General features: G+C 42.2%; 1 protein-coding gene across 3 annotated transcripts; it reads right to left on the bottom strand.

The window, feature by feature from the left end:
• Positions 1–27767: 27767 nt before the first annotated feature.
• LOC139650829 (E3 ubiquitin-protein ligase Midline-1-like) lies at positions 27768–62465 on the bottom strand. 3 transcript variants are annotated; one of them, XM_071527609.1, is made up of 9 exons: positions 61725–62465; positions 48416–48511; positions 41009–41116; positions 38547–38695; positions 37527–37654; positions 35568–35711; positions 31753–31914; positions 31015–31222; positions 27768–30336 (listed from the first exon to the last, which is right to left on the bottom strand). In XM_071527609.1, the coding sequence occupies exons 1-9, from the start codon at positions 62448–62450 to the stop codon at positions 29988–29990; spliced, it is 2070 nt and encodes a 689-aa protein (XP_071383710.1). In that variant the 5' UTR covers positions 62451–62465; the 3' UTR covers positions 27768–29987. The 3 variants fall into 3 exon arrangements, with proteins under 3 accessions (XP_071383710.1, XP_071383709.1, XP_071383707.1); XM_071527608.1 differs by having other exon boundaries at positions 61839–62450; XM_071527606.1 differs by lacking the exon at positions 48416–48511 and having other exon boundaries at positions 61725–62450.
• Between the last annotated feature and the right edge of the window lie 9624 nt (positions 62466–72089).

Here is a 72089-nt window from a genome sequence, read left to right as displayed (position 1 = left end):
TTATCTTCTCCTCTATCTTTTTTCTGATTGTGCATTATTTTCTTCCCCCCCCCCCCCCCCCCAAAAAAAAAAGAAAAAAGAAAATTCACGCTGGTAAATGAAATTGATTCCTCTGTCGTTTACACATTGCGCCTCGTGATGCCAAATTCTCTTCTCTCTTTTTTTTTTTTTCCTTCTTTTCTTCTTCACCCGGCATCGATAACACTGTGTGGGTGTTAGTCAAATGCGCTTTGTGTCTACGCTTCCCAGTGGCTGTACAATGGCTGACATTTTGGGCAGTGTTGTAAGGCAAAAATGACTCAGCGAGGTGTCTGAACTGTCATTCTTTGCTTACGTGGCATTCTACTGTACATCAGCTCCTATTGGCATCCAAAGCATTACCTCACAGTCTTAACAGTCATTTAGAATCACTGCCATTTAGAATTAAAGGATGTTTATGGGAGATTAGCCTGTTGGTCAGCTTGATGTTAAGTAATGAGAATACAGAAGCCACAATCATCCATGTGTCCCTGGTAGATTGTTTGATCCAGTGCTCCATGCTAACACTTTAGCATTCACTATGCTGAGTGATAGTAGGCGACTAGCATTATCTCAAAAGTGAGAAAATGCTAATGCTAAAAGGTAAGTAATCTTAAAAGATGTACGGGTAAGTCAGTGCATAGTGAAAAAACTTTACCCAAAATATTTTATAAAAATAGCATTAACGACCAGGGACTACTTTCCCTGTTTACATAGTAAGTGAAAGTGTTGGGTGATGGAAGACTTTGTACAGCTACAAATCACTCCACAGCGGATGAATATGTGGTTGCTCACCGGAAATAGTTCCAAAAACAAACGGCACATCAGCTATATTAAGTTCATGATATTACATTTTTAAGATTCACTACAAGGTGAGTCTTCTTACTTTGGATATTGCTAGTCACTCAACTTTATTCCATTAACAGGCAACCTCTACCTTGAATTCTGACATTTGACTTCTCTCATTTTGGCTAATTTGATAAAGGGAATACAGTAAGATGACACAGTTGATTTGCTCCGAAACAGGACATTTATTTAAATTATTTTAAAATTGTTTCCAAAGGCCTACAGTGTATCCCTCCACATTACTAATTAGTGGCAATTTTTTCCTACTCTGGGGACAGTCGTGGGTTTTAGGTTTAACATTAAGAAAATCTACCTTAATATTCAAAAAAAGTAAAGAGAGTGAGTCCTCAATACAGGCACTGAACCCTTGAATAATTAAAAAGCCTTTGTATTTTCTCAGATAATTAATTGCTTTACAGTTTAAAAAATGCACCAATGCGTTACAGCACACTGGCCTCCCTGAGGGTTCACTCTTTTATATATCTAAATATATCGTAGTTGCATATAACACTGCTGCTCTTTAGGCATATCAGTTACTTATATGTGCTACCTGTTTCAGACTAGTATAAAGGTAACCTGTATAGAATTTTCAGTTACTATTCTTTACTAGCATTGAAATGTGTCATTGCAGCTGTATTCCTATGCTACACAGAAATAAATTAATGACAGAATCCTACAAGTGGCATCGTAAAAAAAAAAGAAAATCAAGGGGAAGAAAAAAAAACGTGACATAAAGTCTTAAGCAGCAGCAAAGCGGGAGCCTTTGACAGCTAGATGAGATCGCCCTCTATTCATTCACCTCTGCCATTCATTCTCCTTATTGGGCTTTTCTTTCTGATCCGACTCTTTTTGCTGTTTCTTTTCTTCTTCCCCAGCAGAAATGACCTAGAGGGTTGGCAGGCTCTGAGCAGAAGCTAGTCAATCAAGATTTGAGAAGAGAGAAGATCCAAGACATCATGCTGGAACTCAGACTGCATGGGGCGACTGTGTGTGTGTGTGTGTGTGTGTGCGCACGCTTTTATAAATGTGTGTGGTTTGACTGTGTAGGCATGTATGTGTGTGTGTGTGTGAGTGTGTATGTGTGCGTGCACACTCCAGTAGGGGGTTGTCAGCACAGGTTGGCCTGACACAGGAGTCGGTTTCAGAGGTTGCCTAGGAAATGAGGCGGAAACGATTCCGCTAACTCCGTTGTTAAGACAGACAGGGAAAGTGACTTTGGGGAGTTAACAACCACTCTCACAAAGGACAGGGCTGAGATGAAGTTAAAAAAGGCTGTTTTTTTTCCACAAGAGTTTAGAGATTCAAAATGACCTAGACGTAGATAGAGAATTTGTAATTACCTCCAGAGCGTGACGTTTATCTCGTTTCGACACCTTGGCTGCATTATATATACCGGAGACAAAAGCAAATTAAAAATGCAAGGAGGTTTGGCACCTTTCTAGAGTTTAGGGCTGTATGTTGTTATGACATAAAGCAGATGGTTGGCAGCAGCTAGCAGAGGGGGTCTACTTTTGAGTGGGGAGCTTTTCAGCCTGATGAGTCGATTTCTCACCTGATGAATCGAGTTCACAGCCTGGTCTGTCAGAGTTTTTCAGCTCCACAGAACCTGAAATCTAAAACTTATTCAAATGAGCGATCTAAATGAAAGAGCGGGCGAGATTTACCCGAGGTCCTACAAATGTTATTGGGATGACGGAGCATTCATCTTTGAGTTAAGAAACCCAGGGAGAAACAAATGCCCAGGTTTATTTCAAAGAAGTGGAAGTGGCTGAATCAAAATATGATTAAAAGCTAATTAAACACACCATTAAATCAGCAATGGATGTGGTCGCCTGTAGTGTAGAATGAGGTTCATATTTCATGTCCAGCTGTCCAGCGCAGTGCAGACTGTTTCATTTGTCACCACTGTGTGCCCTCAGTATAATGTCAGCATTCATAAATATAGCATTTATTTATAGTTTGAGGGCAGGACTGTTGATCTGCATATGCACACATATAAAACTCCGGTATTTGGCATTTGGCTGCATCACAAAAAACCCAACATGAACCTAGAATCCAGTGTAATCAATTCTGTAACGTCCCTTTCTGTGCTGTAATGTATTCAGCTGTGCTACGGGTTTTATTTCATGAAGGATTTCCTTTGACCAACCCATCATTTAAAAGTATAACTCGATCCCTATCTGAAACTTGTGATACAAACAGACCTTTATCAGTTATCAGGTTACATGAACTGATATGACCCGATATAAGATCAGTGCTCCTGCTACACCGCTCGGCAAATTAATGCAGAAAGGCATTAATCTTCCCTACAAAAATACATATCTAAACATCTTTTCTTATGCTAAATTCACACTGCAAGATGTTTTGAGCTATTCAAATACAAAGTGGCTGTTTCAGAATAATCCGCTAGTGACTAGAAAGTGGAATTTGCACCATGATATCCAGCATACAGGACGGAACTACAGGGGCTATTTAATAAATAGCCTTTTAATGTATCTCACACAGCACACTGTTCTTCTAATAATTAATAAGATACATTGCAAACCATCGTAGGAATCTTCCATCATGCTTGTAACCTGCATCTATCATGCATTAGGCCCACAATGGCTGCGATAGAATTCTTTCTTGGATGATGTAACAAAATTGGTAAAGTTGTATCTCTCTAATGACTGGTTGCCAGACATATGTCTGTGCCTTGTTATGACCAAAAAGAGAGCAATAATATAAAATTTTCGGTTACGGGTGTTTTTTGGCAGCCAACTTGAAACTGGCATAACGTTATTCTGGAATAAAGTGACTAAATGCTGCGTTTGGGGGTGCAAACAGAGGTTATCGGGGGGAAACTGATTGGGATTCTTTCGGTTTCCATCAGGAAAGTTGGAGCAGGCAAAAAAAAACAAAGAGAGGACTGGGTGAAAAGATTAAAGTGAGAACAGAACCTGCAACAATAAAGTGCTGCTGTCGGCCTGCTAAGTTTGCTGAACAGGCTGATTCACGTGGAATTGGGAAACACTGGCAGCTATCAAATAACTTTGTTTGTGGAAGACACTTTGTCACAAGTAAGTAGATCATTTACTTATTTTTATCACACATTGAAGAGGAACTAGCCACATTAGCATCAACATGTCTGCTTTAGTCATTCTAATGGTGTTAACATGAACTTTTTTGTGTTAGTTAAGTTAGCTAATGTTAGCTATGACTCATGTTAGCTGCCATGTTAACTAAATACCACCTAAACTAATTTATACAGCTGACTTAACTTATCAATATTTAACCATTCATCTCAGGTTAAATTCTAGCTTTAACTTCGCTAAGTGACTGATAGAATGGCTAAAGCAGAAATACTAATGTAACAGAGTTAGTGATTCCACTTGCCATTACTAGCTGTCTTGCTATTATTGAATGTGCACTGAATTTAATTTATTATTGGTCACCTGCCTGTTTTAATATTATGTTATTTACTGTTTTATTTTGTTACTCTTATTATAATTTGTAAGTTACCACAGAGACTTATTTTCTTGTCTGTACTTGAACGCCCCTCTAACGGCCCCCTGCAGACTTGACGGGTGCGCCCCGTGTTCAGTCTGCTGTGTCCGGTCTCTGTGGTAGGTTGATTTGTCTTAAGCTCCGTTAATATATTTTATAACTTTGTTTTTATGGGTAAAAGTGTGTTTTATTTGCCTTATATGTTGAGATAAGCTCCCGATAACCACAACAAATGTTTTGTGATGATGTTGGGTGGTTGCAATGTGCGTGGAGCTAATCCTCGTGGTGCTGGCTAACCGGCAGCGAGTTTAATTAATTCTGTTTTGTTTCAGTGCATATTTTCTACAACAGTTGCTGTGAGGGCTGGCTGTGGAGAGTTAACACCACTGTATTTGTTACCAGAATAAATGTGGATTGGAGCCGAAAAGTGACAGTGTGCGTGTCATCCTTAACGCAACGCAAGAGAGAGTACACCGCCGCTACACTAACATAGCTAAGTTCCTCTTAGGTACAGTCTGTGAGTATCATGTATTGACTCTCCTGAACCATTCCTTTTAGAAGTGGTGCAACAGTGCAGAAGTAATACAGCAAGAACGCAGTGACAAGGCCAGGTTTTTAAAATGGGTCCAGCTGTAGAACTGATGTAGCCTACTCATGAAGCTTTTAGGACAGGACCTAGGATCAGTGGTCACTGTGACTGTTAACTTCACTTTGACTTAAGAGTCCATCTAAACCTCAGAGCAGCACTCTTATTCTAAATGGCATAGCACTTCATGCGTGAGAGCTCAGAAACTGAGACATTTCTTTTTTTAGGTTTTTCATGCTGATATCATACATTGTCTTCCAAATCACTTAAGAAAAGAGACTGATCACAAGTATCAGTTGCACTGGAGAGGAGAGAGACGCTCAAAAATTGTCTTTTGTCCCCAATCCAAAGACGGCGATAGGTCCGCCGTCTTAAGTGGAAACCTTCTCATCTTTTATTTGTTCTTTCCATCAATATCTTTTCTCTTGGAGCGCCTACACATTTTCTGTGGGCGGAATGCACTGTACTTTCATAATTACGGAGAGACAAAGCAGGGGAGAAAAAAAAAAAAGTTCACTAATGAGTTGTCGCTCAAACCTGTGTGGGTGGTCAATTACGGCGGGTCCTGCTGACCATCTTCAGATCTTTGCGAAACATCGCCATCTACCTCATCTCCATCTATATAAAGACAGAGCTAAAACCCATCTGTCAGCAGTACAATGCTCAAACCGTTCAAAGGCGGTTGCCTCTCATGTTGCTATAGGCTTTAATGAATGAAAGTGAAGCAGATAAACAGGCAGCATAAGGTAGAGAGAGAGAGGAATTCGGGAGTCTTGCTGGCTTGCCTCTTTCATTTTGTTTTTATCTGTCTCTTTGTCTCAGTCTCTCTTTGTGCTCCCTCGCCCTTGTTTGTTGAAGCAACCGATTTAATAAAGACTCCAAAGTCTGTATATAATGTATTTAGATAGATGCACGCCGTATATTAACCAGATGCAATTAGAAAAATCTTTTAAAGTCGTGCACTTGATCTATGGACTCATTTCTTTGTGTTAGAGGGTTACAATGAATCCTCAACTCATTACTGTGCCAGAAAATCCTTTGGAATACATGATGTGCTCGGTCCACATATTGTGCCCTACCATTTTGATAGTCCCTCTGGGAAAAATATAGTTCACACATATCATCATTTCAAAAGAAGAGAGTTCATACACACACACATATGCAAAATTACCCCATTGTTTGGCATTTGGATGTACATTTTGAAACACCATCTATTCTTTTGTTCTGTTGGAAAAGATACATAATGTATAAGGCCAACTAAAGCTAATTAACTTTTATGATGGCCTTTTACAGAATGTATGAATAAAATCAATAATAATGCTAAATCTTTACTTACACATTCTATTCATAAGCAATATGAATATTATTAGCTGGTATTTTGTGTATGGCTCGGAGGGATGGAAAGACTTTTTTTTTTCCACTCAGCACACCGTTGAATAACAAGTACACCAGCTCTCCCTGACTGTATTGTAAGCACTTTCCTTTCGAGTTTTACCTTAAAAGATTTTGAAAGGAGATGGAGGAGGAGGAGGAGGCGGAGGAAGGAAGGAAGGAAATATTGCTACACTATAGAGTGCTATTTAGCTCCTCAAACAAATAACGTCGGTGTCAGCGCGATGCCAGGAACGCTTCCTAAAACCATCCCAAAAGATAATGACCTGGACACACCCCACTGTCAGGCGAAATAAAAGCACTGCTTCATCAGCCTGTTCTTTTTATTATCTGTTTTTGGCATCAAGGCGTGTTTACAAGACAGCTCCTTATTGTATTTCCTGATCTTATCCTTTGCCCCCTTTCATTTCCGCCTGGCGCCTTTCATTTAGACGCCGCGACGCAGCACCTCTCCCTGCCAAGCCTCGTCAAAGCCCCGCGCTAAATATCCAGTGGCCTCAAAGGTGCTCTCTTCTCCCTCTCCTTCTCTCATCTCTGCATCTCTACCTCTCCCTCTCCCTCTTTCTCTCTCTCTCTCCCCTCATCTTTCCCTTTTTCCCACCGCCTTTTCACTCAAAAGCTCGAGAGCAACCGGTGCTCTCGGAGGAAATACGGGCCGCTGCCAAAAGAATTCATTGAATTTGTTGTACAATTGATCCCTCGGAGGCAAGCCGGGGTTGAGAGAGGGATGGAGGAGGGATAGAGGGCTGGAGGTACGGAGGGGTCGGGAGAACGGGGAGGGAGGGTTAATGTGAAGGGCCGGCACTGCATCAGGGGAGCCTGATTGAAAATAACACTGCAAAGTCTCAATTGGAACGGATCCTGTTCAACTTTACCCCCCCCCCCCCCCCCCCGTATTTCTTAATCCTGTGAATGGGGTAAAATAGAGGGGCGTCACAATAAAGAGACAGTTCAGGGTTTGTTTGGGGGGTTTTTTCCCCATTACAATCCAAGAAATTATTTTTTTTTGATTGAAGACACACTTGGAAGGTGTGGCTATGTGAAAAGAAAGAAACATGGGAAAATACTAAATATTTGAATTTGTTCTTTGGTATGGTCAAAATGTTTGGAAACATGCAGAAGGGCATTATGATGAAGTGGCTTCTATTTAGAATGCCTTATTTCTTATGCAAATAACAACAATACCTGCATAAACCTGCTAAATGTGGTCTCCTGCTGGCCAGGAAGGAGCCACAACTCGGTGGTGCTGCAGAGCAGCAGTGCAGTCGTGTGTCTTGACCAGGCGGCCACCGGAGATGCATCGCTGACCTTTTCCATTGACTGAATGGAAGTTAAATTAACCAGGGCCTCATGGCTAGCTAGTTTGTTTCCAGGTGATGAGGTCATGCCCTGACCACATGGCTGATGACACCTCTGACCAACCCTCAGCTCTCTCTGAAGCAATCATATAATTATTGCTCAGTGTGCTGAAAGGCTGTTGGATATGCCTGGACTCTGCAGGTGGGAAGCTCATGTACACACTTGACAAGGTCATGGAAATAAAAACTGAAGGCCTAGACCTGAAAGCAGTAGCCTAAGATTGCATGTCCTCCAAGTCTTGTTTTGTGAAATCTGTGATATGTGACCATTTCCATCCACAGGTGTGTAGGATATCTATTGCCTGCAGTGTCACCCTGTAAGGTGGTACCTCTGCCACCTCAACTGGATATGTTCCACAAATTCAAATTTCTATTTTTGGCTTTTACAGCTCAATTAATATCTTTTAATGACTGAGAAACATCAACATCAGCAACACAGCCTAAGGTCTGTGCTTACCATCTGATGGAGATTCTGCTTGAATTAAAGCAGTCTCAACTCTTCTGGTGACTAGATGCCTGACAGAGTCATATGCTTTTTATATTATTATTATTATATTATTATCTTTTTCATCCAAGTGTCTCGGATGTCACAGAGTTGATCGCCTCAGTAATTTGTTTTTTTCTTGATGGCTGACACTTCTATTCTAGGGTTTTCTGCTTCTCTTCGCCATGGTTTCTCCACGTTTCCATCAGTGCTTTCTATTTGCACATGACCCTTGTTAGTACGCATTTTATGAAGTTGCCTGGGCGTCTACCTATGCTAATCAACATTAACAGGCATGTGCATCCAATTTAAGAACAATTGGTATTCATCTTCTTGATACGCCGGAGGGCATGCACAAAAAGGAGGGATGCGCGTGTTTCATGAATCCCACATTGGCTTTTCATTAGCGCTTTTTTTTAATTAGAACAAAAGTAAGAAGGATTTAAGAAAAGCTTTGTGAAGGAGGTTCAGTAACCTTCAATGTAACTACCTGGATGGCCTGGGTGTATCATTACTGAAATCCTTGCACCAAGTTATGCCTGTAAATATGTCAGTTTAACACGATAAGACAGAAGAAGGTGAATTTACCTCTCACACACACACATACACACACATTTGATGTTGCAGTGTTTAACATACAGCATCTAATCACAGTAATTGAAAAAATAACATTCGGGTGCCTCTGTCACAGGATCTTTGATGGAGTTTCAGTCAGGAATAGCGGGTTAATGGCTCCCACATAGATTTGATCATTAGAGAGAAATGAACGCTAGCTTTTGTAGGGCAGTGGTGATTATCCACCTGCTCCATTTTGAACTGAAGAATAATTGGACCTCGGATTTTGGATCAGCCAGGCTTGTATTCATCTTTAGGTCCATGATGACATCAAAGGATGCAGAGTGGTACTTGTACTCTCAGGATAACACACAGGAAAGCCTATTACTCATACTACACAAACCATAATGACAGCAACTGAGGAGCAGTTTATACAAACAGGTTTCTGAATATACTGCCCATCTCAGGCATCAGATAATTGCTGCGTTTGTGTTTTATCTTTTTTTTCCCATTTTGCTTCCACGGTAATAATGAACATTATTAATCTGACATCATGTTTTTGTGAAGTTAAGACAAGAGAAAAGACTGTAAAAATGCATAATAAATCCTTTTCAACCCGAAACTTTTACTATTCTTTACTTCCTCACACCATCCTTATCCCCGCCATATCCCATTGGGAGAAAAGATAATTTTTTCCCTCTTCAACCTTTTTCTAAGTCTTGTTTCAGAAAAAAAAATGGAAAAGTATCAGGGGGGATAGAAGAGAAAGCAGGACGGATGATCTATACCAACCACTCTAACAAGAAGTGGATTCCAAAACTTAAGTTCTAAGGCTTCCAAACTCACAGCAGTCTCTGTTTGGAGAACAACCAAGACCAGCGGCTAGCTGCCTCCCTTCAAACGCATGAATACAGGAGGGGTGGTGCGTAAGCCCCAAGTTAGGCCACGGTTTTGGCATGGAAGCGAGTTTTTTTTTCTAAATTGTCATATTTTCTATTCCTCCCGCTTCCACTGGCAATCTAAAGGTAGCTAACTCTGGCAGCTTTTACAAAGAGCGAGGTGGCCATGAGGGGTTGAAATCCCCTTTTTTCTGGCTCTGTACGGTGGAATATCGCCGGGCTCTTGAGCTGCGCTTTTCCATCCGCTGGGCTGATTGGAGGAGAGGAGCTGATTCCCCTTGTTTCACTCTCTGCCCGACTCGTTCTCACCGCGCTTTGAAGTGCCTCACCCAGACCTCTGGCAATCTGCAGGAGACAGATCTCCAGACATGTTGAAAGAGGAGGAGCGAGAGCGCTGAGACACGCACACGGCACGCGCTCTCACACACACACACACACACACACACACAAACATGCACACATACACGCACGACTGTAAAGATGCGTGCACATATACTGAATTTATATTTGCACATGCATTTACACATGAGCTTATGCACACATGTACACACTTTATCTCTCTCTCACACACACACACACACATATTGTGAAGCAGAGACATAAATAAATAAATAAATAGTAACCTGTTTTTGTCTTTGCCCATCACTGCAGGCAACCACTCCCTGCACCACGGTTGGGCTAAATATGCTCTCACTTCAATTAGAAATGTGGATTGAACCTACAATCCACATAATAATACTAATTATGTGTATTGGAGCATTTTTTTTTCAACTTCTTTATAGATTGCAAACAAGGACCTTTGATGGCAAATGACTCCAATTTTTGGGCTTTTAAAGTAAAGCATCTCCCTGAATTGCCTGAAATGAATGTTAATTGAGTCCAACTTTGTATGACTGCACTTCAAAATCCACACTAATTCTCCAGCTTGAAATTCTCTTCCAGTGGGCCCCACTACAATGTAACCTCGTTCCCCTATAATAATATTACCGTCATTACACAGATGACTATTCCCTGCACTTCTTAGCCTCGAATGCCTCTAAAATGCACACCGAATCTCTACCTTGAAATATATTTCCACGGCGCTGCGAGCCGTACGCCCTGAGCTTCAATCCATTCGGGCAATAATTCCATTACTATACAGAGCATGGCGTATAAGGGCATCACTTCTGCCTCAAAACACATTGACTCTCTGGATTGGAATGTGCCTTCAGTCTGTATTACATTCGCTTTCGCCCCCATGGTAAGATCTCAAGGATGGGCAGACATGCACACCTAGAAGTGACTCACTGCTATCAGATTTTAGCATTTCTTTTTTCTTTTTTTAAGTAAAACTAATGCAAGAATACACAAAGACAACTGCAACTGAAAGATAACAGAAACTACACTGCATTTTAACAAGTCATTTGGTCTGTTATTGAGTCCTAAAATCAAAATGTTCTTAAAATAAGTGAAAGAATCTGTCAATGGCATTGATTTGCATTGGAAATTATCCAATCCAATCCAATTATCCAATTTCACTTGTTTTCAATGCAAATCAAGAATTCTGTAGAATCAAGTGTCGTGATCTGCCTTATTCTGACTTGTTTTGAGACAGTGACAATCATTTCTGGAAAATTCCTGAAACAAGTGAAGCTGCATTGGAAACAAGTGGAGCTACCTCACCTCATTAGCCGAAGTTTTCTCTTGGTTCAAGAAAAACAAGATTTGAAGGCTGAATATGAGACTAAATGACTCGTTAAGAGGGATGTCTTTTGCAGTGTAGCTCAACTGGATAAGAGCAACTGCGATCACAGTCTTGTACTGGGCTTTGTACTGTCTAATTACGGGAGAAAGCAAATGATTGAAAGTCAAGTCAACTGTTTCACTGTCAGCCCAAATTCCCTCCCAGCCCTCTGGACCTAAGCCGGTCTGTAGACTTCTAACCTTGAGTTTACCACTGCCCACCCTGCTTTGAGTTGCAGTTCCTCCCCAAAATTATACTATCACTACACATAACCATCCACTGCGCTCTTTCGCCTCTAAATACACTGTGACTCATTGAATTGAAGCTCCAGCGCACGTTGCCTCCACACCTTTAGCCCTGCATAGCAATATCTCAGAAGTTTATGGATGGTTTGTCTGCAGACACATAAACACACACCCACACATACATACATACATGGACACAAACTGTTAAGAGGAATGCCCTGGGACCATTACTATTCAAGGTGTTGCCAGAGTATTTACGCCCTTCCTCTGGTGTGCAGTTGACCCATAAAATTACTAAGCCAAATGGATGTTTGACTCAAACAACACCCTCAGGATGTTTATGCTGCGCTGCAAAATGCAGTCAGCTTCAAATTGCCCGGGAGTAATTGCGGGTGTTCAGCCCTCCAAAAAATACACGATTCCGCTCTCAAGCTCCGGCGTTAACATGCGTCTGATTACCAGTTAAGATATAAAAGGTACTCTGAATGTGGGATGATTTGCGTAAAGATGGATGGAAATGCATGCGCGCGGTTTCATAAATCCACACCTTGGGCGATGTCTTATGTTGGAGCTGAAAAGGGTGGGTGGAAGCAGCAGAAGCTTTGCAAGCTGTTGCACACAGGGACAGGGAAATGATCCCAGGCATCTTGTTTGCATTGTCTTGCGTGGCCATTGTTTTGTGAATGTCACGCAGCAGCTTCCAGCTCTGGATGTGTTGGAGAGGGTTGAAGCTTAGTACTGTGACACATACACACACGCACGGGCGCGCACATACACTCGCACACACGCAGACACACACGCATGCGGCTCCAGCTCCTCCAAAGTGTTGCAGAGGTTTAGAGAGTGGCTTACAGCTTTTCCCCAAAGCCGCAGTCTGGAGAAGCTTCATTACAGTGTGTGCGCCGCTCTCTGCTGGCCGACTGGATGAACTGCGCCCACACAGCTCCACTGCCTGACCCATATTGTCTTTGTTTTGAAAAATCCTGCCATACCTAATGTTTACCTTTCTCTTCCTGTAACTGACAGTTGACACAATCCCCAACAAGTCTAGTATGTTTTGAAGACTCTGAGACCAAGGGCCACCATCAATAGCCTACCGCTTTGTAAAATGTCAAAGTCAATAGGACAAAATCAAAATATGTTTTTATTTTTGATTTTTCCTGAAAAGTAGATCTGTCGGACATATGAGGATTCTGCAAGATAGAGATGATATGAGGGCAGGAGTGCTGATTGTGGATCAGTTGGTCTTTGCTATTCTGATCTGTTTGGTCCTGTAATCCTGGATCTGCTGTACACTCAGAAGCTTGTAAATCTAAGACAATGGTTCTCAAAGTGGGGTCCAGGGACCCTAAGGGGTCCTTGAGGAGGTTCCAGGGAATCCCTAGTAAAATAAGGAATAGATTAATTTCACTATATTTTAATCAACTAGAAATTATCCCAATGAGACAATGTTTAAGAATGACTGTTGTTATCATAGGTTTCACTGTCACTACTATAGTGATACAATTCAATACTAAATCAACAACAACAAAAATCAAACTCTGAAATGGGCTCCATTTCTAGCATTTTTATTTTATTTTATTTTTTCATTTAAATATAAATTCCAGATCTAAATTTTGGGTTTCTACACATGTGGTCAAGTTTGGCTTACAGCTGGAAAATATGCTTTATGAAACTTTCTTGAAACCAAAGATAACAATTACAGTTATGAATCTGCTGTCAGTCCTTGTATTTACAGCTCAGACAGATGAATTTCAGGCCTCATTCCACTATATCACTATGTAAGCGAGGCCAGTCCTGTGGGCAGGGAGCAGAGCATCAACAGGAGACACCACACTGCGAGTCTATTGGGGAAAATATAAGGGCTGCTGAGTTTTGAGCTTATCCCTGTCATCCCTCCTCTACTCCAGGCCCACCCAGACCATTGTTTGGTACATACTGTGTGTGGTGAGGTATGGAATTGAAAGTCACCTTACCTTTCACTGCTCACAGGATCCCAATGTGTTTGAAAATCCATCAAATATCCTGCTCAGAAACAGCCTCCTCAATCCAAAGCCATAATCCATCAGTATGAAGTGAGCACTGTCCGCGTTATTCATACCAATGATTACCTGGTTCTAGCTTTGATAACTGGCAGCATAGGTAGATGTTGAACCAACACTCACAGCAGGATAAAATACAGCTTGCATGTGAATTCATAGCTGTGTAGTTATCTCCTCATCTATCAGTGAATTGATGAATGTCGGCTGGCAATTATGGAAATGTGTTTGTTCCAATTCAAGGGACGTTTCTGAGTCAATTAGGGCAGCTAGAATCGGGGTTCGACTCCATCGTCCATTGTCGTTTGTTCACTTAGCAATCCAGTGGGCTGACAGTGACAAGTTTGTTGTCAGCAGCTGACAGATCGCGCTCCATTTAAGCCATTTTCTCCGCCCTTGATGCTACGTAATGAACGGCACACCGGCACACCCTAATGGAGTGGACCCAATCATTCTTGATTCCTAGACACTTACAACTATTTTCTGATTGGCCTAATGTTGCCATTTTGACTGAGGTGAACATTTTGGAAAGGTATTTCAGAGTCATTGTCTCTTTGGCTCCCTTTACCACTGGCATTAACGTGTCCTGCGTGATCGGATTGTGATCGGATATAGCGCAAAAACACATCAAGACGCATTGAAGATCCGATCATCCGAACCACCTACGGATGTGGTCAGAGACACATTTGACCACACTACCAAAGGAGTGTAAATGCTCATGGATGAGGAACAAGTGAGACAAGGCATTTACTGTCAACTTTAATGGATGTAAGCATTATTAGAGGAGTATTGTTACAACATTTCTCCAAGAGTAGCTGAATTCCTTCCTAATTTGTAGCTCTGAAAATGAGCCAAAAATCTAAAAAAAAAAACAAATAGGATTTATCTTTGAAAGTATATGGGAGTATATGAGGGAGGATGGCTGATACAGTGTGTGAACTACACATTGTCATTCACTTCCCTATCTCACCTTGCAGAGGAGGGGCATTTATTTTAGTCCTGTCAATTATCAGGAAGTGCCTTGCTAGAGGACATATTTCACTATCAAATCAATAGACGTTCCAGGAAAAAGACTTATATTCTCCACTTTTCTTTCCAAGTTGGATTATTTCTTTTTTTTCTGAGTCATCCTTGCATGAATGCTTTATTTGAATCAGCGGCATGACCTCTGCGCCCCGTACACAACACATGGGGATATTGAAAACCCTTCTGGGGAGCAATTGTTGATAGTGGTAACTGTCAGTGTTTGAAATCCTCCTGTGTTGTACTTGAGAAAATATGCTTATCTGCTACCAAGAGAGCTGCAGTAACCTTTATTTTTATAGTTTGGCCATTTCTCCTCTCACAGACAGTGTCAAGGAGAACAACAAAAACGATAGCAAATAATAAAAGTAACGGCATGCAGGATAAATGCTCTTTAGTTGGCGGCGTTATGGCGTATCCAAAATATCCGTAGCTCCAGTGAAATTTTCTCCCTCTCTGTGTAAACCCGTCACAGGTTTCTACTGGCTTAATGGGGTTTTATTAAAGAGAGAGCATTACGTGCCCAAAGCTCTGGGGTCCTTAATACGTTTGTTAACTCTGATCACATGGAATTGCACTGAGTCATGGATGATGAATTTTGGGGGACTGGTGTGTTTAGTGTGTGTCTGTGCATGGACTGTAAATGTGTGCATGTGTGTGTTTGTGTAATAAACAGCTGTGACGTATTTTGGATTTTACCTTTGTGCGAGTCAGATGAAAGAGACAACATATCCCCTGAATCAGCAAACGCACACACACAAACACAGACACTTACAAGGACACACACACATACACACACACACACCAGGCAAAACAAAATCAAACTCTCGCTCAGACCGGATATGAACATGATTCAAGGAGTCACCTGGGAGTGTCATTTCTAAGTATCTCCAGTGGGACTCGCCTCAGGTAATCCATAAGCAATTATTCTGGGGAGACAACAGACAGGCCTGTCATATCCGCTCTCCTCTGTGCAAACGCGCTCAGGCAAGAACAAACGCATGCACGAGCGCGTGCACACACACGCACACACATTCGCTTCGTCCACATACAAATGCACATCTTTCTCTCTCTCTCTCTTTCTCTCTCTCTCACCCTTTCTCTCTCTTTCACACACAAATACACTTCATCTCACACATACTCTCCTTCCTCGTCTTCTTCCACGCACAAATTCACGTGTTCTTCTCTTCTCTTTCCCTCATGTTCTCTCTCTCTCTCTTGCCCCCACCTTCTCTCCATCACACACACACACACAACTTTATACTTCTACCCTTATGAGGACTTTCCGCTGACTACATCAATTCCCTAACCCCTAACCCCTAATCCTAAACTTAACTCTCACCATTACACAAACATTAGCACTTACCCATAACCTAAACCTAATCTTAACCCTAAACCCAAATCCTAATCCTAAACTAACTTTAAACTTAACCCTAACACTAACCCTAATCCTAATTCTAATGTTAACCCTAAACCCAAGTCCTCACCCTAAACTAACCTTGACTCTTACTTATACACAAACCTAATCCTAATCCTAAACTTAAACCTACACACAAATCCAATCCCTAAACTAAATGAGTCCTACTTATAATTTTAAAGGAAAAATCCACCCTAGAACACTTATACCTTGCATTCCTGGGTCCATATTGTTGTCTGGTAGTGTATTTTCTCGGATAAGTGGCCAACCGTAGATGATGAGACATCATGTTGAGATATTTCCAGCACATCTGCAATGGGGTTTGATAGGAGAAACATTTCCAGTGATAAACATTACATCAGCAGTAAATGACAGGTTTTGGTGTCAGACTCACCGTTTTGCTCCCATGTTCAACAATCATACAGGGAGAAATCCATCATAGAGGAAGCAATACCAATTTCTCCACCAACAGGAGCCTCAATAGACCATCGCTATCACTATCATTAATGCTCTCTCCACCTACATGTGAAATCAATGGCTAGAGCAAGTCCAGGCGAGTTCTCTGGGGGTTGTCAAAAGGCATTCTGGGAATTGTAGGATATCACTCAATGATGTAGACGAGGCAGGTTGAGGGAAAATGTGTGCAACAAATAGGTAAATTATGACACTTGAACATCACAGATTGATGATATATAACAGAGTAAATGGAATTTTCTTTTAACCCTAATCTCAAACCCTAAACTAATGTTAAGTTTAACCCGTAGCCCTCCAAAGTGAGGACTAGGCAAAATGTACTCACTTGTCAAAAATGTCTCCAAAGGTCTAAAACAAAAGCTGGTTCTCACAAGTATAAAAGTACCAGATCACACACACTCACTCACACACACACACACACAGATGTACAGTGTTTGTTTGTTCTTCCACCTTGCTGGGTCAGAGACCCTCTCTAGTAGTTTCCTTATAAAAATGAAAGGCGATGTGTTGCTGATATAAGCAACGCTCCCCTGAATTCTAAACTGAGAGATGAAACATGCCCCGAGTCCTCAGATGACCTGTGCTGCATGCTGCCCCAGTGGGATTCGTTCAGAAAAGGTCCGACTCTTACTTTGGACTTAGTCAAGGGAGAAATGAGCAGAAATGGCTCAAACACCTAGCTAACGCTCTGCCCGTGCTTGCTACCTTTTAATTCATGCCTTTATCGTTTCTAGTCGCTTGGTTGCTCTCCTCTCTCTTCTCCCTTATATTTTTTTTCCAATTACTTGAGAGCACAAAAGCCCTTGCCCATTTGGAGTGCAATAAATTATCGTCACTTAATTAGGCAGTGAGGCGGTAAAAGTGTGTCTGTCCAAGTTTGTTTCAACCTGACTGAAGATTTTATGATTGAGAGGTGCAAACTAATTGGATTCTTGACTGGCTGTCTGGATGGAATTGCTAGACTATCAAAGAGGGATTGAGTGAGTGATTGAGAAGGTGAGAGAGAAAGGCAGTGAGCGAGTGAGTTTGAAGAAGAGAAACCCCAGAAAAGAGAGAAGTGCTGAGGAGGACAGATTGTCAGGAAGAGAGAGGGGAGATAGCAAAGGATGGAGGAAAAAAGGAAGCAAGAGAAACAGACAGACAGTCAAAGAAACAGACAGATAGACAGAGAGGAACAGGCACACAGACAGATAGACAAAGACACACACGCGACACACACAGACAATATATATATATATATATATATATATATATATATACATGTACGTATGTATTTGACACAGAGACAGAGGCAAGCACACAGACACAGTCAGAGCCAGATATAAACAAAGATCAGTTAAAGATTCAGTATCCAGAAGGTATGATTTCTTGTGAATCATAATCAAAAGCAGGGTCGCAGATTGAGTATACTTCTATTTCAGTTTTTAATGAGAAATGAACAGAACTGAGAATGAAACTTTTTCTCCAATTTAATCTTTTTTCTTTCTATCTGAACTTTCCACATACCCGACCATTAGTAAAGTGATCGTTCCTTCCTTTGGCCTTAATTGTGCCCCGGGCCTCTTCTGATCAATAGAGCAAATTGTTCATCACAAAAGCCTTTGGTGCCTGTCTGGAGCAACAGATTAGAATGCAAGCCTGGAGCATAACAAGTTTCTGATTAAGATCAAATGCAATAAAGTAGAAATGAGGGGTTTCATTCCAAAATGCTATCAAAAGACTCAAGATAGCTTTGGCAAGCGGGGGTAAGGTTGAGCGTTAGTCGGGGGTGGGGGGTGGGGTGGGGGGGAGGTGAGGGGCGGCCTGATAAGACACTGAGCGGGACCTGATTCACATTAGTGTCCCTATATCTGTCTGCTCTCCTTTCAGTAGGTGGTGAAGCCTGGGGATGAGCCCAGAGTCTGTGTGGGAGAGGCTGAGCAGTAAGTCAAAGAGTTGTTGCTCAAGGAGGTGACGTTACTATTAAGGCGTATGAACTGTATATCTGAAAGGGGCAGAAGGACTGTGTTAATGTGTGTCAGGTGAATTGCGCTTATCGATAAAGGAGTGCTGTGGTTGAACGCTCCCAATCATCAGAATATATAATCCTGAAGAATTGCTACAGTGGTGCTGAATCCCAGGACGAACCTTGAGAGGCGTCGATGGAACCAACAGCTCGGCAGTATGCACGTGTCACAGCACCAGACCATAGACTGTAAAAAAAGATGGACATAGTGAGTGTGACGTCACCCATCGGCCTCTGAAGGGCCATTTTGAAGCCTAAAGATTGGGTTTGCAATCACCGCCATGTTGACATTTTTTGGAGCCAGAGCATTCAAAGCAAGGCCGAGGGTTGTCCGCAGAGCTGCGGCGCCGCCTACTCTTGGCCCATAATCGGAGACCTGTCAATCACTTGACAGGCGACCCATTTTATATCCATTATATCCCGTTAATGACACAATTATTTTGAAAATCACCATAAGGACACACATTACAAGAAGTGAATTTAGCTACTGAGACCATAACCTCTTTATATTTTGAGTGAGAATTTGGATTGTGGTCCCATTGACTTGCATTGAATTGGGCCAGGTTTGGAGTCTTTTTGGAGCCGGTCTCAAGCGGACATTAGAGGAATTGCTGCCTGCCGCCGCTTCCTTATTGGCTTCAAAATTAATCTGTGGTTTTGGCCGCTGCAACAGGCCGAAGTTTGAGCCATGCTGCTGCAGGCCACCAAGATCTCTGCTCTGGCCTGTGACCCTTCCCGCCCACTGCTCGCCTTTTGAACCTCCACATCTTGAGGATGAAGCCCTGCAATGACCTTGAGGCCTTCTTGGAGGTTTTGGCCAGAAGGCCAAATGGACGCTCCAACTAGCCCACCCCCCCTCACAGGGGAGGCCCAGCTGGCAGCCCGTAGCCTTCCAGCATCCTCCCAGATGGACTATAGCCAGGTGAAGAAGGCCAGAGTTGACCATGTGGCCCTCACACCAGGAGGCCATCAGTCACAGTGCCAGGACCCGACCTGTGAGGATGTCAGTCAACCATTCGCCTTCAGGCAAAAGTTCTTGGACTCTGGCTGGCAGTAGATGCAGTCAGTGACCTCCGCGGCTCAGGGAGTCATCGAGAAGGTAGACTAGAAGGTGGAACAGTTTGTCAGCAGCATCCCAAAAGAGACTGTGTTTGAGTGTCCTCAGTGACTCATCTCTGGCCACAGCCATACAGCTAGTGGAAGACCATATTGCCTTCCGACCACTGACAGGGAGACGATCCAAGTCCATGGAGAGGCCCCTCAGGCTGTCCCTCACCTCTCTCCGCCTCCCTACAGACACTCCACCTGACAACTGCTGGCTAGAATAGCTAATAACTTCAATAATATCCCTATAATAATGCTAATTTTACTTTCATGCTAGCAATCATTTTGTCAGAGTAGTTAAGACATTTTTCAAATAGCAGCTAGTGAGAATGTGATGTGTAATAATAATATGATATTCAGGTGATCCCCTTAGGGAAATTGTCTTTTCTTATGCCCCCCTCCGCAGGGAGGTAAGAGCACAGGCTCAGCTACAGCACAGCACCACTGGAGCTGGTAGGGATTCAGTGCCTTGCTCAAGGACGCTTCGGCAGAGCGGATGCTTGCTGACAAAGGGCATGAAGACGGATTTTCTGGTTGAAGGACAGTCTCTAACCACCTAAGCCACCTTGACGCCTGGACATCTCCGATCTCTAGGGAAATCAGTCAGTCTGCTCCTAGCCAGACTATTTTAAGTACAGCCTGGGAAGCTATTTTTATACAGTCCGCAACACAGAATCAATAATAAAGAGATTGATATGGCTCTGACTAGAGCTCCCCAATTTTCTCAATAGTGCAGCTATGAAGCTTTTTTATGATCTTCCATGTGGCATGTATGGCTGAGCCAAGTGCGCAACTGTAATTGTATGAATTCAAATGATTTGCCACTCAGTTAAACTTACTGCTTGGTTGTTACTGATTGGGTGAAATGATGAAGTTCCTCCTCGCTAGACCTTGCTGTGAACGAGTTCTCCACTTGCTAGAAAATCTGTGTACTTTTTGAAGCAATTGTCAATTTGACAACTGCAACTAACAATAAGTGTAACGTAAATTCTTAGCAACATTACAAACAGTAGTAAAGAGTGCAAGGTCAAGGCCACAGGGCCCAGACAACAGATGCAGAGCAATAACTACTCCTGCATCCCTAGTGTATTTATGTAGGTATAATAAAGAAGTGCTGGTTGCGATCAAACACACACATGGACATTCACACAGGCACACAAAGAAACACACACTCCACCAACCGAATCACCTTTAGGAATAGAAAAATAACATACAAGCTCCTGATTGCGCATTGATCTTTTCAAAACACTCTGGATTGCGACGGAACATTATGGCTGCAATCGAACCTTATGACTTATTTTTAGCACATTTTCTCTGCTCTGACCACAAAGGGAAAGACTACCCTACAACAGACACACCTATGTTATTCCTATGGTCTTGAATACTGCAATTGACTTGTGAAGAACTGTCACCCAAAGCAAGAAACCAAATTGAGGATGAGATAGATACTGACTGTGGAATCACAGGATGCTTGTTGGAGATTGTACATCCAAATGAGTTTTATTTCCTTCTAGCACTCAATTATGAACCCTAAATTGTGCCCACATTTCATTCATGGATTTTCTCATTACAGTGTAATAAAGTTCAAATGATTAGATGTGAGGAGATGGGATAGCATATGTGATAAATGGATGTGGCCAACTTTTGCTCTCTAAGGTTAGATTAGCAGCCAATGGACAATATTGGTGTACATGAATTTTATATGGATTGTTTCAGTGCCATGGAATACTTGATCAGATTAGTCTCCTTCCTCTCAAACTCACACACGCACACGCGCACGCACACACACACACACACTAGGTTCTACTAGAGGCTATCACTAGTGATTCAGTAGTTAGGTTGTTCTGTTCCAATTACTATCCATAATCAAATGACATTTCTGTGGAGACCTGTGTGCTTTTTTTCTGAATCGCTACAGTGACATCTGCTGGACATTTAGAGAATTAACTTTCATATACTTGAAGATGGCATGTAAACTAAGGCTCTTGCACAGCAGCCACCCGTAGATATAGAGATCATAAGCAACTATCAACTAAATCATACGCAACTTCTTACGTAAACTTTAAATAATTTGTCCAAGTGTAATCGTTAAAGAATCTCCTTTCTCGCCCTTTTTGTTTTTACCTAATAGATGGTTTGACTGTGTAATGGCTTTCACTCAGCTATCTGAATTGCATGTGCACACACATCTGATGCTTTCAAGGCACATGAGTAACATTTTGAGGCAAAGCAGATTTGGCAGCAGTTACAACCAGCAGCATTTTGACATTGTGTTTTTTGTTCCTTATAGCTTCTCCAGTATCTTACGTGCTTCTGTCCCATTTGCCAATTCCAGTCCCTGAAAATGTTGCCAATGTATATTTGCCTTCAATGGCAACCTGCCATTAGCCACTGCTATGTGCCTTCAGTCATGAATGCTGCTGATGTGTTAGGTCAGAGACAGTTCACATACCACACAACAGACACATACACACGCACACATACACATACACATACACACACACACAAATGACAAGTGCATAAGCAGGGGTTAAGTCTGAATATGACAGGGTGGTGATAAAAGCACTGCCCGATCACACACACACACACACACACACACACACACACACTACGCACACATATACACACACATATACACACACACACATGCACACACAAACAGAATAGCCCAGAATATCCCCCATGGGAACAGAGGCTGTGTCTTGTCGTGTCTTTCTCGCTGTGCTGTGGCTTGGCTTAAAAAAAAAAAAAAAAAATCCCTCTGGGGAATTCAGAGCCGCAAGACTGCCCATACAAGTATTTTCGGTGGTATAGTACAAAGAATGGGAGAAAATTTTAACACTCCACCAACTTTGGTCTGATGCTAAGTAAAAAAAGTGGGACATTGCTAGCCTAAGAGATAGAAAAGTGGGCTTGTGAAGGAAGGTCACTGGTTCAAATCCCTAGAGCAGCAGGGAAAGTCTGGGTGGTGAGATCGAATGCGTAACAGTCTCTCCTCCCTCCCCAAGTACAGTCAAGGTGCCCTTGAGGGACAAAAGGCACTTAACCTCCAGTTGCTGCTGTGGAGTTGCTCAGCGGCCAGCAGTGGAAAATTGTGCGTTGCCCTCCACACCAGGTCCCAGGTGTGAATATGAGGTATGTAACTCTATGTGAAGCGGGGCGGTGCAGAAAAGCAGCATGCATGCTCAGCAAAGCCTTCCCTAGGTAAAGGTTAATATAAAAGAGGTTTTCAACCTTTGTGGTGCATTTCAGCCAAACGGCAAAACTCCCAAGACGCATTAAGTTATCGATTGCTTGAAAATGCCACACAAAGTCTTGTATGGAAACACAAAGAGGGTCAGTAAGCACATTTAACTGCTGAACTTGGCTTTAATTGCATTAGCTTGGACGTAAAGGTCAGAATTTGAGAATTGTATTTTTGATAAAGTGAATGGAATTGTTTGACAATGATTTGAGCAAATCCCAAGGCATACCTAACACTACAGAATGACCACAGTGAATTAATGAATTTAGTCCTTTGAGTATTTAGACTTTTGGGGGCTATGCTGATTAAAACATGGTTTCTTGTCATGTAGGGACCCAACGGACACACCACCATAATATAGCCTATGGTATGAATAGAAAATATTCTCATGAGCAATATAGCCTCTCTTTACGCAGATATCAGAACCAAGAGGGAATTATCCATGGTTTGCTTCTTTCAGGGGATATTATCAGAGATGGCCTCATATTATGTCTTTCCAATACATCTCCTGTGCTATACATGTAACATGCCATCAGTATGATTTTCTTATGGATACAATACTGTGAAATTGGTAGGGATCGCACAATCGAATGCTAATTAAATCATGGCACCATACAAACAGTAACCCAAATGATCTGGTTTGTGCTTTCATTGTGTTGTGCTGAATATTTCTCAGGCTGAATTCCTAGGCACACTTTAACAAATCTCTTAACTGGCAAAAGCACTGGGGAGAGAAACCAATTAAATGTGTCTATAATGTATCTCTCACTGAGCAGCTATAGAAAGTAAAGAATAACTGATGGCTGTTACCATGCATTTGGCGATAACAGAGAAAAGCTTGCACATGCTACATTCCACATATCTTCTGTATTATAGGCAGAATTAGCCTATAACACACACATACACACACACTTCCATGTTTGAGGAAGGCAACCAGTGAGTTGTGTTTGTGTTCTGTTCTTTGCTTGTTTGCTGTGTGTAGCACTGGGTAAACTAATTTTGCCCGTTCACACCACTGAACCCTGTGAACTACAAACAAAGGTTCAGTTAATACTGTCTGTTCATCGGTGGGACCCCGCTGAACCCTGTCATCTAAAAACAATTGCCCCTGGTAAATCAGGAAGAGTCCCTGATGTCCACGGGAAGTTCTCATGATAAACTCAACAACTTCCTTTTCCACGGGAAATTCTCCGGATAAGCTCGAGTGAACTCAACAACTTGAGGTCTAAACTTAGGGTTCGACATTAGCATTTGCCTTGATGATTCAATGGAGGGAAGAACTAACGTGGAAGAACAAGCACAGATGTTGTCCAGTCCCACAGCTCCTATAGTGCAGCATCAACTGTTGCAGTAGCTGCACTTACTACAGTCCTGGAATAATGAGGATAACCACATCATTGACAATGTATTTTCAATAAGAATAGAATAGATTCACTCTACTATATTGCTACACTCTGGTAGGTTAGCTGTCTTTCAGTATCATAACATAGTAGCCTGTTAACTTAGCATTGCCCAAACTTAAATTCCACACCTGTTGCACAAAACTTCTTTGCTAGCTCAACGTAGTTGTAGCTAACTAAAATATTCGGCAGCAAAAAATGATATTTTCTCACAGATGCAGGTATAAAGCTTACACACATTAGCAAGACTGTAACACCAGGCAAGCAATTAGCATCACTCACACACAATATACGATGAGAGAGCGCCGTTTCGTTAGCACTGCCCAAACTTTATTCCACACCTCATATGCAAAACTTGCGCTCTCACTCTTTGCTAACTAAAATATTTGCTGCCATATGTCACACATATTTGCCACTGCAGTTGCAAAGCTCACACAAAAGACAAAAGAGCACATGTCACTCCCCTACATCTGTCAGACCACTTCTTTGTTCAATTCATGGTTTCCTTGCCGGAACATCCTCACGTTCCGCCGCAAATGGTCTCCTTCAGACGGAACCTCCGGTCCCTCACACCGGCTCGGCTCTCCGATGAGGTCACGGCTACCATGCCCCCTCATAATGAGTTCTCCTCACTCCATGTCAATGAGGCTACAGACACACTCTGCTCCTCACTAGCTGTCTCTCTAGACAATCTCTGCCCACTCTCATCTAAACCTGCTCGTAAAACCCCCACTAGCCCATGGCTCACCGGTGTCATCAAAGAGCAACGGGCGGGGCTCAGAGCAGCGGAGAGAAAATGGCGCAAATCCAGTGATCCCACTGACCTCACTGACTATCAAACTCTCTTGTCGGCATTCTCCTCCCATCTAAAAAATGCCAAGACCACTTACTATCAGGATAAAATCAGCAGCGCCAAGGACGCTCGCAAATTATTTTCTGCTTTTAACTCACTCCTCAAACCTCCACCACCTCCACCCTCAAGTTTGCTCACGGCTGACCTCTTTGCATCCTTCTTTACTGATAAGGTTTCTACCATCAGTAATCAGTTCTCTGAGCCTGACCAACTCAGTCTGCTGCCACCAGCTAACAGGACCTCACTCCTGTCCTTTTCCCATCTCACTGAAGAGCAAGTCTCCAAACTACTACTTGACTCTCGTCCCACTACCTGTCCGTTGGACCCCATACCCTCCAACCTCCTGCAGGCCATCTCTCCCACACTTATCCCTGCAGTCACGCACATCATCAACTCCTCACTCTCAGCGGGTGTGTTCCCCACTGCTTTTAAGCAAGCCCGGGTTACCCCGCTACTAAAGAAACCTACACTCAACCCATCTCAGGTTGATAATTACAGGCCGGTTTCACTACTCACCTTTCTTTCCAAAACACTTGAGCGGGCGGTCTTTAATCAAGTCTCTGAATTCCTTTCTGAGAACAACCTGTATGATCCCAACCAGTCTGGCTTCAAACGCGGACACTCTACCGAGACTGCGCTCTTGTCTGTAGTAGAAACACTGCGATCAGCTAGAGCTGCCGGTCAGTCCTCTGTCCTACTGCTACTGGACCTATCGGCCGCCTTTGACACGGTGAACCACCAAATCCTCCTCTCCACACTCGCTGAACTCGGCTTCTCAGGATCTACCCTCTGCTGGTTTGAGTCCTACCTCTCAGGGAGATCCTTCAGAGTGTCTTGGAGAGGGGAAGTGTCTAAATCCCACTACTTGTCCACAGGGGTACCTCAAGGGTCAGTGCTTGGACCCCTTCTTTTTTCATTATACACCACCTCATTGGGTGCAGTGATCCGCTCACATGGCTTCTCTTATCATTCATATGCTGACGATACCCAGCTCCTCCTGTCGTTCCCGCCAGACGACCCCACAGTCTCGGCGCGGACATCGGCATGCCTCGCCGACATCTCGGCTTGGATGAAGGAACGCCACCTTCAGCTTAACTTGTCAAAGACTGAGCTCCTTGTCATCCCAGCCAGTCCCTCTATACAACAACAAATCAGCATCCAGCTCGAATCAACTGAGCTCATACCCACAAAGTCTGCCAGAAACTTGGGTGTCATGATTGATGACCAGCTAACCTTCAAGGAGCATGTGACTTCTGTTACTCGGTCATGCCGATTTGCTCTATACAATATCAGGAAGATCAGACCCTACCTGTCTGAGCATGCAGCACAACTCCTGGTACAGGCTCTTGTTATATCACGCCTTGACTACTGCAACTCCTTACTGGCAGGGCTCCCGGCCTGTACTTTCAAACCTCTGCAGATGATCCAGAACGCGGCGGCGCGTCTGGTCTTCAACCAGCCCAAAAGAGCACATGTCACTCCGCTATTCATCTCCCTCCACTGGCTCCCAGTTGCTGCCCGCATCAAGTTCAAGTCCTTGATGCTCGCCTACAAAACAATAACCAAAACGGCTCCGACCTACCTGAACTCCCTCATTCAGGTCTACGCTCCCTCCCGCTCACTACGCTCTGCCATGGAGCGGCGCTTGGTGCTGCCACCTCAGCAAGGCCCTAAGTCTCTAGCCAGACTCTTCTCTTCTGTGGTTCCCCGGTGGTGGAACGAGTTGCCAAACTCCATTCGATCCGCAGAATCCCTCTCTATCCTTAAGAAAAGGCTAAAGACCCAGCTCTTTAGCGAATACCTCCTTTCATAAAAAACAAAAAAAAAACAAAAAAAAAAACAACTTAATGCACTCTATGCATTACCTCATAGCACTACCTTGTAGCACTCCCTCGTAGCACCTATGTCCTGTTGGACCAGAACTTAGCTTGTTGCACTGTCTCGTAGCACCTTTGTCCTGTTGGACCAGAACTTAGCTCTATAGCACTTACTCTCGTTGTTCTCTCCTATCTAGAAACTTGCTTGTGTTGTATGCAAATCTCATGTGTAAGTCGCTTTGGATAAAAGCGTCTGCCAAATGTGAAATTGTAAATTGTAATTGTACACATTCGTTAAATTGTAACAGCGTGCAAGCGAGCATCACTCAATACGTGAAGTGAGAGAGCGCTGTTAAGTGTTTGTGTCTGACAAGTGACTGACTGTCCACATCTTGCACCAAAACCACTAGATTTAAACTTTAAAATGGAATCAGTTGACTAAGAACATATCTGTGTTTATAGCGACTGGTGCATTTGGGGGTTAAGTGCCTTCCTTTTAATTAAGAGCACTTCAACCACACACAAACAAATTTTCCCAATTCGGACTCCCGCCTGTCTAAACTTATGGATGTTGAGACATCTTGAATTTCCCAAAAAGTGATCTTGGTTTCTACCTCACCCAGAAAGAAATGGCTCTTGACATTTCAACCCGACTTGCTTTACGAAAACGGCTCTTGACATTCTCATACCGCTAAATTGCTTCAAGGGATGAAAAAGCACACCTTTACATGAAAAGGAAGAGCAGTACAGAAAAATGGGTGAACAAAAAGAGTAGATCACCTCTTTATTTTTTGACCTTCTCATATGCTTATCGCAGACAAACTGTTACAGAAAAATTGCACGGTGATGCAAGCACTCATATCCTCTTTTCCTTAAAAGTGTCCACAGAGACAGAACATATAACACCATGGTCATAAAGTTCAAATGGAAACATTAAATTATGTAGCATATATTTGCATTACAATGAAATGCGATACAATGAAACATACAGTTCAATTTATTGCCAATGAAACATAAAATTTAAGAATAGATTGTTATGTTTATCCCAAACAACTCATGGAAGACAAATATATTTAAGTGTACCTGGTATTGAAACAAAAAACAACAACCAAAAAAAATGAGAAATACAACAAAACCATTCTATTTACACTGTTGAGTGCTGTTTCTGTCGTTGTAACATGTTAAATGTTATTACATGTAGAAATGTCCAATAATGTCCCTTTTGGGAGGATTCAGTTTCAGGGTCTTGACCTTTGTGTAATGATGGCTGAGGTGAAGAATGAGGTGCACCCTAATGACATCATCATTGTGCGACAAGTCCCAGGGCAAACCCTGTACATAGCTATGTTGTCATAAAAAAGTGAAGGAGGTGTGTTTTCATTGACTTGTATAAAGCGTAGTTGAGCTTTTGACCTAAGTAAGTTGCATGTAAAAACTGAAAAAGAGAAAGACGCCCATGCGGAAAAGAAGAATAAAGATGAGTCATTCTGAAATGGTAATATTCAAAGACACTGCTAAAAAGAAAAATACACGGTTCAGGGGTATTGACATACCAACACAAACATGTCCAAACCAAAAGTTTGTCTCATAGAAAAGTGAGAAAAAATGATTTAAAAATGCTTACATGTGCACTTCACCCCTTAGTTCCTATAGTAACCTAGGGTTACAACTGTAACACAACTGACATTATGTATCGCATAAAATCATAACGGGATAACTTGTCTGACTGACAAAAAAGGAAATGAACACGATAATTCAAACAGAACACAATACTTTCCCAAATATTAACTCATGTTAATTGCACCAAAATTAATTAGGTTTTCCCTGGCGTGACCTAAAAAAACATAAATAAAGTATGAACAATGTGCAAAAACAAGGAAGTCATCTAAATTTATGGGAACTTCTGTAGTTAATGCTATTTTTAATGTTATTTCCTCTGTCACTTTTTTTTAAAATAATTCAGCATCTTTTAACTTAAAAAAAAAACTCATGTAAAGACATCTGAATAGACAGCAATGGCTACTTTGGTTCCTTTTTGATGCATAAGGGAAAGTTGAGGATAATTGCTATGAATTTACAAAATATACATCTATTATTATGACCTTTACAACAACTGTGATTGGTTGTGTGTGTGTGTTTGTGTGTGTTTTTCCAGGGTTTTTCAAAGTGCTAGATCTGATAAGGTGGTTGTAGAAAGAAAATAAAGAATTGATTTGTGGCTTGTTTCCTAGTGGCCTTGGTACAAGTATGTCTATCATGGCCCCAAGTGCCTTGGAGTGGGGAGGTTCGGCCCAACAGTGTTCAATTTGTCCTGGTCTAGTCTGGATCAACTTGGGATTTCAGTCAATCACCTGGACTGCTTTTTGTAACCAGGATAAAAAATATATTCGACTGGACCTGGTCACTCACCTAAAAACACTCCAACTTTGAGAAGCTACATGACATAACGCTCCAGGCATTGATTCTTAGTCTTTGGGCTTTAAAGCTGCGCTAGGCAACTTTGCACATAGGTGGCCTCAAATGGCAGTGAGAGGGAACTGTTTGAATTTTGTGCACTAACCCTAACCCCATAATTATGTAATGTGAGGTCAGTAAACTGCACAAAGTACGCTTATGTTTGCCAACCCAGCCGGTCTGTGATCATTTTATACCAAAGTATACCAAAGGGACGACAGAGATAAATGACAGAGATGTAATGTTGGTGAGTCCAGCTTTCTCTAGATAGAGCGCTCACTTGCTGCTGTTTAGGAGACAGTTTGTATTTCGCTCTTAAGTTTTGATTTGTCACTTATTGTGGGCGGAGAAGTTTTCATACCCGACACCAGAGTTTAATTTGGACAAACGGAGCAAATCTACAGGGTCTCAATTCGAGAGGATGGGACGGTCCTCTCTATTGCAGCCCCACTTCATGATTTAAGCTGGTAAGACGGGTGTATTTTTACATAAGAATCTTGCCTAGTGCAGCTGTAGCACTGTGTGATCGGGACCAGTTTAGGCCGATTCATTCCAGATGTAGTTTTTAGCTGTGGGGCTCCAGTCCCTCCAGGTGGTCGGGGATGGGCAGACCGGTGAGAACCGTCAGACACTTGTTCCACACGTTGAACACGGGACACACGGGCTGGACGAAGGAGACGTGGAACGTGTGGAGGTGCTGTGAGCCCACGGCGTCGTAGAAGGTCAGGTACCCGGCGTCGTAGTCCAGCAGGACGCCCACGCGCCGCAGGTGGGGCGAGGGCTCGATGGCCAGCTCCTTGCTGTTGTGGCGGACCACCCAGGAGTTGTTGCAGCGGCAGAGCACCCAGGAGGCAGAGTTCTTGCCGATCCACTCGTGCTTGGGGGCTGACTTGTAGGCGATACCCACAGCATACCTGGAAAGGGGAAGGGGAATATTCTGTTATTATGTGGGGCTGACTTGTAGGCGATACCCACAGCATACCTGGAAAGGGGAAGGGGAATATTCTGTTATTATGTGAACAGCTTCCACCAGTAAAATACACAAACCTTTGCATTTCTACTTTTGTCAGAATTCATCTCTTTAGATTCCCCCATAAACTCCCTGAAGTACCCTAGAGTCCCTCAATTTTGACGGAATAGAACTCCTTGCTTTGTCAAGAACCAGTCAAGAACTCCTTGTTTTGCTGATGTACATACTGCTAGTTTTTCTACTATATTCTAGTTACTGCAAAATTATCCATCTTAACAAGTCTTAGTCTAATCACTTCACTTTCCCTCCTTAAAACAAGTGAAAAACTCTGCCAACGGTTCGAGTTTCCACTGCAAATTTTCTAGAATTTATTTGAATCAAGTGACATTATCCTAATACTAGTTGAGTGAACTTCCTTGTTTCAAGATATTGCCACTTCTGATGCAGTTTCACCTGCTTCAAGAATGTTCTTCAAACAACAAGGAAAAAAATCACTGTTTTAAAGAAGAAGAAGATTTTTTAGATTCAATACTACACTACATAACTTGTTAGGATGGACATTTCTTGCAGTGCTCCTCTCTGCTCCGCTCTACTGTTCTCTGTGCTGGTCAATAAAGCTCACCATGTGCTGCCTCCGATCAAAGCCTCCCAGTAGTGACGGCCGCTGTCGATGAAGACGTTTCCCACCACGCCGTAGCTGCTCTGGCTGGTGAAACGCTCCTGGCTGTGGCCTTTCTTGGACGTGGTCTCGTCCCGCTCCACCGTCAGGTTATCGTGGGAGATCTTCAGCTTCCTGTGGGCCGACTTGGGGTCTAGCTTGAAGGGTTGGCCTGGTGGGGGGAGAAGGAGAAAATGGGGCGTGGGAAAAAACGATTTTGAGCTGCGCAAGAGAGAGTGACGTGCTAATGGAGTGTGTATTGAGATATACAAGAAAAGAGACAGCATTCATTAAAGAATGATGCATTCATTTTCTGTTAATTAACTTTCATATTTACAGACTGATTCAATTTCCTTCCCAAGCGTAACAAGACATATAACATGTTTTCTCTGACAAGAGACAAGCTCTGATAAGATAAGCAGATTTCATTCATTCACTCATTCTTGATTGCAAAATATTGTGTATTTGACCTAATTTTATCCACATAAATAATGTCTAAGAGATTTTTTAGGGGTTATTTTAACTAAGGGAAACTCAACAATCATCTTGATTACATAAAACCTAGGAAAAATCTAATTCTTTCAAAACAATCAAGGTCTAAGAGGATTATTTCTGGCCTATGTCAAAATGTGTTTTGATACTCCTGTGCGTGAATGTGCCTCAATGCAGACAGCATGCAGTGTTCATTTCCAGTCGTCTTACTGTTGGTCTTCAGAGTCCCTGGTTCACTGCTTCTGCTTCCCGCTTGGTTAATGGCCTTGACAACAAAGATGTACTTGGTGCCACTCTGCAGACCATGCACCGTATAGTGGTTCTGCTTGATGTTGGGCACAATCATCCAACTGTCCAACGAGTTGCACAGACCTGGGTGGAGAGGGAAAGGAGGGAGAAAAGAAGAGAGAGAGAGAGAGGAAGACGAGAGGAAGGGATGACGGAGAGTGGAGATTGCTTGAGATTGAGCGTTACAGTAGAAACCACTGTATAGTCAATCAAGTTGTCCATTTGCGTTAAGTTTCCTGAAGAATATACATCATAGCGCTTAACTTCATACACTGCATGCAGCTCCCAAAGGATGAATACTCATTGAAAAACCAAAGTCTGGGGGGAGTACCATTTTCAATGCATGAAAAACACATTCTGAAGAAAAAAAAAAGCAATACGAGATTTCCTCCTCACATTTTTCTAGAGAGGACAGGAGTAGAGTCATTTGAGAGGACAGTGCACTAAATGATCGGTTGTGTTGGAAGCCTGTGGCAACGTGAACAGGAGGCAGCTTCACAGGGTTGGTGAGTGGGCGTGAAAAAGCACAAGAGGAAATCATTCACACCTCGTTGGCTGCATAGCTGCACTAGGCTCTCTCTGCCGTGTGTATGTATGTATGTGTGTGTGTGTATTCTGTTCTGTGGCACTTTAGTGCTGCTGTGCCACATGGCCTCCTCAGGCTGAATGCCTTCCACTCCAGCATCTCCTGTTGAGGCCATTATGCAGAAGGCACTTTGTGTGTGTGTGTGTGTGTGTGTGTGTGTATGTGTGTGCGCATGTTTTCCTCCCATCCGCTCAGCCCTTCCATAGCTTCCTTTCCCATGGGACTCAGGAATTTAGCATCATGCCACTGCTCTTTGCTGGCCACCCAGCGGTGAAAATACACACCTCCACCAAGAACAATCTCAAAGACAACGGTGGTGTATGCATAATGACCCTACATTCTGTCTTACAATGTCACAATGTCACATAAGGACATGTCAGTCATAACGATGCATTTTTGCCAGGGTCTCACCAAAAAAAAATGTCAAAACTCTTCCGGAAATTCAAAACTTTTTGCATTCTTATTAAATGCTATGCAAATTTAATCAAGGTTATTTACGCTTGCACATTAAACAGAAACAGCAGATAGAAATCTTTAAGTGTGCGCGTTATTTGTTTGTTATTTTTTTGTGCGGGAATTCAAAACTTTATGCATTTATTTTCATTCAGACCAAAGCAATGATGAACACACCATTCAATTGTGACACCTGCTGGCCAAGAGCGGTATTGCGGCCAAAGAGGAGCATATTATTTTGGGTTAGTTCCAACTGTACAACTGTAACTGTTAAATTGTTACTACTTAAGCTAATGTGAAAGCCATCATATATCAGCAAAACCTGTCTAAAACGTCAATATTTAGCTCCGTTAGAAAATAATACCTCAAATTATTTCCTTCATCCTATTGCAAACTAAATTACTTTTGTACTGCCTGCCTCCCTGTATTTACTGGTATACTGTGTTAGCCTACAAGTAAGCTGATATGAATATGACTTTTTAAATGCAATGCATATTTAATCAAAGTTATTTACACTTGCATATTAAACAGAAATGGCAGATAGAAAATTGTGCCTGTTATGTGTTTAGGTATTTAGGTGAGTCAGCCGATACCGCTTTGACTGTAGGAAATCCAGCTCAGTACACTGCACTCAACATTCATGTACATATGTATGCGAGTCAAGTGTCTTGTTTATGTGTTTTTATTCCGTTATATAACATTAAAGATGTTTCAACAAGACAACGTTCTGATATGCAGCGGGTCCCTGCAGGGAGAAACGCATGCCGCAGAAGACTAATCCCCTTTTTTGCATATAGTGATTCATAAGAAGTGTTCCAGGGGGGGATTTCTCAGGCGTGCGACATAGACGCCGACAGCAACACCTCTGACACGGTTATTGGATGTGAAAACGGGAGGAGAGGGAAATCACCGCATCTTTTCAGGAAGAGGAGGAGACAGGACGTGAAGGAAAGACGAAAATAAAGTGTCACATTCGTTTAACAGCCGCCCGTGCTCAACATGCCCCAAACTGTAAAGTAATGAGAAGAAAATAGAAAAAGGGTTTAACCTCAGGTAGGTGGGAAGGAAGGAATCAAAGAATATCTGAGGATTGTAGAAGGAAGGAAAGAAGGAAGGAAGGAAGGAGATGACTGAAGGAAGAAGGAGAAAGGATTTTGCTGTGCGGTATATCTGCTTGAATCTAAAAAAAGACTTCAAAAAAGAAAAGATGAAAGACGGGGGGAAAAGGCAGTTTGATTGAAAGGGAGCAGGAGAGCTCGTCTTCAGATGCCCTGACCCCATTTTCTTCCCTGTAGTTGTTGCTCACTGAGGTGTGCTCATGGTTTTCAGGGACTTGTGTGTATGCGAGTGTGTGTGTGTGTGTGTGTGTGTACATGTCCGTTTGAGCGAAACTCTACCAGGGTGCCGTGGTTTTACAAGACGCGGCTCTGTCTGTGTGTCACTAGGTGTGTGTCTGGGTCGCTGATTCACATTAGAACTGTGTGCAGCCGTTGCAGATGCCCCATCTTTGGCTTTGAACGCACATCAAGGAAATTTCCACTGCACTATTTTACATTTTTGCACAGAGGGCACACAACAAATGCACCATTCAGTTATACTTAACACTTTTTTTCCCTCAAATTTCTATAAATATTCACCACTTTAGCACCTATGTTTTTTCTTTTGTCCCTTTATGTATTGGTCTGCACTTATTGGTTTTCAACTCCCAATCTCTATGCATTATATTCCGTCTCCTTCACTGTTACGTTACATAATGTTGTTGTTATTTTCTTCTTAATATGTGCAATGAACTAAATTAAACATCTGGGTGATAGCAGCATAAAGGCTAGAGGCTTGTGACAGCAAGGCCAGGAAGGTCTGCTTTGAAATTCTCGGCTGGGAAAAGTGAATGAGAAGTGCTTTCCACTATCTCAAGAAATTACTACACTCAAAGTGTCCTTGAACTAAGCACTTTACCCTCAATGGCTCTAGGCAAGCTGCTCTATGGCCAACAGTAGAAAATAGAAAAGCATGATTGTACTGAACAGCTCTCAAGTCTGTGACTGGATGAATGTGAAGCTGAATGTTGCCTACTCCATGAAACGTGCCTGGATGTGGGACTTCTACAAAGGCTACTAGAGTACAATTGAATTGTATTCTACCTTGCTAGTCAAGGTAATGCCGATTTCGATTTTTGCTGCAGTGTTTATAGATGTATCCTGTTTGTTGGGAGCGCGTGTTACATACAAATTACATTTTACTTGTTCCCAGGAAAGATTAAGCTTTGACCTTCAGTTCAGTATAGAGTATACTCCGTTCTAATGATTTCTTTGAATTTAATTCCTATAAAAACCCTATTGCTTGTTTAAGGAAACAAAAGCAATTTAGCAACTGACTTAGAAACTGCATTTATTCATTGGTATCCTGTACAGAGTTTCGGGGCTTTGTGATTTTCATCGAGCTGTTAATAATGCAGCCGGATGGCATCATGCAAAGTAACTTTTCAACCAAATAAATTGCTGACTGTGTGCACTTGTGCTTGTGTAATTGTGTTTATTATGTGTGCACCAAGGCATGCACGTGTGGCCTGAATATGCACGATTGCTCGCGTGTGCTTGAAGTGACAGCAATTCGCTGCATTCTGCTCTGACCAGAAACTTGAAAATCCGTTAATTTGCCTCTCTGATTCCGGTGTTGGCGCTCAGCCGCAGATACTCACTGGCAATGTTGGCCTGTCCGGTGAAGATGGCGTACTGGAGCTCGTAGGACACCACCGTGAATTCATCGTCGGACGTCCAGTGGACAGTGATGGTGTCGTAGGAAGCCGTGCACAGCTCCTCCCTTATGCCCGGAGCGCTGGGAGCTGAAGGGAGCGGACACAGACAGCAGATCAGATGAAGGAATGAGGGAATATAATATAAATATGTCAGAAAAATGGTTGAGAATGAATGTTGCAGACCAGTGTTCTGGATCAGAACATGCAACACTCAAACTCCCTTTGAAATCCACAAAAATATAATTCTTTTAGGTGGGCGGATAATCTAGTTGTTCCACTGTGTTGCTACACTGCATATTAGTGCTTTGAAACACTGTGTATTTAATGTAGTTGCTGGTAGAAACTTGCTTGAAATACTGATATACTCGTCCTACAAGGTGGTGCATCAACATTATCTGTAGCATTTGTTTCAATGCCAATCCATGCCCCTAAGCACTCAGATGCTGTCTGGAAACTTGGCATAATTTAAAACTTTCCCAATGAGAGGAAAAATGTCTGCTGACATGTGGAAATGCTGCTGTCTTGTGAAGTTCATAGGCATTGCACCTATTGTTTAGAAGAGGAGCCTTGGCTATGCAGGCCTAACCTACCGCACGATTCTTCTTTTTCTGTGAAACTATTCTGAAGAAATTGTTTTTATCTGTTAAGCTATTCTGAAGAAGCTGTTTTTCAGAGTCTGTCAATCAGCTGTGTTTGACCAGTGTAAAAAAATAAAAAATAAGAAGCTCTATCTTCTAGCCTATTATTTATCGCATTTGTCCCTATAATTGTTTTATTGTGGGCCAATAAGAGGCGGCATGAATTAGTAGTGCTTGGATTGGTATTTGTATTGGCTAATCTACTTAATGAAGTACTATTGGTGTACCACTGCTACAATGGTATGTTGATTAAAGAGCTTATTTGCCAAAAAGCCAGTGTATTTCTCTAATAGTATGCAAAGTGAGATGGTTTGTAAGACTCAAAACAATTTGTTCGCCAATCGTCTGCTAATGTCATGGAAAAAGTGCTCCTTTATGTATTCAAGCCATGAAACCTCTCCGGTAAAAGATCATAGAAGGAGAATGGTAAGGTAAGATGCAAAGCCACACTTTAAATTGATTGTAAAGCCACTTCCTCTCTCTTTATCTGTCCGTCACTGTCTCTCTCTCTCTCCCTCTCTAGCCTTCTCTCATGAGTGGCTGCACACAGTGGAGTGATTCAGAGTGATTCACTTAGTGAGAAGGCCCTCCAGCGAAGCCCTCTCGCATCACAGGGAGTAAACAAGAGACAGCCATTTTCACAGACCTTCAAATCCACTCTACATGATGCCTTGTTTTTTGTCCCCGATGCACTCATAATTCACACAGTGGCATTTTGATGGCGCCTTGCAAACGGGACATCGGAAATTAATGTCGGAAATTAAGAAGTTGAGGCTTTCCTTCAACTGCGTTGCTTGAAAACAAGACAATAGAGATTTCAAAAGAATCATACAACTTCACCGGTTGCCTGATGAAACGCTGCTTTTTAATACATTTAATTTATTAGCAAGTGAAGACAGTGTGTGGGTGCGCATTCATTTCCATCATCTGCTACGCATCCCAGGTGCGCACAGTATTTTCAAATTTTTCAAAAGAATCATAAGTAAAATCTGAATTTCAAACTGTAATAGAATCATAAGGAGCAGGTAATGATGTCATCTGGTGATTGAATTCCTCAAAAAAATGACTCAGCATTTTACAACCCTGCCCCAAAGTGAAGCAAATTCAGTGTGTCCCTAGCATCAAAGACAGTAAAATGTCCTAGTACTCTTGTCACTTGGGGTTTCCGCCAGAATCGGGTCGAACACCTATTTTGGGCTGCGACCAACAGTTAAATAATCGTCCCTCCGAATAGAAAGACCTTGATTAGAACGTGGAGGCTCACCGGTGAGGTAATCCAAGTTCTCCAGCAGCTTCTTCTCCCTGGTGAAGTCCAGGGCGAAGGTGTCGAAGGTGTCGGTCAGGTGTATCTCCGGGATCAGCACTTGGGTTGATGCAGTTGCCATGGAAACCCTAGAGCCATTACCAATCAACATGCAAAGTTTTCATTTTCAGAGTTTCATACTCTATCCCTGCATGTTAAGTGTTGAGATTAAAAGAACAATCAGTAGCTGACATATAATTTGATTTCAGTTGAAAGGAATTCTGTCATTTTATTTTTCCAATGAATGATTGACTAGTAAAAAGGCAAAAGTAAGTAGTAAAGTGGAGGCTTTAGCGCTCTGTACTACAAAAGCATTTAATTTAATAATATACATATTGATAATATGTATATCAATATCATAAGTGTACATTATCATCTCTGAGCTTGAATGAATAACAGCTGAAACTGAAAAAGGTTAAATAACTTATATAAACCTAACAAGCTAGTGCTCCTTTACTGCAAGGCATAGAAATATGGAATTTCATCATTTCACCAGCTCATATGGGGTCACACAGACGTGCAATATCAACAAACTGCCTTACTATTTCTTAATAAAATAAACTGGGTGCTAAATCTGAATAAAATCAACCTCCTCATTAGTGAGTCTGGGCAGTCAACTACATCTAAGAAGCTTCCCAGTCTCGTTCACTTGAAAGACTCTGATTAGACTCTGATTGGGGTAACTGCTTTTGCTTGGAACAAAGGGTCATGATTTTTTTTGCACTCAAATAATTTCCAAATCAATTCGTCATAAAGCTTAAGCATGGAGCAGAATACGATTAGTCTAAATCGTCGATGAAATCCATCCCTAGTTGTCCTTGCTGTTAGGAAAGTCAAATTCCAACAATTTCTGAACATCTGTGTTTGCGCTCTCTGACCTCTCGCACAATGCTAGACCATGCTGTGAAGTCAGACTACCGCGGTTTGCCAGCTTGAATAATTTGGACGGTCTAGCCGGCATCTGCGTGAGTGCTCTCTGACCTCTCTGTGATGCTCTTGGCGGTCTGCAGGAAGCGAGCGTGGTCCGACTCTTTCAGCGTCTGGTCGGCCTGCGTGATGAGGGCCGAGGACCGCTCGATGCACTGCTTGCAGTTGGAGATCTGCTGGGCGAGCTTCCTGAGCCTCTGTGTCTGGAAAGAATGGAGGACAAAGGACAACGAGTTTGAGACTGAAAGGAGGGGCGAGTTCACACCAAGCATGTGTGGAGCAGCTTATTCCAACACTGGAGTCTATACTGTTTGAGTTTGGTTCGTTTGGGCAGGTGAGAACAATGCCATTCAAACTTGGGTGTGGACCAAAGAATCGTGCTGAGTCCGCATGAAAATGCAGGCCTTGGTCCTCTGTCAGGGGAACTGACCATAAAGATCGTTTATGGTCCGGAGTGAGAACATAATCCAAGCCAGCTACAGGAAACAACCCCAAAATATGAGGTTTTATGGGTATGGCTGTTGAGATTTCATAGTCAGTTCCACAGGCTTGGAAAGCCCAGTGTAACAAAATGAACCGAGGGCAAACCGCAGTCTGGCCTGATGCTCATATTCAGCTGTTTCTTCAAGAGTTCTGAACTGTTCTAGACATCAGAGAAAGGAAATGACAGCAAAGGGCGCAGACAAGTCCATCATGCTTAGCTAAAGTTACAGGGACCGGAATTGGATTTGCTTTGACTCCTCCTGCCGCCAAAATCTCGAACCTTGTGGGATGACAGGTTACTAAAACTCTGTCTGGTAAACAAGCTATTTGCGTTGTGAGTCCATGTGACAAGCCCTGGTTCGCTTGTAATTGGGAAGTGTGACCCTAAACGAACCAAATACAAAAATACAACATAGTTAACTTTTCCACGGACTGTCAGCATCAGTTTCTCCAGAATAAAGGCGGAAAGGAAGGAGGGGAAGAGTGACAGAGAGGCAGACCGATGGCTTGAACGACATTTAAAATTAAAGAGATTAAATGCCACCCAGGTCATTGCTATTACTGAATTGTCTGGGCTTATCTATGCATCCTATTGCAAGCAAATCCAGGCTTGCTTTTCACTTTCCTTTTCTCCCCTCTTCCCTCTTTCATTCCCTCTCCCCTATCTACAGAGATTTAAAGAGACGGATTGAGGTCGGTGGCTGGATTGAGGTTGAAGGGACATTTCATCAGCAGACAGAAGGGTTAATCTCAATTCAAACCCATTGAAATTTACCATGAACAAATTCAGCCTCAAAAGAAGAACATCTTACTCATGTGAAATCAGACACATTAGCTGGACATATGCTTGAACAAGGGCTTTGACCTCTGCACTTGATTGAGAACAGAAAGTAAGAAAGAAAGGTACTGACTGAAGACAGGGACTTGGTTTCTTTAGCTGAAATCCCTGATGACACCATCTAGTCAACAAAAACAAAATATGTATCTCTATTCATCTACATATTTCCTATCTCTCGTACTTCTCTGTTGGCTGTCTCCAAAGCGAATAAACTACAGAACGAAAAAAAAAATATATATATATATATATATATTGTCTTGAAAAATCCCCCTGTGAGTTCCAAGTCTCATTAGAGACAGATTTTAAAAAATACCATCAGGGTTTAGAGTCCAAGTGAATTTGCCCTCCCATATGCTCTGGGATGTACTTTGGGCAGTCAGACTGTTTCCCCCGTCTGTTCGTGATGCGTTGAAGGGTTTGCTTTTTAGCCAGTTTAACAGTCCGCCGTCTGTTCACAGTGTGTTAAATAAGGATCAGGGCAACTGGCATTTGTGAAGTGTTTCGCTTGACTCGAAGTGCAGTATGATGGCAGCTTGGAGTGTTTTCAATGCATGTATGATTTATAGTGATTAAAATATGATCACATTACCAATCAATCAATCAACAAAACTATCTTTATGGGTTTAAAATAGTGTTTTGACATCTCTCTGAATGTGAATAACTATAATATACAGCAATTACAGACTGGAATATATAGTGTACATTAGGATGATCTTGTAAATATTGAGCTGTAGTATACTGATTATAGTGATAGTCATTTTTGTTGTTTTGTTTTCATGAGTATGCCATTATGAGAGTGGTATATCTTAGATTTTCAAACAATATGTGCCCCATTATCACCAAAATACCTGTCTGAGTTGTTCACTGACAGAATGAACTAGCTAGTAGCTACAAAAGCATGGCTAAATTAGTGTTATGGAGCAATAAAGAAAGTGCATTAGACCTATGCTGTTTAGTAGTGCTGTTTGTTGTGTGAAAGAAGGGAACGACAAGCGGGGCCATGGGCTTTTAAAATGGGGCACAAATTGAGTGTTAATTCACCATTTGCAAGTACTAAAAATGCATACACTTGAATTTGCAGCATTCAGGGGTAAGAAAAAGTAGGAGGGTATGAAGTGCAGGAGAAATGTAAAAAACAACTATAATAAATGGACGTCTATATCACCCCTCTCAGCCCTCCATGTGTTCACCTTACCTTTCCCTCCTTGATCTTGGTGCCAATGATCTGCCTCCTCTGCTGAATAATGTCAATGAGAACATCACACTCCTCCATCAGCTTGCCCTCCTGGCGGGACGCATTCACCTGAGAACCAAAAGCATTAGATGAACAACAGGCCTGATGGATGGCTGTATAATGGAAGTTATGTATATTGGATCCAGATCGTGTCAGCGTGGCAGGAGGGCATTTTCATCCCTGTCTGGAGGCATTCACCTGAGGAAGATGAGGCTTTTTTTTTGTCTATTTTGCCTCCTGCCAACTCAAGATATAGAAGAGCATGTGGTGAAAGACAAACAAGCCAGAAGCCCATCAGCACTAAGTGAGCAAACATGACACTCAGTGATCTGTTGATCAACCCTACACAAGCAATAGACCTTACTCCCACGGCAGCCATTTTGAACTTAAATCAGTTGGCTGGGAGCAAGTACAGTCCAGCAATATCCTGCTGTTGTGTACAAAATGCACATCACACAAATGTCAGGAATCAAACAAACTTATCATTACACAGATTCCCCACTCTGAAAACTGTGTTAGAAAATGAATAGATCTCAAGAATCCGGAGCGATGTAGGTTTACATTTTAGCGTAATATATTTGGCCTATAGCTAACTACAAGAATCTACCATTGGTCGCTAGTAGCTAACTTAAGCTAGTTATCTTCCCTGCTAAATTCAAGCAGTCGTTGTAGTTGTTGTTACTGAGATTGCTAGTCCTCACTTAGGCCTATGTGTTGAAGTAACTAGCTTTACTTGTTTTTTGCTTTTATATGCCAATCTTCCAGGTTTCCCACCCCGAGTGTGGAGCAAATTCAAAATGGCCACCGTGGGAACAAGGTCAAAGCCTGTTTCCCTATATTGTATGTGCAAAGGACATATGTGACCAGGCTTACAACTACATGCCTGCCTATGTGACTCTCTTTAAGTCCCAAACTCTGAGAAAATGCAGCCAAATGCTGACCTGACTCTATCTGTGTTAAATATTTTAGGATTTGTTATAATCGCTGCAATTGTTCAAAGGTCTGCTTGGAATGAAGCACTTAAGGGAAATTAAGCATAAGAAAAATGACTTAAATTACTTGAAAGGTGTGCTACTGATGCTACAACCAGGTTTAGTGGCCAAGAAAAATGGCATTCCACTCCATGCTCTGAGGTATTTAAGTCACTTTGCAGTTGGAAGCTGTACAATTCAAACAGGCCATAAAAGTATGTTCAAGTCCAATTTTAAGACTGCAGGTTCCAACATAAGGTGTAATCTCTCATTGTGTTCATTTCCTTGTGGTCCTTTCAGCACCTTGTAAAGTGTTTTCTTGCTGAGGCAAAGCGATAGCAGAGGGAGCCATGAAAGGGGGGGACTGCTGTGAGTGTTGCCAAGCCAACGAGAGATTGCACACACTCTCTCACACTCACACACACACACACACGTGTTGACGGGTGTTTTAATAATGATATGATGGGGAGTCATTTGCCTTTCCACTACAGAGCCAAACAAGGTTGGAAAGGGTTCTTCAGTATCCCTATTGCTCAATGTCCCCCCCAAACAACATTTATGTGATTTTTCTAGCATCTTGTTGCCAACAGAAACAATTTGCCACCTGGATTACTTCACAGTGCTTATATGAAACATGTTGAGCTGGCCCAGGAAATAACCTCTTAGCTCTGCTGTGGAGAGTAGCTGTTGCATGGCTAGTGCATCTGTCTTCTCAGCACTGTTAATTGGTTTCTTCAGCCTCAGTGTTAAAGCTCTGGGGTGGCTTGGAATGTAAAATTGAATCAAGTTTCCCCTGTTTACTCTTATTTATCTTAACTCAATGCTATTTTGTAGCCTAATTATTATACTCGGTTGTCAAGTCATAATGAATGCACTACACAAAACAACAGTCATTTAGTTCAAGATTTGCATTTAGAAACACAGTCTCATAAAGTTTTGTGAAATGAGCATGAACTCTGAAAAGCAGAATACGTGTTGTGGACACAAATTATGTTCCTTCACCACAAATTGGATTATGTGACAACACCACAAATTGGATTACTGTATGTAATAACTGCACAAATTGGATTATGTGACAATAGCACAAACTGGACACACTATTTTCAACTGTTCGTCATGTGAAATGGTTAGCTAACGGTTAAATTTAGGCAACTAAAACAACTTTGGTTAAGGGTAAGGGTAAGGTGTTGGTTAAATAAGAAAACTTTAACTTCACTCACATAAGCAAACTCCTTGGAATGAGTTGAGAATTGAACCCGGGTCGTCGGAGTTAAAGGAAACGTATACAACCATCCACTATACTTTTCAATGTCAAACTGCTGCCTGTTTTTAGTTTTGTCTCCTTGATGTAATCCTTTTGTGGTAGGAAAACAGATTTCTCTCACTCACAGAGTACCTTATTTGCATTTTAAGACATCGTGCTTGTTTCACAAAATTTCTGGGAGACCATGTTCGCATTTTGAATTGTCATGCCGTAAGTTTGTAAGGTCTTACAAACTGCTGAGAAAATGCCACTTTTACCCTACTGTGTCTACTACTACCTTCTGCATTTTATTTGACAAACGCTGTCTTAGGCACTGATCTATGTGGTCCTTCATCTAGTTTTCAAAGCCTGATGGAACTAAAAACCTCTTTCAAAACCAGATCTAAGATATGGGATTCTCAGTTAGACGCCTCTCTGAATCTAGACGAAAAAGGCAACATTGAAGTTCAGAAAGTTCAGCTATCTTTTGGGAGTCAGCTCTTTCAATCTCCATCAGTAGATTTTGTGTTTTTTTGTTGTGCTGCTTAATGTGCCGGGGGCTCAGGGCTGATTTCCAGCAGCTGACAAGAATTCAAATTCACCATGGTTCTTGTCCCAACTCCAACCTGTCCAGTTTCAAGTAATGACTGAATGTGCGCTGGCCCCTTGCAATCCTCGATTGACATGACATTGTTCAGAGATCTCCTAATGACTTATTCAATTCCTCTTTCACCAGTCACTAGTCTCTATTCACTGAAAAATTAATGCTGTGTTCATTGTTCACATCACTAAATGGAACCTGTCCACTTCATCTGATGGCAATAGGGATTTGGGTTTGTCCTGGCAGAGGATGTCGTTCAGTCTCCACCCAAAACTCCCAAAACTGAATTGCTTTCTGTAACATTTCATGAATGTTAGTCTTTCGAGAACTCAATGCAAATTAAAGTAGTGTCTTCAGATATTGCTCATCTCTCTGGAACAACCTCCCACACAAGCATGCATGAATACACACACACACACGCCTTCACACACACAAGAGCTGTGGTCAATTCACTTCCAACTTCAAGCAATTCAATCAGTACATTTTCTGCAAAATTGAAAGCAGAAGATTTTGTGCCACAAAAGAGTAATTAATCTATGAAGAAATGGTTGACATTTTTAATTCACTAGCCTCTGATGCACACACACACACACACACACATAAACACACACGTACACACACACACATACAGATTGCGACCATGACATGTCATGTGTCGTGTCAAGATGTGGAGCATCTAATGGCTGTAGGCAGAGCCCTCTGGAGCATGTGATTAGAATGGCAGTTCGCAGTCTGGCAGGAACATTAAGTGATTCATTTAACCCTCCCTGACACACACACACACACACACACACACACACACACACACACACACACACGCCTCAACCCTTTAGGATATCCAAACTTTTGGAAGGGCACATCAGCTAAACTTTCCGCAGAGGAAGGGAACTTCGACTTAACAGGCTTAAAATATTCAGTGACATTTGCAAATGCGCACCACTCCGCCTGTTTGTACAGCCTGATGTCAGATCACAGATGTGGGAGTTACTGTCCTTGCTCTAGTTTCTGCTAATAAAACTCCTGAACCCTCTCCCACTCTCCCACTCTCCCACTGCCAACAGCAAAAAAACGGTATAGTGCTTTTTTCTTTGAGTGGATTGGATTTTTTTCTCCTGCTATTAATAAACAACCCAACCTCCCAGGGCCACCTCTGCATGACTTGCTGAAGCACCAGGCAGTGCTAATTTGTGTTCATTTCTAGTTAGAAATAGTGCTGTATCTTTCTTTCATTTATAATCACTTTATGACAGCTAGATTCAAACCCACACTGTCATTAGCACAAGGTACTGTCTGTACCTCAGTCCATGAAGTAACCAGGACACCAGTGCCATATGTTTTAGCATGTGAAAGGCAGCAGAGAAGGGACAAAATTAAGTGTGGATGAAATGGCATTTTGAGAGCGTCTTGCTTCTGTAATTTGACATATTTCCAGTTGTGAATGCTGGGGCATGACATAACATGGTGAAGTGGGCAGAGTTGGACCACAGCAAACAGAAAGTGACTCAGAAGAACTGGATACTAGCCTGCATGCTAATGTAGAAGACCAGTCGCCTCCTCCAACACCTCCATAACCTCGGGCATTGGACAAAACGTGGAGGAGGAAGATTTCATTGCTCGTAGTGTCAATTTGATAACTGGTAAAGTTGCAGGTTTTATATGATGGGAGGGGTTCACAGATCTTAGTGGTTGGAATTTGTATACACTGTACGCAATGCAGAAACCACTAACATTATCCCATTTTCCAGGAATGAAAAGTAATGTGGATGTAGAAATATGAGAAAAAAACAAAGAAACAAAAATTAGGGATGGGACAATATGCTTATCTCACGATATGATTCGATACGCAATATGTGGTTCACAATTTGATATAACCACAATACAATGTATTTAAAATGTATTTAAAAGTTAATTAACTGTGCAGGATTTATTTCTGACACACACATCTTCCTAGCAGTGGCATTGGCTTGCTAGAATGTAAACGACAATTTAAAAATGTCATTACAAAGTGCAAATAATATAATTTGGGTGGAGAGCTTGTGAATTTTTATATATCGTCCCATCACTAATAGATTTTTTTGGCCTTGTATTGTAGCTGTACATTAGGAAAAAAAGTAATTTCTCACTTCACTTTGTCTTTAAAGTTTTACAAAGGTGATGCACTGCAACAAAACACTGTGAAGACCCTCTGGTTATCTGCCAGGTGTGTGTTCTGCTGGTTTGTGGTGTGCGGGGCTGGAGAGCCAGCATGATCCAGGACTCCTGGCCTGGGTTTCCTTTCCCAGCCTTTAAAAGCCTGACAAGCCTTGCTGAGAAGAGTCCTTGCTCCTCTTCCCCAAGCACTTCATTTGTTTTCCTGGTGTTTGCCTTTTGTTTTTTGTTTTTTTTCTCACCATCCAACATCTACCTCACCATACTCACCACTCACAAACACCATTGATTTACTGACCAACACACCCCATTGTATGATTGATAAGCTATTTCCCAGTTATAGCTTAGTTTTTTAATAAATCTTTAATAATTTTCTCCTCAAATTGTATATGTCTCCATTTTTACTGAGCCACAACAAAAACACACACATATACACATTATCCAACCTTCAGAACACCTTGAGTCTCTAATGCCAAAGAATCTCAGCAAATCTCAGCAGCCATCTCCAGAAGAGGGAGATGGGAATGGATTAGTCTGGTGTAAAATATTCAGAAAGCTCAGTCAGAAGCACACCAAGCTGCTTGTGTACTCTAAGTGCTTTGACCCTCCACGTCTCAGCGCTGTCACATTCACCTCTCACAGGCAGCTGCATCTGCACAGCAAAGTTAACACGCACCCAACAAACGGCTTCATTTACTGAAGTCATATCAGCTTATGCGTTTGCTTGCGGCTCATGATTATCAGTTTAACATGGATGATTTCACTAAGTCAAAAAACTGTGCACTTGCAGATGTTGCACCAATGCAATATGCTTGCTTACACATGTACACCCTTCAAGTTATTTTAGGGGTTTAAAGTGTGTTGTAAAAGGGTGCAGTATGTGCAGTCCATGACCATAATGCAGTATAGGAAAAAATAGGTCAAGTATTTTTTGCCCTGCCCTTGTGCATCATTTATTTATTTCAGATTTTTTAAAGAGAAGTACTTTTTTTGGCCTTGTGTAACGACCAAAAGGATCAAAGTGGGAGATTTTTATATATATTTTTTTTTGGGGGTGTTTAAAATTCCTCCATCATCAAAACTGGGCCTGCAGCACAGAAAACATCTTTGCGTGATGGCTTGCTACGAGGCCACACACACACACACACACACATGCATGCACACACACACACAAATGCACACACGTACAAATGTGCACACGTCATTTTAGTCAACAACCAAATTCGAAATCTCCTTAATAAATCTCAATCCTCTTTGCTTGCAGTGGGTGAAGGCCTTCCCTTGCCAAGCGAGACCGTTCTCCATCATTTCTAAACTGAGATGTCACTGCCTTTTAACCCTGTGGCGTTGCTTTATTAAAGCTTCTTAGTGGGGCGGCATAACAGGAACAGGCAGGCTTAGTACAGAATTGCCTTCACTAGAACATCTAAATACACACAGAAACAGACATACAGACACAGTGTTATTATCACAGTAATGACAAACTAAAGCGGTATAAACTGATTAGGGAAAACCAGACGTTTAGTAATTGCAAAAGCCAAGCAATGGTTGCTATGCCATGTGTATACAGATGTAAAAAAAAATCTAATTTCCATTGCTCATGCCAATTTCAGTGCAAATTGATCTGTTCTGTAGTTGATCCAATTGTTGAAATTGTGAAAAATAAGACTTATTCATTATGCAATCATTATGATTGCATAATGAATAAGTCTTTATTTTTATAATAGAATACCTAAAGCTGGGACAGAATAAAGTGTTGCTTTTGAAAAATCACAAGTGAAAGCAACACAGAAATGAATTATTATTAAATAAATGATTACCAATAAGTTGAGTCATGTATTCTAAATTTACAGCAATTGTATAAGTATTGACATTACATGGTACAGCTTTGCAGTTTAACTTTCACACCTTAATCTTCACATCTTAAATGTAAAACAAAAAGAAAAAATATATATATTGTAGCCAATTCTTTTAAATATTTGCTTAGCTGCTAACCTTAGCTACTTGCTAAGCTAAAGGATTTTGGTGTCCATTTTGAGACGTGATGCACATCACATAGAAGATAGTGGGTCACTGGCACAATCACTGGGAACACTAAGGCTGCTGATAATAGAACAATTCATTGATTTCTTGTTTGTTTTTTTTCCTTAAAAATTAAATAAATGTGTGTTGAACAGAAAATAACAAATTAAACTCAATAGTGGATGTCAATAGCCACATGCAAAATTCAAATCGTTTAAAGTATGAAATATGAACAATTCAAAATAATCTATTTTAATAAATATCAGGTAGTATTATGTATTTTTCCAAAGCAGATAGACAGTGTAAATTTTAGAATAAAACATGCGATCTGGATGGACCTAGAGGTGGGTCAGAGACAATGCGGGTCACCGGTCAGGACTCACCTCTACATGCTGACACGTCTGGATCAGCTTCCCCATCAGCGACTCCAGCTCGTTGTTCCTTTTGATCAAGTTCCCCAGGTTGGCGTCCAGGGCTTGCTGCAGCAAACACAGAGAGAGAGAGAGAGAGAGAGAGAGAGAGAGAGAGAGAGAGAGAGAGAGAGAGAGAGAGAGACAGGAGAGAAATGAGCACGGTCGGGCCGGGAATGCAAAAGCAACAGAAGTTGAGGGCAGAGCCGTAAATCAAAAGAAGGATGAGACGTAAAAAAAAGAAAAAAAAAACACAAGTTCAACAGATCTTCTTCCCCCCCCCCCCCCCCCTCCTCCAGCTTTCTCGGGCTTACAGGAGCCGAAGAAGTTATGAGACCGCCTCGGGCGCCGCATCAAAAAACACAAACTTCGAAGATAAGTGGCAAACAACTATATTCTGCAATACGACACCAAACGCAGACAAAACGAGCAAAAAAAAACCGCCTGATCCCAGATGTTTTTTTCCCCTCCTCTCTTTCTTCATAGTCGGAATTATTTCTTTTTTTTTTTTTTAAAGTCGAGCGCCCACGTACCTCCGGACGCTTGTGATGCCCCTCGTCCCTGTGCTGCCTCCTCATCCTGCCCCGTCCGAGCCTGCGACCGCGGGGGGAGCACCGCACTCGGAGACGATGTGACTGGGAGAGAGCCACTCCGCCGAGCAGCAAGCCATGCGCAAACCCGGCCGAGCGGCAAATTAGGCATCAAAAGCTCCCCCCACCCCACCCCACCACCCCGCCCCCGCCCCCCACCCCCTATGACAGCACGCGCCGCTCTCGGCTAACGAACCGGCAAACAGGTGACAGTACGTCAGCGGCTGCTCCTCCCTTGCTTTTTTCCCTTTTTTTCTCCTCTTTTTTTTTTTTTATCTCACCCGGGTACAAGCTGTCTCTCTCTTTTTTGCTTTGCGAGACCTTCATGTAATTGCCAAACCGAGCGCGCTAAGCCACTCGGAGGGCTGCGTCTTCACTGTCCCGCTCACAGCTGGGGTTTTTTCCGGAGGTTTTTTTGGTTTTTTTGGTTTTTTTAAAAAACTCAGCCTCAGTGAATGTAGGAATTTCCCTGCACCGATCTCGAAAACCGCTGCGCAGGTGCAAAGCGGCAGCGAGGCCACAGCTAATGTTAACGACACCTGCACACTGTCTTCACTTGAAAAGCACAGTTTTGATATATTTATAGGCTTGGGAAAATGTTAAGTTGTGCTGGAAAAGTCTGAGCGCTGGGCCTCGGAATTAAAAGTCTAGTTGGAAATGTTGAATTTCTGCTAAATTCTTTAACTTCTTCTTCCTCAGTCACTTTCGAGCGACAGTGTGAACAAAGCCCAGTTTTGATGTTATGTTGGGGATTAAAAGGAGCTGCCCAGAGGGAATACTGAATAAACAACAGACAAGAGAGAATAGAGATGGTGGGATTGGAGACGTAGTTGTGTGTGTGTGTGTGTGTGTGTGTGTGTGTGTGTAGTAGTGGTAGTGGGGGCTTAATGGATGGCCTTAATACGGCGATGACACACAAAAGCAAAAGCAGCGTAAAGGTCTTTGGGGAGAGGCAGATGACGTTGTCGCCTATTATCATCAGCGGAGATAAAAATAAACTAAACATCTTCAAGGATGATGAGGAGGAAAAGCTACAACAATAAGTCAGCAGCCGCGTCACGTGCAGCTCGCTCAGCCTGAGCACACAAACACACACACACACACACACTCTCACTCACACATGCACACACACACATATACACTCAAAACCAAAGAGAAAAACATCTTCACAACCATGTAATCATGCACATGCATGAATAAATGTACCTATCACCTACGTACATGCACACATGTTCAAATGCGTGCATTCACATCTACACATACACAAACACCCATACACACACACACACACACACACACACACACACACACACTTTAGTGCATGAAGTACTCTGTAACATGACAAGTACAGACAGAAGTGACATACAGCTAGAATCAACAGCAGAAGGATTTAAAAAACTGAAACCTGCTGTCAGTCTATGTTCTCTACTGTGTGTGTGTGTGTGTGTGTGTGTGTGTGTGTGTGTGTGTGTGTGTGTGTATGGTCAGATTTTTTGTGTGTATTTCCAAGGGACTGACAGGATTTGGAAGGGTTTGAGTCACATGTACAGTGTCCATATTGCCCACTGGTATTAAGGTCATAGGAATTAAACTGGAAGGCCCTTGTCTTTCTGTCTTTTCTGCTTTTCTGCCTGCCTGTCTGTCATCTGTCTCTCTCTCTCTCTCTCTCTCTCTCTGTCAGTCTATCTGTCTCTCTGCTGTGGTTATCGACCGGTCTGCCCATAGGTTTTTGTTAATAAGTTAATGTGTGTTCTGACCTAAGGGTGTTAAGCCACACTGATGTGATGACTTTTTAGATAGGTGCGGTAAGCCGGTGGATAGAGAGGAGCTTAGCATTTAAGAAAAAAAACAAAAAAACAGCCATTGGTATATTCACTCAGAATTATTAGCAAAATCATTTTGCAATTATGTTTCTCTGAGTTACCTCTGTTGAAAAATGTTGCAAAAGTTGCATCATTCTCTTGACAGATATTTACAAAACACAATATTCCCTTGATAGATAATAACAAAACATATTGAAATATTCTTGTACTGTATTGATTTCTATTGCCCTTTATGCATGGATATAGTGTAGGCTAAACACCTTCATCCACCTTTTGAAGTTGATATAAACTTTATGACATACAGTGAACATACAAAATATTAAGAGACATATTAGAGAAATATTAGAGACATTTACTCTTATGAAGTACACTGCTGATGTGAATCCAGGTAAAAGCCATTATCCCTGATTGATTTATCTTATTAAATCTGTACCAATCACAAAGGAGCAGATGAAGAGAAGCAGACAAGTTACAGAAGGATTTTTAAGCTTTGAGACAATTGAGATGTTGATTGTGCAAAAGGGGCTGCAACTCAATATCAGGAGGATGTACCTAACATTGTGTAAATTCAGTGTAAAGACACATATATGAAGTGATGTTTAATGAATAAAATGGCTATATCAGTATTCCTTCAGTCCAACAGTATGGGTTGAATCCCTCTTGAACTGTAGTTTCTCCTCCAGGCTGCTGAATACAATCACACACAATGCCAATGTTTCCAACAGATATTTTTTTTAAGTGCATTTAAACCACAACAACAAAACCAACGCAAATGATTTTTCTCATAGGCGTTGTTGGCCGACCGCACCTCATCAGAGTTAGGGGAACGCTAACGCCTGCCGGTCCTAATGTATCGCTAAACGACTATAAACCATACACTGGAATGAATTCCCCAGAGACTCGACTGCGGGGAGAGAGGCGGTGCAGCGAGGTTCGCTTGAAATGTAAATACACTTCTAAAAATAAGTGGACTTTTCCTGAAGTGTGGTCAGCTGACAGTGTTGGGAGGCAGTTGTGGAGAGTTTCTTCAAAAGGAAGCTGTTTCCTTCCACAGCAGCTGCACTTAATCAATAGAAAGCTGTAGCACACTAAGATCTGAAGTTTCACAGAGCTTCTTATATTATTCAGTGAGAATCTGTGAAACCAAGGCACATTTTGCATGTTTTATCACCTAATGTCTCTGTAATCTCAGCCTAAAAAAAGTTGTATCACTATACACCACTACAGTCAAACACACCTCTCTTAAAGCCATTTTGATCTAAAGGCTTATGCTGAAATGCTTGAAATGTGTTTCTTAGGCAAATATAAATAGTGAAGTTGATCCTATGTATGAATTTCTTTCCAAAGCCTTTGCCTTTCCATCAAGGCAAAGGGCGGCTACTTTAAAGAATCTAAAATATAAGATAGTTTTGATTTGTTTAACACTTTTTTAGTCACTGCATCATTCCATTTGTGTTATTTCACAGTTTTGATGTCTCTACTGTTATTCTAAAATGTGAAAAATAGTCAAAATAAAAAAAAACGTGGTGTGTCCAGACTTTTGACTGGTAGTGTATATTCAACACTGTACCATCTATTGATATGCAAACACACACACACACACATACAGATGCAGACAGGTGAGCAACTCAACCCAAAACTTCAGAGGAGCTACATCTTTTCAAGATTTCCTCTGACTGAGCAGGGTTGCGTTCCCTGGAAGCCAGGCTCTGCTGCCACGCCGTTCTTTTCCCCAATGCTTGTATACGTGTGTGTGTGTGTGAGAGAGAGAGATGAGAGGACGGAGACAGCGAGACAGGTACAGAGAGAGCAAAGGCGGACAGTTGAAGAGAGAGAGAGAGAGACCGAAATGAAAATAAGAAAAAGGAAGCAGACGGACGAGAGAGGCGGTGACAGTGCGAAAGCCACAGAGAGAGCTGTCACCTTCGGATTTATTATTTATTTGTTTGCTGCTGTGTTTTCTATCCATCCATCTTCACGCATGTATCTGTCTCTGCCTCCCACACAGGCGTCACTGTATATGGCCGCTCCGCATTTGAGAGAGGGCACCTGTTTGTTTGCTCTACATTCAGTTTCCCTGCCACAAAGCCTCCTCCATCAGATGGAAATAATGTGACTGATGGGTTTGAGTGTGTGTGTGTGTGTGTGTGTGTGTGTGTTGTCTGAGATAGAGAGAGAGAGATGTCTGTTGCCGAAGCCCTGACTCATAAGAAAAGCACAGCAGAAAAAAAAGGAAACACTGCAAGGGAGGAACGCTGCAATGGGGGAAATTGGAAAGTGTGTGTGTGTGTGTGTGGGGCTGACACAGTGAGCCTTGACTCAGAGGTGCCCAAAGCAAGAAAAAGACATAAACCGAGACAAAAGATGGCGAGTGCAATAGAATCATGCGGTTTTTGCACTGTGCACTACTATTTTTCATCCGCATCTCCAATCAAGCTAGAATGCTGCACAGCCAGCGTTAACATCAAAGTTCGACACACACTTTTGAGTCCGACGAACCCTTTCCTAGACCCAGTGAATGCTTAAAAAAATATGCTTTTGAAATTTTGCTCAAGCCTCATGTCAAATAGGTCAAGACCAGATGCTGAAAGAGGAAAAGAAGAGCAAAAACACCCGAAAAGACACACATCTATGTCAAATACCTGCAATAATGTTGTATCGGAGAGTTAAGTCACCAAGGAAGTCACTATTGGATGGGATGGACTATCATAAGCAAGGCAGTAAGTACATAAGTGTGTGAGAGAGAGAGAGAAAGAATGAGAGAGGTGGAGGACAAAGAAGCGATAAAGATTGTTCTCATCCTGTGAAACTCTTATTCCAGGGAGGCTGTTCATCAAATGTAATGTTTTGTGTGCGTTAGCGTTTTTATTGTGCTGGTTGGTGCTTAACGATCCACAGTGCGGTGCTCCGGCAGTCACAGACCTCAATCCACATGATTAAAGCAAAGAGATGTGGCTGACTACACAAAAAAAAAAAAAAATGGATTCGAAACTAAAGTTGTCACAAAGTTGTTTTTTTTTCTCTCCTCAGACTCAGACCCGAAAGACCTTAAAAGCCATTTCCAACCCGCCCTCTCCGTCAATTTCCCGTGACTTGGGTAATTTTATCTCCGAAAAAAGGATGGGTGTTCCCACAATAACCTCCTCGGCTCTTATCAGACACACCGCCGCTGCCACTGGACGGGAAAAAAAAAAAAAAAAAAAGGAAAGGAAACTATTCCAATCATCTGATATTCTTTTCCCTGCGCAGAATGGGGGGATATCTCAAATTCCAGCAGATCAGGGCAAGAAGTGATATGCATGAAATGGGCCGGAAAATCTGGTCAAAAAGTTTCAACTTGTCAGACTCTTGAATAGACTCCAAAATGGGGGAAAAAATCATATCGGAGTGGAAGAAAAACATGTGTACCTCAAGTGTTTTAAGTATTTCAAACTACATTCAAAAGCAAGTTTTACCCCTGTATGGATTATCTTCCCCCAACTCACGCTTATGTGCTTCTACCTCCTCTCTCTCTCAGAAAAAGTTTCCCAAAGTTCTCTTTTTTTATGAATTAAAAATCAAACATGTTGTTTGGTATAAATATTGCATGGCGGTTGAGCTGTTTCCTGGGGTAATTAGCTTAGATCGCGACTTCATTTTATCTCGCGCCCTGTTTCTGTCATGAGTTAAGATGTCAGAAGACTAAACATTTACCACAAAACTTGAAATCTTTCCAAAGGCTCAACGCAATTCAGCATAGCTGAGCTGTCTAGTTTGTCTTGCAGACAGTTACACTGTTACACTGTGAGACAAGTTAAAAGTGACTTTTCTCTGTAACACGTTAACTGTTAATAAGTTGCTTATTAACATGCATATTAGTAGTGTATTGGTTCATTATTAGTCATTACGAGCCACTTATTATCACCTTATTCTGCACTATTGTATTCTACAAGTATACCCCATTAACTATGGGTTTTCCCTCAATAGCCTCCTTATTAGTGCTTACAACAGTCAGTAAGGAAGTTGTTGCACATGAATTGGGCTTTTAGTCTGCTTTGCTCAGTATGAGGCTTATTATATATATTATATTATCACATATTACAGGGAAATTATTAAACTATTGATGAAAAACCCATAGTTAATAGTTAATATGTGTTGCCTAATCTAAAGTGTTAGTTTTCTCTAAATGAATCATTCAGTTGAGGAGTCATAGTTTTTAAGTTTTCAGATGAGTGAGGTTTTCAAATTTCTTTACCTTAAAACTGTATATCGCGTTTCTTTTTTTCTTTTTTTTACAATGATAGCTAAAGACCAAACAGTTTATGTACTTCCAGGAACTTAAAACTGACTTATAGGCTATTGTTCTTTGTCTCAAGGCTAATGTGTACCATTAACATTTTAACACAATTATCTTACAGTACGTATGGATTTATGGGATTACTGTTTTTGTCAAGATTACTGTGTTTATTTGAAGTGTGTGTCTTGTGGCATGTGGCTTCCCTGCACTGTGGCCACTAGCCTCACCTTGACAGCCACAACTCAGCTCACCACTGGCCCCAAAACACCCTGATCATCAAAACAATTTCAGGCACACAAGAGGATTTAGACATGCTCCGACAGACAGACCCGGATAATGTATTTATGTATTTATTTATTGTTATGTTATTGTCAAAACATGGCATATATAGCAGCTTTAAATGTACTTTGCGATCAGAGGATGCCCTTCCCTTTAATACTGCTGCTCTGGCCAAATGCTCTTAGTGTTTGGGGGTCACTCGGGGCCAACAGGGTCTTAACCTGTGATGCGTATCATAATCACGGCATGTGCCAGCTGGCTGGCGTGAGGGTTTGGAGGGCTTGACAGCAGGTCAAATCCCCTCTAACTTGGCCTCGTTTGCCAGGAAAGGCAAAGGTTAATATTGTGTGTGTGTGTGTGTGTGTGTCTGTATGTGAGAAAGGTGGTGCAGTATGTGGGTGTGCGTTTGTGTGTGTGTCTACTGTATGTGGGTTTGTGCTTGCATGCGTGTGCAGACATGCATGCTTTTGTGTGCATGTGAGCGCATGTATTTTGATGTGTGTGTACTTTTGCATGTGTGTGTGCACGCTCAAAGGCTTATGAATCAGATGTATACCCACTTTGTTTCTCCATCTGCTCCCAACGTCCTCACCAAGTACAGTAGCTTATGTCAAATGCCTACACTATGTTGATCTACTTATGTGGAGTACACAAGAGATTAGTTTCATTGATCCCTGACAACAAATTAGGGTTATTTCAAAGGACAGTATAGGTAACTTATGTCCACTTTTTTAACAAACTAGATCCTCTGTGTTTCATAGATGCGGAATGATCTTGAACTTCCATCAATTATTTTTCTCCAAAATGCATATAATACATATGCATATTTCCACAAAATATGTGAGTTTGAAGTCTTCATATGGTAATAGTAATCTTCTGTATTGGACATGAAGGACTTAAAGCTCTCAAGAAATAAGCAAAATCTGAGCAGGGCAAGGCAGCATTCTCCCCTCTCCAAACAGCAACACTGAAGTTCCCCAGCTGCTTCATTCAGATGTTCAGCATTCAACAGTACAAGTCGTGCTAAGCATGAGTACAACCATTTTAACTACAAATACTCCCCCAGGCAACAAGCAAGCTCAAGTCATCTTAACGGGTTAAACAAGGGTGTTACGGCCGTAAAGGGTTAACTCACATGCTTCTTGCTGCTGTGCTTCGCATTTGTTCCCTCTCATGCAACCTTTTATGTCGAAATGACTTCTCCATATTTCTCGGGGGATGGAAATACACAAGTACCGTACCGCACATGTGTATTGTCATATAGGTATAAACAACCCTGTGTCCCTGATGAGCACACCCGGTGGAGAGGTAAACAAATAAGAATTCCCAGTATGACACATAATGCTGATTATAATGCATCTCAGAGGTAGAGTACATTTATGGTCTTCTGTTTGCTTATTGGGGCAATATGTTACGCCATGTGAGCATGTGAGAACAGAGAGAACCATGATAATTAGAGGATGCACTGACCTGTACTTTTCCTGCTAATTATTCTGTGCTTGTAATTGCTGAAACATGCAAGATGAAACTGCACGGATACACACATCAATTCTGCTGACAAAAGACACCAAACCTAGCATGTTGTGTTTGGAAGATGAAACAATTTCAGAAACAATTTGCAACCTGCAGAGGGGGGGCATAATAATAGAGGGGCCCATGTATCGTGTGTCTCTAAATATGGAATGAATTTTGTCCACTTATTATCACAAACCAAAAACCAATTATTGCAACCCAAAACAATGGACATTGCAAAATATGACAAAGAGCTAAAATGTGAAAGAACATATAATTCAGTCTGAATATTATATGTAATGGTTCTCATGTCACTGTTTTATATTGTGAACATGCCTCTAAATATGTGTGATCCGGTACCTATTTATATTGTGGTTTTTGTTATCACCACTTACACAGAGGACCATCAACAATGACAACAAAGCCAGAATAATATGGTGCGTAATAACAATCTGACCAATATGGACTTACAGCTGACACAGGCACACACAAACACGTAAAGACAGATCTGACCATAATAACTTCTGTGACCCTTTAAGAAAAAGCAGGATGAATTTTTGAATGGTCATGTGAGAACTTGATAGTTCCATGCACAGTTAGCTCTAAAGTAATTATTTCTATTACTATTTATCCATGGTGAAGAGAAGTTAGACATTGATCCTTTTGATCCTTTGGAGACAACATCATGTCCCACTTGTCCCCACAATGAAGTGAAGACGGCTCATCGAACCCAAATTTTCCAGGATTTGCCTCAGTGAAATTGAGGGCAAGTATTACTTAAGCATGTTGATTTCCTATGGGTTACCTTTACATCGAAGGGTTCACCTAAAAATGTGATTAGGCTTCAATTAGAGTTCCTTATCTAAATGTTAATTTAGGATATTCAATAGGGCATACAATTTCACAGCTTCACTTCACTTGCGCTGGTAAAGCGTGAAATGTTTCAAAATCCTGGATTTTATTTATTGTTTCATGTATGATGTAATTGTAATATAATATTACAGTGAATAATGCATCTGGACTTGGATTTGAATGGTAGGTTTAGGGCACAATGTACATTCCAAAACTTAACCTGAATCAGATTTAGCTCAGATTCTTCAGCATACGCTGTAGGTAGCTAGTACACAACTAAAGAAACAGATCCAAATAGTTCAGAATCCCAATAGATCTCACATGCGGTTCATGTGGGGTAAACTTCCCATTCTTTATCATAACGGTTAACAGTGCAAGATAGATTTAGAGCAAGCATACTGCAGAACGACTAGGTCTTGATGTTCATTTACAAGCCATCAATCAATCTGATTTTGGTTTGTTTGACAGGTAATTTGGTTCAATCAGGTTTCGTGTCTGTGTTTCAGGATAAACGTAACAGACTTGGATCAACCCGAACCCACATGAGACAGAGTGACGACTAGAAAAGATTGGCTGTAGATTCTGTCAATTAAGGAGTTTACACAATCCATATATTCCACATTCTTTATTACCACAAGAAATAAATTCAAGACATGAATGAACGATCATAAATCAAAGCTGTGCAGAATATGTTTGCATGCATTTTCTTTAGTTAGATTGATTCTTTTCATTTCAGAGAGACCAGCTGTTGTGAAGGATCAGGGAAAGAGTTAGTTCTGTCCTCAACAGGTTGCCTGTTGACTATGAGTACCTCCTGTCTCCTGTTTGCTGCAGTGTGCCCTAGCCGCCTCTACCTATGTTAGTATTCCCAAGGGGTTCAGTCGATCGTCTGGAGTATCTGATTGATGTCGTGACTGAACATCTCTCACAGCCCAGTGACTCACCTCCACTAGCAGATATTGCCCATACTAAATGGGATGGTACTGTGGAACGACGTCAAATTGAAAGTAGTTGTATACCCTCCAGAGTTGTCCTGGCCCATCATGCTGCTCAACATGGCATTTCCAGAAGTAATGTCTGTAATAAGTGTATGCCAGTCAGAAAAATGCTGATCTGATATCACAGACGATGAGCTGGCTGAGGCAGTGAGAGAATGAAGTCACCGATGCCCGATGTGGGGAACGGAATTGTTAAAGGAGCACTCAAAGCCGTGGGACATTGCATGAAATGGCAAAGAGTAAAGAAGGCTGTGCAATGAGTAGATAGTGCTGGGATACTTGCCAGCTCATCGGGTGGTCTACTTTATTTAATACATCAGATATCTTACTGTAATAATGAGGATTATTATTTCACTCTACTACTGATGTTGCCAAACTAACTCAGCATTGTGATCTTCGGAGGTGATGATGGATTTTCCAGAAAAGTAAGCTTTTATGGGTGAGTGAATAGTTGCAGGAGAGGACTGCTTTGCCCTGGTAGCTTTATGTGTGTCAATGAAGGACTAATTATCTTCACCTGTTCTGAAGTGCAGATGCTGTCAGAGACTCTGGGAACTGAGGTCAGAGCGGAGTGCTGAGCGGGGCGGTTGTTTTTTGTGGCGAGTGGTGCTCGGTGTTCGCCACAAGCCACAAGACTTGTGCTCAATCTGGGACTGGGTGCCATTAGTAGCTGTTTATGGCTGCCAGTGGGGAAGGTAATTAGTGTGTGTGTGTGTGGCGGGGGGGATGTTCCAGGAACAGGTTTATGGATGCTCCTCAGTTGTATGTGGTGCTGCCCGGTATGCTGTCGGGCGCTCCCATTGGTCCAGCGCTGGACCGATGACTCTCCCTAGTCGTCTCGGACCAGCACTACAAGCTCAGACCCTGAAGGAGTCTTGACTACTAAGAGGCCTTTTAATATATCTGATTGTTGTATAGTCTCATCTTTAATGTCCGTGTCTAATTTAGGATTTTAGGCTTGTGACTTAGAGGGTAGCAGTGGGTCCCGTCTGACCTAGTTAAAGTGTCCCTCTTATAGTGTACTCATGGTCACGTGTCTTCACTTACATTAGATGCAGGCCATTTAATTACTGAGAGGGACTGAAGCAATCAATATGTCAAATTTAATTGCTCTTTTTCAAATTAAAATTTTCTATTTAGCTTGCAAAGAGCATGATTTTGGATGCAAATCTTATTACTTTGCCTTTCACATTTTAGGTCCTTGTCATACAGTATTTTGCAATATATTTTGTAATAATCGTTTTTTTGGTTTGTGATCCTAAATTTCTCTGCATTATAATAAGTGGACAAAGCTCATTCCATATTTATAGTGTTAAAGTGACCCCAGTAAAATAAACAAAAATGTACAGTCCCTTTTGTACAATCCACATCTCTATTGTCTCAAAGCTTAAAAAATAATTCTCTAACTCGCCTGCTTCTCTTTATCTACATCTCCTCCTCTGTGATTGGTATAGATTAAATGAGGGAAATTAATAAGGTATAATGGGGTCTACCAGGATTCACCTCATCAGTGGACTTAATGAAAGTGTCCCTAATATTTTGTACATGTAAGTGTAATTTGGAGGAAAGAGGAGAGGGTCCCTCTGCTACACCACATACCCTGGAGCAGACACTGAAACTAGAAACTATTTAAGTCTTTCTCATTTCAAAGAGAACTGTTTCATTACAGAACTGCTATTTCCATACTGAGTAACTCTAGTCTCAAGTGAGGGACAGGCATCAGTTTGCCATGCCTTTTCTTCTTGGAACCATCTCAACTTCTGGCGATTTCTGTTTCTTACGTCTTTCATTATATCACTTCAGGCGAGCTGCCTCTCTGAGGACACATTAGAAACTGCTTCAGACTTGAGTGTGTGTTTCATAACTCCGGTTAAAGGAAAGAACAGTTTCCTCACAGGAGTTGGGCCGTGCCATTTCACTCGAGGCCGTTTAGTGAGGCTGAATAAACACTATTCGATTGAGTGTGCAGCAGGGTATTGCTGCAAAAGCCACTCGCTTTGCAAAATTTCCCTGGGTAAATTAATCTTTAGTAAAGTTTGGCATATTTTGTAGCTCATTGTTCTGCAAGAAAACCTCTAATGTCTAACTAATGTGCGGGATAATCACCATGGCCTCGTAAAGTGTTTTGTTGGATCGATTAATTGGGCCTGAATCTTAACCTGTTTTCAGCCAAATGCTCTCTCACAAGTGTGACATGCGACACACACACACACACACACACACACAGATGAACCACCCCTATGGGCATTACTAGTACATTCTAACAGCCGTGCTCAATTAACCACACCTACACCCAGCAGGCAATTGGCGCTCGTTAACCTGCAACCTCATCGAAGACGCCATGCCCCGTCACTAATGACACTTTCCATATTCACACAGTGTGCACGCCTCTGAATACCCTCCTGGCACACTAGGATGGTGTAGTGATTATGCTAATTGCTTAATTATTCAGCAGAGATAATGAGTCAGCATGAGGTGATAAAATCTCACTTGATAATCGAGTTAGATACCTCAATATGGATAATAGAAAATTTCATGCTGCACGTTGGAATATAGGATTATTTTTTGGGCATTTCTACTTTATTGGACTGTTGCAGTAGAGAGAGACAGGAAGACAGGATTTAGCCTTAATGGTACGCGCTCTACCAGTTGATCCACTGGTGCGCCCCATAAAATCAATCTTTTATACCACTATATGTGTAAGATAAAGAACCGAGCCAAACCTTAAGCTTGGTATATCTAAAATTATTGGAAGTAATCAAGACCCTTCTCTCAAAATAGCAGCAGGAGAGTTTTTAACTCATTTATATGAAATGCAGACAATATTCACAACGTTCAACATAGCCCAAATCACTCCATAATACCCATATTACTCACATAAAAGCAGATCTCAACAATGGCACAACAACAACAACGCATTCTCAAAATGAAAAATGCAATCTCTCCTCTTACCCTGAGTTTTTCGTAGCGGTCGCTCAGCGCTGCCACCTGGTGGTCTCTGTGCCTGCCGACCAGCTTGCACAGCGAGCAGATGAGCTGATCGTCGGTGACACAGTACATGTTCACTTTCTCCTCCTCGTGCTCCAGGCACTGGAGCCCCCGCAGGTGGGAGTCGGGCATGGGCTCGATGAGCCGGTGGCCGGTGAACGGCTTCTTGTTGGGGTGCGTGGCGCGGAGGCACTCCTCGCAGTACGACACCTCGCACGTCACGCACGTCTTGACGGCGTCCTGCGGCGGGTCCTGCTCGCAGAACTGGCACTGGACCGGCTCCGGAGGCGTTCCCGGGCTGGACATGGCGGCGCTGACGGGGACCAGGGCCAGCCGGTTGCTCCCTTCCTCGCCGGGAGAGTTGGGCCCGCTGTGGGGCGTGGGCAGCGGCAGCGGTAGCGGTAGCCCGGCCGAAGACGAGGCGCGCTGTACTCGGTCGATAATGTTCTGCAGGGTCACGTTTCTCTTGAGTCCGTCTAGTCCGCGCTGAGGACTCAGGGAAATGACATATCTACAGGTGGGGCACTGGAAGGCGCCGATGCTCTGAACGGACTCGTTGGTGGCGCAGTGGGAGACGAGGATGCGGTGGGCGCAGCCGAAGCAGAGGCTGTGAGCGCAAGGGAGCAGCAGCGGGTCTTCGAAGAGCTCCAGGCAGATTGGGCAGGTCAGCTCCGACTCCAGAGTGTCCATCCTGCTCAGAGGAGGCCAGGCGGGACCAGGCGCGGCGTCAGCGAAATCCAGGAGAGCCACTCAGCCGTCTACAGGCCGGAGACAGACAGACAGAAAGAGAGAGGGAGAGGAACAGAGAGAAAGTGAGAGAGAGAAAAGGAGAAAGAAACCACAGGGATTTGCGATTAAATGGAGTGAAACGGCTTACTTCTCACTGCTTACTCGGGAGGGTTTATATCTCGATAGAGCAGACTATGGAGAAATACACAGCGAACTAAAAGAATGACAGAGTGTGAAGTGCTGGATTTTTTATGACTGTGAAAACTGAAAATGAGGGAAAATTGATAACTGAAAAGAACCAGACAAGCAGAATTCTTCAAACGTCCAGTTAAAGTCAGAAATGTAGATCTTTAAAACTGACAACAGACAACATTCTGCCTCTGAAACTTCTGCTTTAATCAACTGGCCACAGTTGCTTGCGGAATTTCTCAGCAGCTAACAGTAGATAGCAGATTAAACGGCCTGTTAAAATGGATGTTTTTTTGCAGGGAATGTTCTAAAAAGCAGATTTTAAAAAAGGCAAACTCTACAGAACTGTTAAGTGATCTAATGTGAATTTATTCAAACTTTTGTGTCAGAGGATAAGTGCTTTTCAGAAAGGTAGAAGCTCTTCACACAATCACACCAGCATTGATTCAACAATGGACAGAAATACTTCATGCCTCACACACACACACACAGACACACACACAGATGACTTGTGTCTACCCAAAGCTACACCCAATAGTCAATACCTTGCGACAAGACTCAGCGAAAACGTATCCTGGCTCTCACACCAGTAGTACAAGTGAGAGACACAACGGTCGGATCAAATTGATGCTGCAGGATGACTGTCTGCTTCAGTCACTGCTTTTTCTTTAAGTAAGACATAATGGTATATGGAGATGTAGAAATGAAGATGGAAGACTGATTGGGATCTTGATTGCATCAATTCCAGTCAAATTTCTATCATCCATAATTTTCTTTCCAACCCAAATCAATTCTTATCGGCCTGTCCATGACTAAAGATCAACCCCGCAAAACAATAATAAATAAAAGCGGAGCCTCTGACTCAAAGTAAAAAATTATACTTTGCATGGAAGTTCATTTTCTTTTCTTTCATTTCTGAATTTAGCCGCGGGGTTGTTGATAAAACAACTGTCAGTTTGTGGCAGCTAATGTGGGTTTCAAAAGTATTAAAAAAACAACCCATGCCACGGAAACTCTTTTTTTGGATTAGATGAAACTTAAATGATCCCCGCGGGGAAACTGGATCATTGCAGGCTGAAAAAATCAGATCACTGCAGCAGCAAAGAAAAGCATGTAGATAAGAATAGAACAAATACAATGCGGGACGTATTGAAGATAATACAACAAATAATTACAATAAATACAATGTATTGAAGATAATGCGGCGCGTAATTGCTTTGAAAATCATGTATTGAAGAAAATACAACAAAGACAAGATATTGAAGATAAAAACATAACTCCTATTGGTGTTTTTTCTGCCTTTGTGTGGTTAGAGAACACTATTTAAAGCTATTTTAGATCCCTCAAACTTAAACAATCTTCAGAATAACATCTTAATTGTAGTGGAAATGCAAATTAATACTAATAGAAATACTAATACTAATGCTAAATATACTGTAGGACTACAATAGGAAAGGCAGGAATCCAGAGTGTGGTATTTTCAGCAGATGTCACTGTTTACTGAGCTGTGTGTCTAACCGGATGCTACAAAACTCTGACTTACACCGCCTAGTCCTCCTCTTTCTGTTTCTTTCTCTCTCTCTCTCTGTTTTTCCTCTCTGTTTCATCTTTTCCTCTATCTTTCTCCATCCGACCGTGTGCGTTTTTTTTTTTCCCTTTGCCCTCTGGAAAAGTGCTGCAGACAACTGTTATCCTCGCTCGCGCTCTTTGCGCTCCGAGCACTTTTGTCATGTGTGACATTTGAGGCCAGATAACATTCATTTGCAGTGCAGATGAGCTGGAAGAGCGGGGAATGGAAGTTGACATGGCGAGACACACTGTATTAATGTACCGAACGAGGGGAAATCACACATTTGCCGTGAGTGTCGCCGAACTTCTATGTTTCTGTGCTCTTTGTGGACGATGTGGAGCGTCTGATATGCACATTTTAAGTTTCTGTGCAGGATGTGAGCGATGAGTCAGAAGCTGCGTCATCACAGCATGCGCTATTAGAGGACAACTAATGTGAGTCAAGCGCCCTTGATCTCTTAATTTCTGAGTAACAAATAGGGAAGTAGAGAGAGAGAGAGTGCTTAAGAGGAAGGAGGAGAGGAAGAGAGAGAGAGAGCAATAGTTAGAGGGAAACAGAGAGAAATTTAGTGGGGGGGTGGAAGTGTGTGAGATCAAACAGGTCGAAAGAGATTAAATATGTGTGTATTTGGATTAGGGGGGAGTGTTCATACACACACACAAACATAGAAACATACATTGTCTATACCAAACTTTATATCAAGTCTCAATATTTGGTGTCGGGCTCAATAATCTACTACAACCGAAATCCTTCTAGTAACAGTCCGCTGAATACAGCAAAGGATTTTATCCAAACACACACACGCTCACACACACACTCCCATACATACATGAACATCATATATGCATACACACACAAACACACAAACTCCGCAACAGAACTATCTACTGGAGACAGAGATGATTTTGGTGCCAATCCTCTGGTCAGATATTGGGTTAGGTGCCCAAAGCACCTGTGAAGGAACACCCAAAGATTTTGGGAGAATGGCCCGTTGGTTATTACCTGTGAAGTGATGAGAACATAGACACCAAAGTCATCCATGTGTCCCTAGTAGATAATTTGCTCTGGTGCTCCATGCTAACACTTTAGCATTCACTATGTTGAGTGATAGCAGGTAACTAGCATTATCTCAAAAGTGAAATAATGTGAACTTGTAGCAGCTCTAAAGCTATATCAGCTTTATTATTATATTATAGCTATTACAGGATATTTCATTTTAAAAATGTATGAATCTGCAGGCCATTTAATAAAAGCCAATAACTTTTTTATTACTAAAAGGTGAGCCTTCTTACTTCGGATAATGCAAGTGGCCTACTATCACTCAAAAATAGTGTCTGCTAAAGAGTTAGCATGGAGCACCAGAGAAAACAATCTACTGGGGACACATGGATGATTTTCATATGTATTCTCATCACTTAACTGGTAAATTGGAATGGATCATCACATGGAATGGATCATCTCCAGTCCTTCTTTGCTTACCTGATAGTCCCAGAGGACAGCACACACACAAACAGCAAGCTTCTTATTTTACAGTCTGAGCATAAACTTTGCACACACACACACACACACACTGACCCCAACACACCCACTCACAGACACACATGCGCACACACTTAGCTGTCAACCAAGTAGCCAGTAGACAGTATTTCATAGAAGCTTAGAAAATGCATCATGAAAAAAAAAAGTTCCTGACAATGCCAAGAAATTGATGGAGCTCTGACAGGGTGCTAGTGCTTGTCAGGGGGAAACCTGTAGGCGACAAGGGAGGAGGAGGAGGGGGGTGCATGGAAATAAATCTACAGCATCCTGACAAACACACGCACACGCACACAAACACACATTTGCCCACGCCATCACACAAATGCAAAGCGGCAGGCGAGGCGAGAGTGAAATGCCTCTCTGCTCACCATAGGTGACACTGTTGAACCACGCAGCGAGGTGAGGGAGCAGGAGACAGAGGAGAGCAGAGCGAGCGGAGGCTGGGGAAGGAGAGCGAGAAGAGAGGGATGGAGAGAGAGAGAGAGAGAATAGAAATGGGAAAAGAGGGAGAACAGGAGGGAGTGTGAGAGGGAGAAAAGGGAGCTCAGACTGGAGGAGGAATTTGGTCAAATCCAGGCGAATGTGGTGTATTTTTTTCCTCTGTCATTTTGTGCCTCATGACTGCTGGAGCTGCCACTGGCTGTTAGAGCTTTGTCTGCTGTGTCGGCACTACTCTAACGTCAGTACCGATAGTCTTCAGTGGGGGGCGATGCGCCACGGAAATCAAGTTAAAGCCGGATGCTTAGTGGAAGAAGCCTCCACTCTCTCCCCTTCTCCTTCTCCTTCTCCTTCTTCTCCCCAGTTTCTTAAATATATCCTAAATATACTAGGAAAATGTACAGAAGTTTTTGAATACAGACCGACAAGAGAAGTCAGTGTTATAATGTTGATTCCTGGGAATGGCCTAATTCTTTCCCTCTCCTCTCAGTGAAGAGTGTTAACTGAAACTAAAAGTGTAACCATCTTTTATAGTGCATTATTAATATATAATGCCTTCAAAAATAATATGGTTCCTGAAGTTTCATTGTTATCTAACACATATAGGGCAGTTTGGCATGGAGGTAAAACAAGAATGCAGGTTTGATCTCTGACACATTGCTGTACTGGCTTAGAGTACAATGATACATACTATCATTGTCAAAGTTGAACTGAACCTGAAACGGTTGGTGTTGCATTGCAGCTGACCTTTCTGAAGAAAATGTGATTGTTAAAAACTGTTGTTCTGTAACCTTAACTGGATTATAATGGTCTGCGTGGCTGAAATGACTGTGACCCTTTCCAAATTCAATAAAAACAGATTTGAGCTACAGGTATTATATACTTAGGTCTCTCTGTGTGTGTGTGTGTGTGTGTGTGTGTGTGTGTGTGTGTGTATGCATACGTGCGGTCATGCACACGTGTCCCGTCACCGTGTCTGTTTGTGTGGGAAATGACAGGTTGAAGTGATCGGCGGTGACAGGTCTAACCGCTCGGCCTCAGAGGATCCGCTGTGCTCAGACGGGCTCGGCCCCGCAGAAGGACCGGGTTCAGGCCAGACTCTCAGCTGCCTCCACAAACAAGACCTGCAGAACTGTTGTGACATGTGAGCGTCTTGTTCCGTCTCTGCTTCTGTTCCTGACTGCCTTCATCTCTCTGTCTGTCCCTGATCTGACTCATCCATTTTTATTTTTTTATGTATTTTTTTTTTAGTAGGGGCGTCAAGTTAATAGAAGCTCCAAGTTATTAAAGAGTTATCATTTTGTCAACCAGGGACATTACATACATACAGCACCATCCATTAGAAAGCATCATTATCTATCTATATGTCTATCTGTTTACTCTCTCTCTCTCTCTCTCTCTCTCTCTCTCTCAATACACTCTCTCTCTCTCTCTCTCAATATTCTCTCTCTCTCTCAATATCCTCTCTCTCAATATCCCCCCCTCTCGCTCTCTCTCTCTCAATATTCTCTCTTTCTCTCTCTCTCACAATACTCTCTCAATATTCTCTCTCTCTCTTTCTCTCTCTCTCTCTCTCTCTCTCTCTCTGTAAATATTCTCTCTCTCTCTCTCTCTCTCAATATGGTCAATATCTAATTTTTAAACAAAACCCTCCATATATCCTCCTCTTTTTTCCAAATGAACATCTTTTATGCAGTAAAAATGAGCCTCGCTTTTAATGTTTGGAAGCATATCCAGTAGTGCCTTGCTGACAAAACAAATATGTATGAGAACAACTAATTAAACTGTTATAAAACCAAATCTCTTTAAACTTTGTATTCTTTCTCTCTTTCTTTTTGTTTCTATTTGGGCTGACTCCCCAATTTAGTCTGTGTTCTACTTCTAAATCATTCATGAACCCGGGTCCAAGGAGGTTGTGGCTTTTCTTTTCCGCTCATAGTTTGATCTGTTAAATTTTTCATAGGAACTCTTTCTATCCATTTTCTAAAAAGTGATTCAACAAGAGGAGAATGTCAGAAAAAAAACAGAGAGAGAAACTCTGTGTGTGTGTGGGGGGGGGATTTCCGAAATGGGGAAAAGAATGTGAGCGGTTCCTGCGATTATACATAATGCATCACTCATAATGCTGATGTACAGTTAATAAAATAATTGCTGGCCTCCCTCAAACCGCAGTGAAACAGCCACTGATGCTTTTAACAAAAGAAGAAGAGCGGCCTTTGAGTTAAACACACCGTTTCGTGCTCTTAAAACGTTTAACTTTTCATCGGAATGAATATTTCAATCGCTCGACGAGTTCAATAAAAAAAAAGAAAAAAAGTTCTTCTTCTCCGTGGCACCGGGGGAGCGATTCCACTGCCGGATCAAAACGCAGCAAAACCAGACCTCACATAACGACCCTCCCGCTAAGAAGAGAGGGGAAATCGAAATCACTCCGAAATCTGAATAAATACAGCAACCAGCCCGAAAGCTGCTTTAACAAAATGGAGAGGGGGGGGGGGGGGGGGCGGGGGGTAGTAGGGGAGGGGAGGGGCGAGGGGGTGGTGGTGGACGGTCCATCCGGTGGGTTGATGTGAGCGACTGTGGCAGTCGGCGGAGCACGACCGAGAAGTAGGTCATAGCCATTGACCTAGCTAACGTAATCAGCATACACTGTGTGTGTCACTGTGTGATTGCGCCGTTCCAATTCGCCCCTCGACTGGCGCGAGGCAGAAAATAGCAGATACACGCGGCGAGATATCGGAGGCGGGCGAAAGAGGACAACAAACGTCTGAATCTGAGCGTAAACATAATGATCCGCCTGTCGTCCCACATGTTGTCACGTTTTTGCACCAAGAACCCGGCCTGATTACAATTATTATGAAATTCCATTTTCTGACATTCTTTCTAGACCTAATAACAAAAGCTGACCAGATCATTTTTCTGATGGCTTGCCACATAATATAATACATGCTTTTGCATTGTATCACTGAAATGTACGTTTTCAAAGAGCCAATTGATGCCAATATATGAATATGTTCCAAGTTAACACATTTGCTATCACATGTGTAAACCTGAGACGCATATGCCCAAAAAATGTCCTCAACAACTTGTCCTCCACAGAAAGGGCACACACAGAGAAAGACAAAATACTCAATAATTCACTTTTTTTTTTGTGAAAAACAAAATTAATAATTCACATTTTTTGGTGATGGAGCACAAACTCTGCCTCAGAGTTTTTTCCCCCCCTTTCTGTTTGTCAACATCTGATGACACCTAAAGCTTTTTGACACTTTGTTTACTTCTATCTGTCTAAGAATTTTAAAAGATCCCCCGACCACTTATGGGATTTACGATTCAGAAAAAGCATAATCTGCTTTCAAACAGCAGTGGATGCTACTATGAGAGATTAACCCTTGACCTCCGGGAGTTGCAGAGACAAAGTTGTCTTTTCGTCACAAGGACCAAGCTTTTCACCGCAAGGTGTGGGCCAATTTCTTCTGAAAGAGAAAATGTTTTATTATTTTTCATATGCTGCACAGATGCGGCCATGAAGAAAGTCCTGTTGCGTGATTGGTGATAGCAAAGCATTTGGAGCTTGCAGCAATAACCAATAAAACGACACACAAGGAAAGATCATATTTTACGGTGCTCCCAGGCAAAATCTCTTTCTTGGGTTTTGTTGTAAGATCTATGTGAAAATTTCGCAGTGCTAGTGCTGGAGGAACTTCATATTAGCTTCTACTGCAGCCTGCAGCCTATGGGCCTACAGGTGAAGGTAACTCCACTCAATAATGTAGCTGGGTCCAATTAGGGCAGAAGCAAAAGTATACTTTGGTAAGCTAATGAGCTCCAAACACCACTTTTAGACTGTGATAAAGAGCTGAGAGCTTAAGTAGAAAATGTTAAAGTGGAAGGAGAATTAGATTTCATATCTCTCTCATCCCTTCTCTCTTCATCCCTCCTTACATCCCCTCTTGTCCACTCTCCTCACCCCCCCCCTCCTCCTTTCATCTCCTCTCCTCCTCTCTCCTTCTCTCCCTTGTTGTGTGCACATTTCCCATAATCACCCCCAACAAGCCCAACCGCAGACCGCATTCCCTGGATCATTAACAACTTAACAACAGTAACCGTTGTGACTTTGAGTCTCCTGCACACAGACACACACACACGCACACACATAACATCTTTGTCTAAATCCAGACACCCTGCCATGTTTATCCCTAATCCGCTTCCTGCCACACTGGCTGTGACCAATCACGGCCTTTCATGTTCAGAAGCGGTCAGTCACACCTAACAGGATTGGCTGGTTATTGTCTGGGATGCCAGGGCTATTAGTGATTATGAAAACGGGTGGGATTCAGGGGCTGATAGTGTGTAGTGACTATGTTGGTGTGTGTGCGTGTGTGTGTGTGTGTGGCGGCCAATCTTGCTGATCTGAGGGGTCTGTCTGGGATCTCTGCCTTGCTTGTGTGACCCAGATTGGGTCGCGCCGCATGTGAAATTAGATGCAATGTTTTGGGCCGGAGATTATAGGGGACAAAAAACAAGGCAAAGCTGCTGTTGTCAAGGACATATTTAATCAGGGTGCTTGATCTACCCACCCAGCCACCAACACACACACACACACACACACACAGACCTGACCAGACGTGGTTCAAATATTAAGTTTAAATTCACATGCAGCACCACATTGCAGATTTACTGCATTGCAACAGTTCCGAGTGACAGTTATAGTGTCAGTCGCTGAAAGATATACAGGATCTACTTCAAAGCTGCTATGCTGCTTTTCTGGCAAAGCCCGTTCCACTACTATTTTGTCGTTCACATGCCTACTCAGGTCTCCACCTCATGTTAGATTGACAGGGTGGAAAATAGAGGAGGGAGGGGAGATGCATCATTACTGAGCTCAGCTGTGGTCTGTGCATACAGTCAGCAGAGAGACGGGGGAGTAAAGGAGGGGAGCGGAGAGAAAAAGAGGGGGAGACGGAGCGTTACCTGGGGTCCTAGGAATGTTATTTGGGACGAGGGAGTTAACCAAGTGCTGAAGGTCTCATATGAGTCAGATAGTGTGTATGTGTGTGTGTGTGTGTGTGTGTGTGTGCAAGGTTTCCATAGCATCAATTTTTGACACTACAAAGTCATCTCAGCCTCATGCCGTGATCACAATTACTCCGCGATGCGTTCATGTCCCTGCAAAACATGCATGTAGAATCCAGTGGCTGAAACATTACGAGATGGAGAGTGATCAAGCGCAGTTATTCGCTGTAGTACTACAATGTAAATTTAGTGTCGCAAGTTTGATTGGCTAATGAAACGGTTTCATCACGGAAGCCCCCCCCCCCCCTGCGGAGAGCGAGCGTAAACGAGGCAGGACAGCGCTCGGTTTTGTTTATGCATGCATGAACAGTGGGTTAAATCCAACGCCTACATCATCTGCATCGCACTGCAACGCATCTGCAAAGCTCTCACTTGAAATTAACTTCTATTCAATGCGTTAAGTGTGATCGAGGGGTTACCTTGGAGTCATCTGATTGCACATGCGAGTAAAACCTCCGCTCCATTACACACGTGACCTCAGCTTAACCTTAACATGCCTAAAATGACCTCTCCTAGACCCGCTTTTCGGAGCCCATCGCATGTCATAACGCCTAACATATGGCCCACCTCGGAATATGTTTATAATTACACATGATTTCGAGTATAGACATTGACATTACAGAGCGTTTGCGAAGTGATAACAGGAAGACTCCAAGTGATCTGTGTTTATATTGAATCAGGGAGGAAAATGTCACAAAACTTGAACTTTCGAGAACGCTCTCAAGTGGTGAGATATGCCAAAACGATGTGATCTGACTTTTAACATCAGCCTCTCTGGGGTGGATTAC

Source organism: Centroberyx affinis, unplaced genomic scaffold (genome assembly GCF_046629955.1).
Source record: "Centroberyx affinis isolate AG114_WGS23_722 - 3 ecotype Tasmania unplaced genomic scaffold, CSIRO-AGI_Caff_v1 ptg001547l_1, whole genome shotgun sequence".
In the NCBI taxonomy this organism is placed as follows: Eukaryota; Metazoa; Chordata; class Actinopteri; order Beryciformes; family Berycidae; genus Centroberyx; species Centroberyx affinis.
Note: the sequence above shows the minus strand (reverse complement) of the source record. Positions and strands in the feature narration are given on the sequence as shown.

Excerpts from the sequence above, each read along its gene's own strand:
- LOC139650829 (XM_071527609.1), bottom strand. The coding sequence starts at position 62,450 with ATGGACACTCTGGAGTCGGAGCTGACCTGCCCAATCTGCCTGGAGCTC. Across the intron at positions 41,117-48,415 it reads AGACGTGTCAGCATGTAGAG|GTGAATGCGTCCCGCCAGGA; the intron begins GTGAGTCCTGAC and ends TTTGGTTCTCAG. Across the intron at positions 35,712-37,526 it reads GAACTTGGATTACCTCACCG|CTCCCAGCGCTCCGGGCATA; the intron begins GTGAGCCTCCAC and ends CGCTCCCTTCAG.